General features: G+C 46.2%; 6 non-coding genes across 6 annotated transcripts; 1 reads left to right on the top strand and 5 right to left on the bottom strand.

Annotated features, from left to right (window-relative positions):
• Positions 1–16,776: 16,776 nt before the first annotated feature.
• TRNAE-UUC (transfer RNA glutamic acid (anticodon UUC)) lies at positions 16,777–16,848 on the bottom strand. Its single transcript has one exon. It is a non-coding gene; the product is annotated as a tRNA-Glu (tRNA).
• A 13,946-nt stretch (positions 16,849–30,794) lies between these two features.
• TRNAN-GUU (transfer RNA asparagine (anticodon GUU)) lies at positions 30,795–30,868 on the top strand. Its single transcript has one exon. It is a non-coding gene; the product is annotated as a tRNA-Asn (tRNA).
• Positions 30,869–31,025: 157 nt separating this feature from the next.
• Positions 31,026–31,111, bottom strand: TRNAY-GUA (transfer RNA tyrosine (anticodon GUA)). The gene is given in 2 exon segments: positions 31,026–31,061; positions 31,075–31,111. It is a non-coding gene; the product is annotated as a tRNA-Tyr (tRNA).
• Positions 31,112–36,603: 5,492 nt separating this feature from the next.
• TRNAS-UGA (transfer RNA serine (anticodon UGA)) lies at positions 36,604–36,685 on the bottom strand. The gene has a single exon. It is a non-coding gene; the product is annotated as a tRNA-Ser (tRNA).
• Positions 36,686–44,998: 8,313 nt separating this feature from the next.
• On the bottom strand, positions 44,999–45,070 carry TRNAG-UCC (transfer RNA glycine (anticodon UCC)). The gene has a single exon. It is a non-coding gene; the product is annotated as a tRNA-Gly (tRNA).
• A 451-nt stretch (positions 45,071–45,521) lies between these two features.
• On the bottom strand, positions 45,522–45,595 carry TRNAN-GUU (transfer RNA asparagine (anticodon GUU)). Its single transcript has one exon. It is a non-coding gene; the product is annotated as a tRNA-Asn (tRNA).
• Between the last annotated feature and the right edge of the window lie 15,353 nt (positions 45,596–60,948).

Genomic DNA, 60,948 nt, shown 5'->3' on the forward strand with positions numbered 1-60,948 from the left:
TCACTTCCCATAGTATAATGCACCCCATAGTTCTTCATATAGTATAACGTATTCCCCATAATCCTCAATACAGTATAATGCAGCCCACATATAGTATAATGCAGCCACCACCCTACAGAGTATAATGCAGCCACCCCAGAATATAATGCAGCCACCCCAGAGTATAATGTAACCCCCCAAAAAATATAATACAGCCCCCCCATAGAGTATGATGCAATCACCCCTCATAGAATATAAATATAATTGTTATGAACAGGTAATTTAGAACCACAATGGACCTTGAAGTTTAGAGCACACAAGGTGACCTGACATTTACCAAAAACATAGGACAAGCTCTGAGACGTGGAAACTCTGCTGACCGCAATTCCTAATCCTAACACACCACACTAGAGGTAGCCGTGGATTGCGCCCAACGCTCCCTATGCAACTCGGCACAGCCTGAGAAACTAACTAGCCCTGAAGATAGAAAAAATAAGCCTACCTTGCCTCAGAGAAATTCCCCAAAGGAAAAGGCAGCCCCCCACATATAATGACTGTGAGTAAAGATGAAATACAAACACAGAGATGAAATAGATTTAGCAAAGTGAGGCCCGACTTACTGAATAGACCGAGGATAGGAAAGATAGCTTTGTGGTCAACACAAAAACCTACAAACAACCACGCAGAGGGGCAAAAAGACCCTCCGCACCGACTAACGGTACGGAGGTGCTCCCTCTGCGTCTCAGAGCTTCCAGCAAGCAAGAAAAAACCAATATAGCAAGCTGGACAGAAAATATAGCAAACAAAAATAACACAAGCAGAACTTAGCTTATGCAGGATAGAGAGGCCACAGGAACGATCCAGGAGGAAGCAAGACCAATACTAGAACATTGACTGGAGGCCAGGATCAAAGCATCCTTGGAGGCAAGGATCGACTTAACCTCATCACCTGAGGAAGGAAACTCAGAAGCCGCAGTACCACTCTCATCCACCAAAGGAAGCTTATAGACAGAACCAGCCGCAGTGCCACTCACGACCACAGGAGGGAGCTTGGCCACAGAATTCACAACAGTACCCCCCCCTTGAGGAGGGGTCACCGAACCCTCACCAGAGCCCCCAGGCCGACCAGGATGAGCCACATGAAAGGCACGAACCAGATCGGCAGCATGGACATCAGAGGCAAAGACCCAGGAATTATCTTCCTGACCATAACCTTTCCACTTAACCAGATACTGGAGTTTCCGTCTCGAAACACGATAATCCAAAATCTTCTCCACAATATACTCCAATTCACCTTCAACCAAAACCGGAGCAGGAGGATCAATAGATGGAACCACAGGTGCCACGAATCTCCGCAACAATGACCTATGGAACACGTTATGGATGGAAAAAGAAGCCGGAAGAGTCAAACGAAAAGACACAGGATTAAGAACCTCAGAAATCCTATATGGACCAATGAAACGAGGCTTAAATTTAGGAGAGGAAACCTTCATAGGAATATATCGAGATGACAACCAAACCAAATCCCCAACACGAAGTCGGGGACCCACACAGCGCCTGCGGTTAGCAAAACGTTGAGCCTTCTCCTGGGACAAAGTCAAATTGTCCACTACATGAGTCCAAATCTGCTGCAACCTATCCACCATAGTATCTACACCAGGACAGTCCGAAGACTCAACCTGCCCTGAAGAGAAACGAGGGTGGAACCCAGAATCGCAGAAAAACGGCGAAACCAAAGTAGCCGAGCTGGGCCTATTATTAAGGGCGAACTCAGCCAAAGGCAAAAAGGACACCCAATCATCCTGATCAGCAGAAACAAAACATCTCAGATATGTTTCCAAGGTCTGATTGGTTCGTTCAGTCTGGCCATTTGTCTGAGGATGGAAAGCCGAGGAAAAAGACAAATCAATGCCCATCCTAGCACAAAAGTCTCGCCAAAACCTCGAAACAAACTGGGAACCTCTGTCAGAAACGATGTTCTCTGGAATGCCATGTAAACGAACCACATGCTGAAAAAACAATGGCACCAAATCAGAGGAGGAAGGTAATTTAGACAAGGGCACCAAATGGACCATCTTAGAGAAGCGATCACAAACCACCCAAATGACCGACATTCTTTGAGAGACGGGGAGATCCGGAAAAAAATCCATAGAGATATGTGTCCAAGGCCTCTTCGGGACCGGCAAGGGCAAAATCAACCCACCGGCACGAGAACAGCAGGGCTTAGCCCGAGCACAAATCCCAGAGGACTGCACAAAAGTACGCACATCCCGCGACAGAGACGGCTACCAAAAGGATCTAGCCACCAAATCTCTGGTACCAAAGATTCCAGGATGACCAGCCAACACCGAACAATGAACCTCAGAGATAACTTTATTCGTCCACCTATCAGGGACAAACAGTTTCTCCGCTGGGCAACGGTCAGGTCTATTAGCCTGAAATTTTTGCAGCACCCGCCGCAAATCAGGGGAGATGGCAGACAAAATTACCCCCTCTTTGAGAATACCCGCCGGCTCAGACAAACATGGAGAATCGGGCACAAAACTCCTAGACAGGGCATCCGCCTTCACATTTTTAGAGCCCGGAAGGTACGAAACCACAAAGTCAAAACGGGAGAAAAACAGCGACCAACGAGCCTGTCTAGGATTCAACCGTTTGGCAGACTCGAGATAAGTCAAGTTTTTGTGATCAGTCAAGACCACCACGCGATGCTTAGCTCCTTCAAGCCAATGACGCCACTCCTCGAATGCCCACTTCATGGCTAGCAACTCTCGATTGCCAACATCATAATTTCGCTCAGCAGGCGAAAATTTCCTGGAAAAGAAGGCGCATGGTTTCATCGCCGAGCAATCAGAACTTCTCTGCGACAAAACAGCCCCTGCTCCAATTTCGGAAGCATCAACCTCGACCTGGAACGGAAGCGAAACATCTGGTTGGCACAACACAGGGGCAGAAGAAAAACAACGCTTCAACTCCTGAAAAGCTTCCACAGCAGCAGAAGACCATTTGACCACATCAGCACCCTTCTTGGTCAAATCAGTCAACGGTTTAGCAATGCTAGAAAAATTAGCGATGAAGCGACGATAAAAATTAGCAAAGCCCAGGAACTTCTGCAGACTCTTCAGAGATGTAGGCTGAGTCCAATCATAAATGGCCTGAACTTTAACAGGGTCCATCTCGATAGTAGAAGGAGAAAAAATGAACCCCAAAAATGAAATCTTCTGAACACCAAAGAGACACTTTGACCCCTTCACAAACAAAGAATTAGCACGCAGGACTTGGAACACCATTCTGACCTGCTTCACATGAGACTCCCAATCATCCGAGAAGACCAAAATATCATCCAAGTATACAATCAGGAATTTATCCAGGTTCTGGAGCAGAACAATATTGTATCATACAATTAGGTTCTGTAGAAGGACGTAGATCTGGGGATTTATTATGATGGAATATAGGCTGAACTGGATGGACAAATGTCTTTTTTCGGCCTTACTAACTATGTTACTATGTTACTATGTTACTCTCGGAAGATGTCATGCATAAAGGACTGAAACACTGATGGAGCATTAGAAAGTCCGAATGGCATAACCAGGTACTCAAAATGGCCTTCGGGCGTATTAAATGCTGTTTTCCATTCATCGCCCCGTTTGATACGCACAAGATTATACGCACCACGAAGATCTATCTTGGTGAACCAACTAGCCCCCTTAATACGAGCAAACAAATCAGACAGCAGCGGCAAGGGGTACTGAAATTTGACCGTAATTTTATTTAGAAGGCGGTAATCAATACAAGGTCTCAGCGAACCATCCTTCTTGGCCACAAAAAAGAACCCCGCTCCCAATGGCGACGATGACAGGCGAATATGACCCTTCTCCAAAGACTCCTTTACGTAACTCCGCATAGCGGCGTGCTCAGGTACAGATAAATTAAACAGTCGACCCTTAGGAAACTTACTACCAGGAATCAAATCGATAGCACAATCACAATCCCTATGCGGAGGTAGGGCATTGGACTTGGGCTCATCGAATACATCCCGGTAATCAGACAAGAACTCTGGGACCTCAGAAGGGGTGGATGATGAAATAGACAGAAAAGGAACATCACCATGTACCCCCTGACAACCCCAGCTGGACACAGACATTGATTTCCAATCTAATACTGGGTTATGGACTTGTAGCCATGGCAACCCCAACACGACCACATCATGCAGATTATGCAACACCAGAAAGCGAATATCCTCCTGGTGCGCAGGAGCCATGCACATGGTCAGCTGGGTCCAATACTGAGGCTTATTCTTGGCCAAAGGCGTAGCATCAATTCCTCTCAATGGAATAGGACACTGCAAGGGCTCCAAGACAAACCCACAGCGCCTAGCATACTCCAAGTCCATCAAATTCAGGGCAGCGCCTGAATCCACAAATGCCATGACAGAATAGGAAGACAAAGAGCAGATCAAAGTAACGGACAAAAGAAATTTCGACTGTACCGTACCAATGGTGGCAGACCTAGCGAACCGCTTATTGCGCTTAGGACAATCGGAGATAGCATGAGTGGAATCACCACAGTAGAAACACAGCCCATTCTGACGTCTGTGTTCTTGCCTTTCAGCTCTGGTCAAAGTCCTATCGCACTGCATAGGCTCAGGTTTATGCTCAGATAATACCGCCAAATGGTGCACAGATTTACGCTCGCGCAAGCGTCGACCGATCTGAATGGCCAAAGACATAGACTCATTCAGACCAGCAGGCATAGGAAATCCCACCATGACATCCTTGAGGGCTTCAGAGAGACTCTTTCTGAAAATAGCTGCCAGCGCACATTCATTCCATTGAGTGAGCACGGACCACTTTCTAAACTTCTGACAATAAATCTCTATCTCATCCTGACCCTGACACAGAGCCAGCAAATTTTTCTCTGCCTGATCCACTGAATTAGGTTCATCATAAAGCAACCCAAGCGCCAGAAAAAACGCATCAATATTACATAATGCAGGATCTCCTGGCGCAAGGGAAAATGCCCAGTGTTGAGGGTCGCCACATAATAAAGAAATAATGATTTTAACTTGTTGAACTGGGTCACCAGAGGAGCGGGGTTTCAAAGCCAGAAACAGTTTACAATTATTTTTAAAATTCAAAAACTTAGCTCTATCTCCAGAAAATAACTCAGGAATAGGAATTTTAGGTTCTAACATGGGATTCTGAACCACTAAATCTTGAATGTTCTGTACTCTTATAGTGAGATTATCCATCAAAGAGGACAGACCCTGAATATCCATGTCCACACCTGTGTTCTGAACCACCCTGATGTAAAGGGGAAAAGAAAGACAGAACACAGTGCAAAGAAAAAAAAATAGTCTCAGAACTTCTCTTTTCCCTCTATTAAGAAGCATTAGTACTTTGGCCTCCAGTACTGTTATGAACAGGTAATTCAAAACCACAATGGACCTTGAAGTTCAGAGCACACAAGGTGACCTGACATTTACCAAAAACATAGGACAAGCTCTGAGACGTGGAAACTCTGCTGACCGCAATCCCTAATCCTAACACACCACACTAGAGGTAGCCGTGGATTGCGCCCAACGCTCCCTATGCAACTCGGCACAGCCTGAGAAACTAACTAGCCCTGAAGATAGAAAAAATAAGCCTACCTTGCCTCAGAGAAATTCCCCAAAGGAAAAGGCAGCCCCCCACATATAATGACTGTGAGTAAAGATGAAATACAAACACAGAGATGAAATAGATTTAGCAAAGTGAGGCCCGACTTACTGAATAGACCGAGGATAGGAAAGATAGCTTTGCGGTCAACACAACACAAAAACCTACAAACAACCACGCAGAGGGGCAAAAAGATCCTCCGCACCGACTAACGGTACGGAGGTGCTCCCTCTGCGTCTCAGAGCTTCCAGCAAGCAAGAAAAAACCAATATAGCAAGCTGGACAGAAAATATAGCAAACAAAAATAACACAAGCAGATCTTAGCTTATGCAGGATAGAGAGGCCACAGGAACGATCCAGGAGGAAGCAAGACCAATACTAGAACATTGACTGGAGGACAGGATCAAAGCACCAGGTGGAGTTAAATAGAGCAGCACCTAACGACTTAACCTCATCACCTGAGGAAGGAAACTCAGAAGCCGCAGTACCACTCTCATCCACCAAAGGAAGCTTATAGACAGAAGCAGCCGCAGTACCACTCACGACCACAGGAGGGAGCTTGGCCACAGAATTCACAACATATAATACAGCCCCCCATAGAATATAATGTAGCCCCGAATAGAATAGAATACAGCCCACCTCCCCATATAATATAATTCAGCCCCATCAAAGAGTATGATGCAATCATTCCTCATAAAATCTAATACAGCCCCCCATAGAATATAATGCAGCCCACCTCCCCATAATATATAATGTAGCGCCCATAGAATATAATGCAGCCCCCATAGTATATAAGACAGCCTCCCCCATAGAATATAATATACCCCCCATAGTATATAACACAGCCTCCCCCATAGAATAGAATATACCCCCACAATCTATATATATAATTGCCTAAGGGTTTTTCCGTCTGTCTGTCTGTCTGTCTGCCAGGCCTCGACCAATCAGCGACGGGCACAGTATCGACGTAGAAATCCCGCGTCTCTGATTGGTCGAGGCCACCAGGCCTCGACCAATCAGCGACGGGCACAGCGACGATGATGTCATAAAGGACGTAGACATCCCGCGTCTCTGATTGGTCAAGGCCGCCAGGCCTCGACCAATCAGCAATGGGCACAGCGACGATGATGTCATAAAGGACATAGAAATCCCACTTTTCTGATTCAGCGACGGGCACAGTATCGACGTAGATGTCATAATGGTTGCCATGGCGACAATGATGTCATAAAGGTTGCCTCGACCAATCAGCGACGGGCACAGTCTGCCGCGAATTCTGGAATCATCATTGTCCATATACTACGGGGACATGCATATTCTAGAATACCCGATGCGTTAGAATCGGGCCACAATCTAGTATTATATAATAACACAGCCACATAGTATATAACACGGCCTCCCCCATAAAATATAATATACCTCCCATAGTATATATCAAAGCCCGCATATAATATAGCACAACTTGCATAGTATATAGCACAGCCTGCATAACATAGCACAGCCCGCGTAGTAGTATACAGCACAGCCCGTGTCGTGGTATACAGCACAGCCCACGTAGTAGTATATACAGCACAGCCCGTGTAGTAGTATATACAGCACAGCCTGTGTCGTAGTATATACAGCACAGCCCGCGTAGTAGTATATACAGCACAGCCCGCATAGTAGTATACACAGCACAGCCCACACAGTGGTATATACACAGCACAGCCCACACAGTGGTATATACACAGCACAGCCCACACAGTGGTATATACGCAGCACAGCCCACACAGTGGTATATACACAGCACAGCCCACATAGTGGTATATGCACAGCACAGCCCACACAGTGGTATATACACAGCACAGCCCACACAGTGGTATATACACAGCACAGCCCACACAGTGGTATATACACAGCACAGCCCACACAGTGGTATATACAGCACAGCCCACACAGTGGTATATATACAGCACAGCCCACACAGTGGTATACACACAGCACAGCCCACACAGTGGTATATACACAGCACAGCCCACACAGTGGTATATACACAGCACAGCCCACACAGTGGTATATACACAGCACAGCCCACACAGTGGTATATACACAGCACAGCCCACACAGTGGTATATACACAGCACAGCCCACACAGTGGTATATACACAGCACAGCCCACACAGTGGTATATACACAGCACAGCCCACACAGTGGTATACACACAGCACAGCCCACACAATGGTATATACACAGCACAGCCCACACAGTGGTATATACACAGCACAGCCCACACAGTGGTATATCCAGCAAAACTCACATCTCATCCCCCCGATAATGGCTCCACACTCTCCTCACCTTTCCTCTTGCCCGCGCTGCTCCTGTCTTGGCGGCTGCAGTCTGCCCGGGACACAGCAGGTGTGCGATGATATGACGTCATCACCCACCTGCAGTGTCAGAGGCAGAGCGGGGAATGATGGGAGAGGGAGCGTCAGCGGACGCTCTCTCCTCCATCATTGCATTGAACTATACCGGCGTCATAGACCTTGGTATAGTTGAATGCGGCGGTGGCACTGGTGGGGGGAGGGGGGAAAGAGTGCAGTGGCCCACTACTGGCACCGGCCCTTCTGGCATTTGGCAGAAGTGCCCGATGGCCAGTCCGGCCCTTGCTTTTACCTTCAGCCAGGGGCATCGCTGGACACCTTTATTTGTGGTCTCGGCCTAGATCATACGTGCTCTGCCCCAGTCATCTGTGACTAAAATCTTCCCTCCTCCCGTCAGCACAGCCTTCAGTTTATGCAGAATGGCTTTGGCAGGCACCAGCCTGGAGGGCCACCATCTGTCAGCTCCTGCTGACTGTCACTGACTCTTCTTGAGGTTCTTTTTAATGTTTTGTCACCCGTTTTGTCTGTCATATTCCATGCGAAAATCACAGTAAATAGTTGCAGTGTGAACATATCCTCCCCGCTCCTTGGCCACCTCTTTAACGCAAACACTGGGTTAGTAATGTCTCCCCTATGTGGCTGTAGGTAAACAGGTGGTTCCTGGTGGTAACATAGAGCCCCGGCCTCACACGCTACTCTTCATGGATACAGTTGAGGAACACATTACTGTTAGTAGGACTTGTCCGACATTTGTTTTACTTTCTCTCCTCTCCATTTCTGAGCTGTGACGTTCTACTACTATCCAGAATCACCAGAAAATGGCTGCTGCATTTCCTTTTATACAGGTTATGATAATTCTTCCTGATTGGTTGTGTTATACCATGTGATGTGATAGCTGCAAGGCATCATGGGGAAGCAGACCAGCCACACCTGAGGTCACGTGACTTTCTGTGGCTGATGAAATCGTCTGAAATTTGAAGAATGGTGTTGGCTGTGTTCATCGATTTACAAGAAGTGACGTGCACATTGTTCAAATTTGTTGGGTTTTGACAATTCTTCAAAATTTGAACAAAATAATTTTGCATCAGAGAAGAAGATTCTGGTTTGGTTTTTATCCTACGTCATGTGGCAAGGCTCGAGATTGACTCATAGGTTCGCTGCTTCCAGTAGGTGTTCATGTCGTCTTCCTCTCTGAAGAGATAATTTGCATATTGAATTTCCCAGAGGAGCGTGCATGGCTTTTAAGTCTCCTCACTCTCACATGCCAGGCTTCGCTTGTCACTCTCCACAAGGAGAAACGTTACCCCATAGTACCCTAGATTGGAAGTAATGAGAAGTCCACTGCTCAGTCCTAACGGCTCCTCGCAGTTTGGTGATGGAGGTATAATCTCGGCGCAGTCATTAGTCGGGCCGTTACTCGCCTGTTGTAGCTCTTCGTAGGGTAAGACCTCGTAGCTCTGCGGTGATGGTCGCCTCACACTGTGACTAGGCTAACTGTGGCCAGGACTAAAAGGGTAAAAAGTCGATTCATCATTTGCTTTTTGTAAAGTCACTTTTTGGTTTTTGTCTTGTAACATTTGTTGACTTTTCATTTCACAACGGCGCATGCGCTTTGTGAATTTTTTGCATCTTTTACCGTTTTTTTTGTGACATTTTGGGGCTGAAAGTCACATCTTCCTCTTTCTTTCTTGCCATACTTGCACAAAAATTACAGATGTGGAAAAAAAAAAAGTTGCTTGGAGGACGAGAGGAAAGAATTGGTGATTTTTGAAAAAGAAAAAAAGAAATCGCAGTTGAATGAATCAAAATCATCAAGAAACTCCACATCCCGTCCACAATGTCAAACATAAAAAGAAGTGCTAAAACAGGAAGCAGACTTAAAAAAAAAGAAGCAAAGTAAAAGATGAACACACCTAGACATAAAAACCTCACAAGAGTGAATCGAGGCCAAAGAGATTAAAAAAAAAAGTTACATTTTGGAAGGGAAGGGAGGAAGGAAATCAGGGAACGAAACCTTCTGTATGGATGATCCGCTATCTGCCACCCTCTGGTAGAAAGTGACGAATTGTAATTATCCTAATAGAAGCCCCACATCAGGAGAGAGAGAAGGAAGAGGTATTGTTAAGGAAAATGAATACTGTGGCTAAAGTGACCCCGTCGGTAATGAGACAATTAATCCTGTAGATAATTCTATAATTCTACCAATAAGTAATAAAATGTCCTTCGAACCGGAATCGAACCAGTGACCTAAGGATGTCTGTGCTCCACTACAGTCCTCCGCTCTACCAGCTGAGCTATCGAAGGCTTGTGTCCTGCCGCTCTCCTGCCGCCATCTCCTCGCTGCGTCTCCAGGTTTACCACCTTCATGACCTTGGGATTTTACATTTTTCCGTGTTCGTTTTTCGCTCCCCTCCTTCCCAGAGCTATAACTTTTTTTTATTTTTCCGTCAATACGGCCATGTGAGGGCTTATTTTTTGCGGGACGAGTTGTACTTTTGAACGACATTATTGGAGGTTTTCTAGAAAACAGGAAAATAATTCCAAGTGCTGTGAAATTGCAAAAAGAGTGCAATCCGACACTTGTTTGACTTTTTTGCTAGGTTCAATAAATGCTAAAACTGAGCTGCCATTATGATTCTCCAGGTCATTACGAGTTCATAGACACCAAACATGTCTAGGTTATTTTTTATCCAAGTGGTGAAAAAAATTCCAAACTTTGCTGAAAAAAAAAAAAATTGCGCCATTTTCCGATACCCGTAGCGTCTCCATTTTTCGTGATCTGGGGTCGGCTGAGGGCTTATTTTTTGCGCGCTGAGCAGATGTTTTTATTGATACCACTTTGTGCAGATAAGTTCTTTTGATTGCCCGTTATTGCATTTTAATGCAATGTCGCGACGACCAAAAAGAACGTAATTCTGGCGGTTCAATTTTTTTTCTCGCTACGCTGTTTAGCGATCAGGTTAATGCTTTTTTTATTGATAGATCGGGCGATTCTGAACGCGGCGATACCAAATATGTGTAGATTTGATTTTTTTAATTGTTTTATTTTGAATGGGGCGAAGGGGGGGTGATTTAAACTATTATATTTTTTTATCTTATTTAACTTTTTTTTTACTTTTGCCATGCTTCAATAGAAGCTGGCACAACTCGATCGGCTCCATAACAGCGATCATCAGATCTTCTTCATACCTACAATACCCATTATGCACAGAACCTGTCACAGGACTTCTGGGAGATTAAGGAATGATCTTTCGCATGTCTGCTACAGCATAAAGAGTAAGGTCCGAGGGCAATTTGAATCTCTGAGGAAAACACTTACAGAAGACACAGAGCAAAAATGACAACAATACTACAACAAACTACGGACCCATCTGATTCATAACAAGGAAAAGAAACTGCACAAATTGCGCCTCAATTCAGAACTCTACACAAACAGATACAAAACAAAGCCTAAACCTGACAACTTGGACAACCACTCCATTCCAGACACAAAAGCATCTAACTGTGTCATTAATCTCTCGGATTATAAACCCAACAAAGTGGAGCTGGCCGTGCTTTCCAGAGGACTCTCATTTTGTCCTACTAAGGCCCTGGATAAAACTGAACTCTGCAGTGATATGGAACATTTTTTCAGGAGACTGCACCTGAGGGAATATTTCAATGATACAGAAGATTCAGAACCCACCTGGACTGAAGGAAAAGGGATCCTAACAACCAAGAAGAGGTCAGACTGGACACCTCCACCGGCCGGGACCCAACCCTCATTTGGATAAATATATAGACTCCTTCAGACTCGTGATAAAATCCACCATCATAGATACTAACAGGACACAAGCATCCAACATCAGGGCCCAGGAGAGAAAGGCCATACGGTCTCTGAAAACCAACAAAGAAATCATCATCAAACCTGCTGACAAGGGAGGTGCAATGGTCATGATGAACACATCAGACTATATGAAGGAAGCAAACAGACATCGTATGGACACACTCTACTACAAAAAATTGGAGTCGGATCCTACACGGGACTATTACAAGGAACTAAACAAGTTGGTATCTTGTCTGCCTGACGAATCCATAAGAGCCAATGACCTGATACCAGAAAGTCCAAGAACAGGGACATTCTACATGCTCCCAAAATCCACAAATCTGGAAACCCAGGAAGACCAATTATTTCATGTGTGGGCACCTTACCGAGCAGGTATCTGGATGGGTGGAGGGTATTCTTAAACCCCTGGTAAAGGATACACCCAGCTTCATTCAGGACACAACCGACCTATTGAATAAACTATCAGCAATAGGTCTTCTACCAGAAGGAACCATCCTGGCCACCATGGATGTGGAATCTTTGTACTCCAATATCCCACACCAGGATGGATTACATGCCTGCAAATTCTTCCTGGAAAACACAGAGACTGATGCAAATTCTGTGGTGAAACTTATAAAATTCATCCTCACCCACAATTACTTTGAATTTGACAGCATGACATATCTACAGGAGACTGGCACAGCAATGGGAAGTAAAATGGCCCCACAGTATGCAAATCTTTTCATGGCCGAGCTTGAAAGTGACTTTTTGTCCTCATGTCCCATCAGGCCTCTGGCGTACTACCGCTACATTGATGACATTTTAATCATCTGGACGGAGTCTGAGCCGCAGCTAAAGACGTTCCATGAACAGTTTAATCAATTTCATCCTACCATTAACTTGACACTCAACTACTCCTGCACTGAAATTAACTTTTTGGACACCATCATTAAGCTGCAGAACAATAAAATAGAGACATCCCGGTATCAGAAGCCAATCGACCGCCCAACATACCTTAAATGGGACAGTTTCCATTCAAAACACATAAAAAACGCTATTGTCTACAGCCAAACCATCAGATACAATCGTATATGTTCCAACCCCATGGATAGGGATGAGCACCTTGGTGGCCTCAGAAAGACCTTTTTGAATCAGGGCGACCATCCAAGAACAATTCAAAACCAGATCACAAGAACCACCAGAATATCAAGGAATCACCTGCTACATTACAAAGCTAAAGAAGAAAATAACCGGGTGCCTCTAGTAGTTACCTACAATCCAAATCTGGAGGTGCTAAGGGGAGCTGCACGGAAATTACAACCTTTACTACAAAAAGATGCCCGATTACAATCCATTTTTCCAGACCCCCCACTACTGTGTTTTAGGCAGCCTCCAAATCTAAGAAGTATCATTGCCAGAAGCTCCCTGTCCTCTCCAACAGCTGCAGGAACCTTTCCCTGCAACCAGTAGAAATGTAAAACCTGTCCATTTATAATGACCACGGACAAGATAAAGATCCCCAACTCACATCAGGACTACAAGATCCCAGGTACTTTCAGCTGCGTCACTTCTAATGTGGTGTACCTAATTATTTGTACTAAATGTCCAACTGGGGGTCTGTATGTGGGGGAGACAGGGCAAAAGCTGAGAACAAGAATTAATTCTCACCACCACACAATAAGAGAAAAAAGAATGGATCTACCTGTGGCAATACATTTCTGTATGTCTGATCACAGCACCATTGACCTGAAATTATTTGTATTGAAAGGTAACTTCAAATCTCAAATTGATACTCCGAGATTCTCCTGTCTCTCTATGACGACCTTTGACACTCTCAGTGCAGGAATGAATGTGTCACATGGATTTATGTCTTTTTACATCAATTAAGGAGTTTGCTCCTCAGACCATGTGGGGCATCATAACATAGAACCAGACCCCAATCAGAGGACAATAAAACATTCACACTCCTTATCTAGGAACTTTCCAATATTTATAGACACAACTGTTTATCACTCTCACATAATGACAGCTCTGTGCTGTGTTGTGTATAAATATGTGATTCTTCAGAATGTCTTATAGTCTATGACTATGTAAAGTCTTGTCTAAAGTCCACTTTATGGGAGGATATTAGCGAAGGGAATGAGGATGTCGAGTCCATATGGGTCGAAATTCATGGAGGGAAAAATGGTAACAAAATTCTCATTGGGGTCTGTTACAAACCCCCAAATATAACAGAAACCATGGAAAGTATACTTCTAAATAGATAGATGAAGCTGCAACCCATAATGAGGTCCTGGTTATGGGGGACTTTAACTACCCGGATATTAACTGGGAAACAGAAACCTGTGAAACCCATAAAGGCAACAGGATTCTGCTAATAACCAAGAAAAATTATCTTCACAATTGGTGCAGAATCCAACCAGAGGAGCAGCACTTTTAGACCTAATACTATCTAATAGACCTGACAGAATAACAAATCTGCAGGTGGTCGGGCATCTAGGAAATAGCGACCACAATATTGTACAGTTTCACCTGTCTTTCACTAGGGGGACTTGTCAGGGAGTCACAAAAACACTGAACTTTAGGAAGGCAAAGTTTGACCAGCTTAGAGATGCCCTTAATCTGGTAGACTGGGACAATATCCTCAGAAATAAGAATACAGATAATAAATGGGAAATGTTTAAGAACATCCTAAATAGGCAGTGTAAGCGGTTTATACCTTGTGGGAATAAAAGGACTAGAAATAGGAAAAACCCAATGTGGCTAAACAAAGAAGTAAGACAGGCAATTAACAGTAAAAAGAAAGCATTTGCACTACTAAAGCAGGATGGCACCATTGAAGCTCTAAAAAACTATAGGGAGAAAAATACTTTATCTAAAAAACTGATTAAAGCTGCCAAAAAGGAAACAGAGAAGCACATTGCTAAGGAGAGTAAAACTAATCCCAAACTGTTCTTCAACTATATCAATAGTAAAAGAATAAAAACTGAAAATGTAGGCCCCTTAAAAAATAGTGAGGAAAGAATGGTTGTAGATGACGAGGAAAAAGCTAACATATTAAACACCTTCTTCTCCACGGTATTCACGGTGGAAAATGAAATGCTAGGTGAAATCCCAAGAAACAATGAAAACCCTATATTAAGGGTCACCAATCTAACCCAAGAAGAGGTGCGAAACCGGCTAAATAAGATTAAAATAGATAAATCTCCGGGTCCGGATGGCATACACCCACGAGTACTAAGAGAACTAAGTAATGTAATAGATAAACCATTATTTCTTATTTTTAGTGACTCTATAGCGACAGGGTCTGTTCCGCAGGACTGGCGCATAGCAAATGTGGTGCCAATATTCAAAAAGGGCTCTAAAAGTGAACCTGGAAATTATAGGCCAGTAAGTCTAACCTCTATTGTTGGTAAAATATTTGAAGGGTTTCTGAGGGATGTTATTCTGGATTATCTCAATGAGAATAACTGTTTAACTCCATATCAGCATGGGTTTATGAGAAATCGCTCCTGTCAAACCAATCTAATCAGTTTTTATGAAGAGGTAAGCTATAGACTGGACCAAGGTGAGTCATTGGACGTGGTATATCTCGATTTTTCCAAAGCGTTTGATACCGTGCCGCACAAGAGGTTGGTACACAAAATGAGAATGCTTGGTCTGGGGGAAAATGTGTGTAAATGGGTTAGTAACTGGCTTAGTGATAGAAAGCAGAGGGTGGTTATAAATGGTATAGTCTCTAACTGGGTCGCTGTGACCAGTGGGGACCGCAGGGGTCAGTATTGGGACCTGTTCTCTTCAACATATTCATTAATGAACTGGTAGAAGGTTTACACAGTAAAATATCGATATTTGCAGATGATACAAAACTATGTAAAGCAGTTAATACAAGAGAAGATAGTATTCTGCTACAGATGGATCTGGATAAGTTGGAAACTTGGGCTGAAAGGTGGCAGATGAGGTTTAACAATGATAAATGTAAGGTTATACACATGGGAAGAGGGAATCAATATCACCATTACACACTGAATGGGAAACCACTGGGTAAATCTGACAGGGAGAAGGACTTGGGGATCCTAGTTAATGATAAACTTACCTGGAGCAGCCAGTGCCAGGCAGCAGCTGCCAAGGCAAACAGGATCATGGGGTGCATTAAAAGAGGTCTGGATACACATGATGAGAGCATTATACTGCCTCTGTACAAATCCCTAGTTAGACCGCACATGGAGTACTGTGTCCAGTTTTGGGCACCGGTGCTCAGGAAGGATATAATGGAACTAGAGAGAGTACAAAGGAGGGCAACAAAATTAATAAAGGGGATGGGAGAACTACAATACCCAGATAGATTAGCGAAATTAGGATTATTTAGTCTAGAAAAAAGACGACTGAGGGGCGATCTAATAACCATGTATAAGTATATAAGGGGACAATACAAATATCTCGCTGAGGATCTGTTTATACCAAGGAAGGTGACGGGCACAAGGGGGCATTCTTTGCGTCTGGAGGAGAGAAGGTTTTTCCACCAACACAGAAGAGGATTCTTTACTGTTAGGGCAGTGAGAATCTGGAATTGCTTGCCTGAGGAGGTGGTGATGGCGAACTCAGTCGAGGGGTTCAAGAGAGGCCTGGATGTCTTCCTGGAGCAGAACAATATTGTATCATACAATTATTAGGTTCTGTAGAAGGATGTAATTCTGGGGATTTATTATGATGGAATATAGGCTGAACTGGATGGACAAATGTCTTTTTTCGGCCTTACTAACTATGTTACTATTTTACTATATGAAGAGACCTGTGTAGTCTCGAAAGCTGCAATTTGTTACCATCTTTTCAGTTAGCCATTAAAAGGTATCAACCACTGAGGACTCTTAATTCTAAATATATTTTTATAATATATTATACATGTACATTATTTACTGATCAATAAAACAACTGACTGTAACAATAAGGACACAGCAAAAAAAAAAAAGCTAACATCTTCCCATACCGGGAGTCGAACCCGGGCCGCCTGGGTGAAAACCAGGAATCCTAACCGCTAGACCATATGGGAGAAGCTGTGAACATGCAGTGCCAGCAATGATCTGAGACCCTGAGATCCGACCTGTGGAGATGACACAGGAGACACTGGATGTTCTTCCTTTAGTCGGATTCCTCCATTTATGTGGCAGATACAAGTGACAGTGGCTGCTGGAGTCACATCACAGGCTTGTGCCGCCCGTCACTTCATGCAGCCTCCTCCCATCTCTTCCTGTAGCCGACTCCTTATTATGGCTGATGAATATATTGCCTATCCTAATGAATCCCACATAGGTTTTTGGTGTTTTTCATTTAGACGTCTGGTATGGAGATTCTCCATGTCAGGGTGATTCTCCATGTCAGGGCTATTTTCCTGGTCAGAGCGATTCTCCACATCAAAGCGATTCTCCAGGTCAGTGCGATTTTCCGGGTCAGGGTGATTCTCCAGGTCAAGGCGATTCCCCAGGTCAAGGCGATTCTCCGGGTCAGGGCGATTCTCCAGGTCAGGGTGATTCTCCGGGTCAGGGCGATTCTCCAGATCAAAGTGATTCTCCAGGTCAAGGCGATTCTCCGGGTCAGGGCGATTCTCCAGATCAAAGCGATTCTCCAGGTCAGTGTGATTTTCCAGGTCAGGGTGATTCTCCAGGTCAAGGCGATTCTCCAGGTCAAGGTGATTCTCCGGGCCAGGGCGGTTCTCCGGGTCAAGGGGATTCTCCGGGTCAGGGCGATTCTCCGGGTCAGGGCGATTCTCCAGGTCAAGGGGATTCTCCGGGTCAGGGCGATTCTCCGGGTCAGGGTGATTCTTCGGGTCAGGGCGATTCTCCGGGTCAGGGCGATTCTCTGGGTCAGGGCGATTCTCCAGGTCAGGGCGATTCTCCAGGTCAGGGCGATTCTCCAGGTCAGGGCGATTCTCCAGGTCAGAGCGATTCTCCAGGTCAGGGTGATTCTCAGGCGATTCTCCAGGTCAGGGCGATTCTCCAGGTCAAGGCGATTCTCCAGGTCAGGGCGATTCTCCAGGTCAGGGCGATTCTCCAGGTCAGAGCGATTCTCCAGGTCAGAGCGATTCTCCAGGTCAGGGCGATTCTCAGGCGATTCTCCAGGTCAGGGCGATTCTCCAGGTCAAGGCGATTCTCTGGGTCAGGGCGATTCTCCAGGTCAGGGCGATTCTCCAGGTCAAGGCGATTCTCCAGGTCAGGGCGATTCTCCGGGTCAAGGCGATTCTCCAGGTCAGGGCGATTTTCCAGGTCAGAGCGATTCTCCAGGTCAGAGCGATTCTCCAGGTCAGGGCGATTCTCAGGCGATTCTCCAGGTCAAGGCGATTCTCCAGGTCAGAGCGATTCTCCAGGTCAGGGCGATCTCAGGCGATTCTCCAGGTCAGGGCGATTCTCCAGGTCAAGGCGATTCTCCAGGTCAGGGCGATTCTCCAGGTCAGAGCGATTCTCCAGGTCAGAGCGATTCTCCAGGTCAGAGCGATTCTCCAGGTCAGGGCGATTCTCCAGGTCAGAGCGATTCTCCAGGTCAGGGTGATTCTCAGGCGATTCTCCAGGTCAGGGCGATTCTCCAGGTCAAGGCGATTCTCCAGGTCAGGGCGATTCTCCAGGTCAGGGCGATTCTCCAGGTCAGAGCGATTCTCCAGGTCAGAGCGATTCTCCAGGTCAGGGCGATTCTCAGGCGATTCTCCAGGTCAGGGCGATTCTCCAGGTCAAGGCGATTCTCTGGGTCAGGGCGATTCTCCAGGTCAGGGCGATTCTCCGGGTCAAGGCGATTCTCCAGGTCAGGGCGATTCTCCGGGTCAAGGCGATTCTCCAGGTCAGGGCGATTTTCCAGGTCAGAGCGATTCTCCAGGTCAGAGCGATTCTCCAGGTCAGGGCGATTCTCAGGCGATTCTCCAGGTCAGGGCGATTCTCCAGGTCAAGGCGATTCTCCAGGTCAGAGCGATTCTCCAGGTCAGGGCGATCTCAGGCGATTCTCCAGGTCAGGGCGATTCTCCAGGTCAAGGCGATTCTCCAGGTCAGGGCGATTCTCCAGGTCAGAGCGATTCTCCAGGTCAGAGCGATTCTCCAGGTCAGGGCGATTCTCAGGCGATTCTCCAGGTCAGGGCGATTCTCCAGGTCAAGGCGATTCTCCAGGTCAGGGCGATTCTCCAGGTCAGAGCGATTCTCCAGGTCAAGGCGATTCTCCAGGTCAGGGCGATTCTCCAGGTCAAGGCGATTCTCCAGGTCAGAGCGATTCTCCGGGTCAAGGCGATTCTCCAGGTCAGGGCGATTCTCCAGGTCAAGGCGATTCTCCAGGTCAAGGCGATTCTCCAGGTCAGGGCGATTCTCCAGGTCAAGGCGATTCTCTACATTAGGGCGATTCTCCAGGTCAGGGCGATTCTCCAGGTCAGGGTGATTCTCCAGGTCAGGGCGATTCTCCAGGTCAGGGCGATTACAGCGATATGATAACAAACTTGTGAACAGATTATTTATTGTACCGTTAGAAAACATTCAGTAAGAACAAACCGTTTCTGTCGTTGTATTTTTTTCTTTCCTCCGATCAAGCTGTGTGGGGACTTGTCATATTTTGTGGGGTGATCAGATGTGTTTATTGATATGAAGTTGGGGACCATTTGATATTTTGTTCACTTTCTGCTGTATTTTTTCAGGGAGTTGTTCAAAAAAACGCAATTCTGACTTTTTTAAAAAATTTCAGATAATTGTATTTTCCGTTGATTCATTTTATATTTTTATAGACCGGATGTTTATGGATGCAAAGATATCAATTGTTTTGTATTTTTTATTTACATTTTTATTTAATGTGAATGAATGGGGAATTGAAACTTTATTTATTTTATTAGATTTTTTTAGCGATGAGTGGAGACCAGAGCCGGCGTTGGGGTGGGGGAGGATTGCTATGCAGCACTTATCATTTTGAAAACCTTTTTATATTATATTTATATTATATTTTATATGATATTACTTTATATCAAGATTGTAAAGAGGCACAAAATGTATCACAGTCCAACACCACTATGCAGCCACAAGAAAACCTCTCTCCATAATGATCTTTTCATTACAACTTGTGTCTAGAGAGATTTGTTTCCACTTCTTACATCACCGAACTGAGAATCACAACCATTTAAGTGACTTTACAAAAGCTGCAGTTCAAACCTCTGGATCAGACCAATGTGGGCAGAAACCCTCATCACCGTCCCAACCACAACTCAAACATGACAACAGCAGCACAAAAATACAGACAAAAACTGTGACAAATTGACGAGAGACAGAAAATCGGTGCCAAAATGTTGAAAGCTCCAGATGAGAGCATGACCTTGGTATAGTCGAAGGCGTTCTCTGGGAATACTAATACCCCTTAATCCAACTAATTGTTGATACCCCAAGTTAACAAAAACCCACCGTTCACCCGTCCCCCATTACCAATTAATGACAGAGACATGATTTTGTTGGAATAATATAGGCCACAGCAGCCTCTTTTATTAAACATCAAACATTAACAATAAATGTAAAAACATTAACACTTCAAAAACTAGGAGAAGTCCTTGGAGCCCCCAAGAATCTGGTGATTTAATAACCCATACCGTGAACAACAACTTAACCAATGTTTTACTCCCAGCCGTTGTAACCCTGGCTCGGGAGCACCAAAAACCCCCAAGAGGGTTCACTGTTCACGGTACTAATCTGGAGATCCGACCACCCCTGCCGGAACTCCCCACCACCATTCACCAGATCCGAAACCAATTAATTCCAAAGGGGGGACCCATATGCCAATGGACCCCCCAAACCAATTTTCACCAACTCCAAGGACTCCCCCCAGCCGCCACAACGAAAGGCCTTTGACCACCTTAAAGGCCCGAGACCCCACCACAACGAAAAGCTATGGCCCTTTCAATGCCTTCCTGAAGACGCAGAGTCCAAAAATCCATCCCCACAGCATTCAAATGGACGCCATCAGCCAACCAATATTCCCCTTCGCTTTTTTCCAATTCGAAGTGCCTCACCGCCACGCCCCCATTTCGAGCCATGAAGGCGGACACTGCCCTATTCACTTTAATCCTGGCCTTGTCGATTTTTTCCAGAGATCTCATATGCTTCCACCTTTTCCGTGGAACAATATCAGACCAGACAATGGTCAAACCAGGGTACAATACCCATAACCTCAAGCAATCCTGCTTTATGTCCTTTACCAACTCACGAAAAGGCCGGGACCCCAAATCGTTACCCCCAACATGTAAAACCAACACATCCGGGGCTCTGTCCAAACTCACGCCGTTGTGAATTTCGCGCAACACTCGATTCCATGTCATCCCCCGAAAACCGAGCCACCGGATCACTGCCACGCCTCGATCAAAACCGAGCTGTCTGCCCTCCATCCGCACATCGGCCCGCAACGCTCCCCAATGGACGTAAGAGTGACCGAAAATCCACACCAGTAATGACTGGTGACCTGGAAAACAAAAAACACAAACTCAGAATAAAAAACCCACACCACCGCAGAACCTTCAACGACACTCTTACATGTCCCCATCAACCATCCCCTGTGGACGCACATAACTACGAAACCTGCTTGATCGCCACCTGCCTATCCGCCGAATGGCGGGCGACCCGAGACCCCCAAGCGCAGCCTCGGTCGCGGCCCCTATCCGAAAGGAATGTGGGGCAAAACAGGCCCCATCTAGACCCAATAACGCAATTGCTCTTTTAAAAACCGCTGTGAATTGGTAGCGAGACAACCAAGACCCATCCTGATGGCACAATAATGATCGATCGCGCCTAGGCTGAAGGCCCCAGAAGCGGCGCATACAAGCAACAGGACACATAGCCGAACCATTGACTGAGCCCAACAAGATCCTGCTACCCCGACCCTCCTGATCCGATTTTGATCGCCGTAACCACAGTTCCACGTGACCATCAGACAACAACACATCCCTGGCTAAAATTCCCCCTGACACCTGTGTACTAGGCGACACTAACTCGCCCACTTGAAAAGCCCCGAAAAAGGCTAAGGAAAAAGCCAGCCGAAATAAACAAAGCTCAAAAACCGAAAAACATAAAGATGACAAAACCTCGCCCAACTTTTCTAATAATTTAAAGGAAACCGGCCGCCTAGAATCCTTCTTCTCCGGCCTCCGCCTGAAACCTTTCACTGCTCGCTGCACCAAAAAAGACTTGGTAATATCGTGCAGGCCCCGTTACTTAAAACCAAAGGCCAAAGCTGCCAAGACTCTTGACACTTTAGAAGATGACCATCCAACAGCTGCCCCACGACTCAACCATGACAGCAGGACCCCCACCTGATCTTCCTGACTCGACCCACAATGTGCGGCCAAAAACAAGTCCTCCCACTCCCTCCAAATCGCCTGATAAGCCTCCCAAGTTCTAGGAGCCAACGATGCCTTTATCAACGCCTCAGCGTCCCGGATACCACTAGCCAAAGTTCCGCAGGGCACTCCAACCCGACCTCTTGAGCCTCCGGAGCCAAAGACCGAAAACGATCGAACTGTAAACGAGAAAGAGAGTCAGCGATGGAATTACAAACTCCCGGCACATGCGACGCCGTTACGTGTGCATTCAGAGACAAACACAACAACACCAATTGCCTTAACACACGCACCACCGGGGGCGATGACGCGGACAAACTGTTAATCGCACAAACCACCCCCAAGTTATCACAGTGAAAACGAACTCGCCTATTTCGAAAATTCCCCTGCCACAAATGCACCGCTACCAAAATAGGAAAAATTTCCAACAACGCAATGTTACTAACCAGACCGGAGGAAATCCAACTTGCTGGCCATTTTGACGCACACCATTGACCTTGAAAGTAAGCTCCGAAACCAGACCCACCGGCTGCGTCCGTAAATAACTCCAACGACTCGTTGTCAATTATGCTCTCGATAAACAAGGACCTGCCATTATACGTCTCCAAAAACTCACTCCAAACCGCCAAATCCTCCTTGTGTTCAGCCGACAACCGTATGAAATGGTGAGGAGCCTTAACTCCCGCAGTAGCACTAGCCAATCTCCTGGAAAAAACTCTGCCCATCGGCATGACACGACAAGCGAAATTGAGTTTTCCTAGCAATGATTGCAACTCTCGCAAAGGCAGCTTGCGCAGGCGACCAACCCGCCTCACCTCATCACGAAGGCCTGTCACTTTGTCCTCTGGCAACCGAAACTCCCACTGAACTGTATCAATGACGATACCTAAAAAACACAAACACGTGCTCGGGCCCTCCGTCTTACCTGGGGCCAGCGGAACGCCAAAACGGAAAGCCACCCATTCTATTGCCCTCAAAATCCTAGCACAACAGTCAGACCCGGCCGGGCCAACACATAAAAAATCGTCTAAGTAGTGCAAAATCGAATCGCAACCAGAAACTTCTCGAACTACCCATTCCAAAAAGGAACTGAAAGCCTCAAACAGGGCACAAGATAACGAACAGCCCATAGGTAAACACCTATCTACAAAAAATTGATCCTCCCAAAAACAACCAAGAAGTCTAACGCTAGACGGATGAACCGGCAACAGGCGAAAAGCAGATTCTATGTCCGTCTTGGCTAGCAAAGCACCTTTTCCGCATTTTTGTACCCAAACGGCCGCCTCATCAAACGATGCATAAACCACCGAACACAGCTCTGGATCAATGCCGTCATTCACCGATCTCCCCTTCGGGTACGACAAATGCTGAATCAGGCGAAATTTTCCCTCCTCTTTTTTAGGGACTACACCCAAAGGGGAAACGACTAAATCTTCAAACGGAGCCTGAACAAACGGGCCCGCCATGCGACCCAGCTCCACCTCCTTCCGTAATTTTTCAGAAACCACATCAGCATGCAACAAGGCTGAACGCAAATTTTTCCTAACCAGGGGGACCGCAAAGGAAGGAGCCGGAATAACAAAACCTTCCGTAAAGCCTGACAACAATAAGGCCGCCTTTTCCCTATCCGGGTATCTATTTAGATAAGGGACCATCTTTTCCACCTTCACCGGTGTCTCCCCCATAAGAATTAACTGATCCTGACTTTGCCTTGCCTTTTTTAAAGCATTTTGCGGCTCCGTGGGAGGTACCACTACAGTGGGAACACAAGTGCTTGAATTTACAATTGACTCCAAATTTGCACTGTCCCTCATTAAATTGCCAGCAGACGCCCAATTTCTGTCCGCCTGCCTGTCCCGCATTACCTGAGGTACTTGCAGCGCCTGGCTGTGAACCATGGCCGGAAGCACCGGCCCCCCCCATGAAAGGGGGTACCGAACTTATACTGCGCCATTACGCGCAACCAAAGACCAATATCTTTTTGGTCCCATCTAATGGCCGGCCGAACAGCTTTCCTCTGCCTGAACTGCTCGTCATACCTAAGCCAAGCCTGACCGCCATACACCCTATGAGACTCACTAATGGAATCCATGTAACAAAATAAACCCGAGCAATGCTCGGGCGCCGTCTCGCCAATAACACTGGCCAGGATAGCGAACGCCTGAAGCCAATTGGCGAAGGTCTGAGGAATTAAACGCCACCGCCGTTTTTCCTCCTCCTCTTTTTTTTAATCATCCTTCTTCCCCTTATCAATGTTAAATTTTTCCAGCGGGAGCAGTGAAAAAAATCTCCACATATTCATCTTTGCTTATCTTTTCTCTAACCTCTTTTTTCAGATGCGCCCCCAACGGGCCCTCAAAACACACATACACTTCTCCGTGGGCCCTATCATCCAAATGGATCCTACACTCCTTCTCTTTCTCCGTCTGCACCGAGACGGAAACCGGTTCCGAAACCTCAACCTGCACCGCCGCTGCATTAACCGGGACCGCCTGCAGGCCCGACCACGCTCCCAAAAAACCCTGCGGACCTCCGCCGCCATCCAATCTTGCCAACAATGTCTGCACGCCAGCTAAAAGCTCCCGGACCCCCGCCACTCCGCCGCCGCCTGCCAAACCCGCCGCAGCTAAACCGCTAATCGCTCCCTGACCACCACCAACTGCAGGCGAACTCACATCAGCATGACACAAACGAGACACAGACGCATACTCACCGGGCTGCAAGGGGGCTGTGGTCCCTCCAGCCGGAGTGCTGGTATCCTGACGTCCGCGAACCGCCCAGTCCGCCAACGAACCGTCCACCGATGAACCAAGATGCTGGCTATCCGAACCGCTGTTCTGGAAAGTCGCTGGTAACTGCGGCACCCGATCCGGGGCCCAGCTGGCAGAAGCCGTCCGCGCTGGTGAATAAGGGGCCCGCTGTCCGCTGCCCGCCACGCTCCTTCCTGCCACAGGAGACTGCCCAGGCCCCGGCCCTGGAGCAGGGAGACCCCCCGCCGCCGCTGCAGGGGCCGACCCGGCGCCGTCCAGCCTCAGGCCGCCCGATCCTCCGGCCACTACCGCTCCTCCAGACCCGGTCGCTGTTGCCGAGGCAGGCCGCGCGGCAGGAGCATCACCGCCGCGGCCTCCCGAAGCCCTAGGCCCCATGCGTTGTCCGGCGCGTCTAGGCCCCGCCCCCACCACGCCACGAGGTGAGGGCCCAGCCACCGCCGCTGTGCCCCGTCCGGCTGTCGGATTCCTCCCAGGCCGGGGCCGCCTCGCCGCTGCTCTTACCGGCGCCCGGCCTGGAGGGTCCCGGGAGGGGCTCCTGCGCCTGCGGGAGGCACGTGGTCCTGAATCCGGCGACAGCCGCTCGGGGGGCCGTGTCCGCCGAGCACGCCGATCCAAAGGGGGGACCGCAGCTGAGGATCCTCCACCGCCGCCATCCATCAGGTGAGCCACATGCGCTTCCAGCCAACCCTGAGGGCGAGAAGCTGCAGCAGCCCTCAGGCTCTCCAGCACAGCGTCCACGCTGGCCATGCTTCAGCTAAGGTGAGCGGGAACTGATCAGCCCCCGCCCCCTACCCTCTACAATATCCCCTGCCACTAGCCCACCCTCCCCCTACTAATTAGCCTAAAGACACCCACCCCCTCCTCTCCTAACCCCTGTCATGTAGGCCTTCACTCAGCCGCGGGGGGGAGGGGGCGGCCCGCTCCGGCCTGTCCTATATTCCTGCAGTGTTATCGGTAATATCTGTCTCTGATGATGTCAATAAGAAAGACTCAATTGCAATCTGCAATTTTTGCGCCCATGCTGCGTTTTTTTCCGCGATGCGTTTTTTTCCACAGGTCAGGGCGATTCTCCAGGTCAAGGCGATTCTCCAGGTCAGGGCGATTCTCCAGGTCAGAGCGATTCTCCAGGTCAGAGCGATTCTCCAGGTCAGGGCGATTCTCAGGCGATTCTCCAGGTCAGGGCGATTCTCCAGGTCAAGGCGATTCTCTGGGTCAGGGCGATTCTCCAGGTCAGGGCGATTCTCCAGGTCAAGGCGATTCTCCAGGTCAGGGCGATTCTCCCGGTCAAGGCGATTCTCCAGGTCAGGGCGATTTTCCAGGTCAGAGCGATTCTCCAGGTCAGAGCGATTCTCCAGGTCAGGGCGATTCTCAGGCGATTCTCCAGGTCAAGGCGATTCTCCAGGTCAGAGCGATTCTCCAGGTCAGGGCGATCTCAGGCGATTCTCCAGGTCAGGGCGATTCTCCAGGTCAAGGCGATTCTCCAGGTCAGGGCGATTCTCCAGGTCAGAGCGATTCTCCAGGTCAGAGCGATTCTCCAGGTCAGAGCGATTCTCCAGGTCAGGGCGATTCTCCAGGTCAGAGCGATTCTCCAGGTCAGGGTGATTCTCAGGCGATTCTCCAGGTCAGGGCGATTCTCCAGGTCAAGGCGATTCTCCAGGTCAGGGCGATTCTCCAGGTCAGGGCGATTCTCCAGGTCAGAGCGATTCTCCAGGTCAGAGCGATTCTCCAGGTCAGGGCGATTCTCAGGCGATTCTCCAGGTCAGGGCGATTCTCCAGGTCAAGGCGATTCTCTGGGTCAGGGCGATTCTCCAGGTCAGGGCGATTCTCCAGGTCAAGGCGATTCTCCAGGTCAGGGCGATTCTCTGGGTCAAGGCGATTCTCCAGGTCAGGGCGATTTTCCAGGTCAGAGCGATTCTCCAGGTCAGAGCGATTCTCCAGGTCAGGGCGATTCTCAGGCGATTCTCCAGGTCAGGGCGATTCTCCAGGTCAAGGCGATTCTCCAGGTCAGAGCGATTCTCCAGGTCAGGGCGATCTCAGGCGATTCTCCAGGTCAGGGCGATTCTCCAGGTCAAGGCGATTCTCCAGGTCAGGGCGATTCTCCAGGTCAGAGCGATTCTCCAGGTCAAGGCGATTCTCCAGGTCAGGGCGATTCTCCAGGTCAGAGCGATTCTCCAGGTCAGAGCGATTCTCCAGGTCAGGGCGATTCTCCGGGTCAAGGCGATTCTCCAGGTCAGGGCGATTCTCCAGGTCAGAGCGATTCTCCAGGTCAGAGCGATTCTCCAGGTCAGGGCGATTCTCAGGCGATTCTCCAGGTCAGGGCGATTCTCCAGGTCAAGGCGATTCTCCAGGTCAGGGCGATTCTCCAGGTCAGAGCGATTCTCCAGGTCAAGGCGATTCTCCAGGTCAGGGCGATTCTCCAGGTCAAGGCGATTCTCCAGGTCAGAGCGATTCTCCGGGTCAAGGCGATTCTCCAGGTCAGGGCGATTCTCCAGGTCAAGGCGATTCTCCAGGTCAAGGCGATTCTCCAGGTCAGGGCGATTCTCCAGGTCAAGGCGATTCTCTACATTAGGGCGATTCTCCAGGTCAGGGCGATTCTCCAGGTCAGGGTGATTCTCCAGGTCAGGGCGATTCTCCAGGTCAGGGCGATTACAGCGATATGATAACAAACTTGTGAACAGATTATTTATTGTACCGTTAGAAAACATTCAGTAAGAACAAACCGTTTCTGTCGTTGTATTTTTTTCTTTCCTCCGATCAAGCTGTGTGGGGACTTGTCATATTTTGTGGGGTGATCAGATGTGTTTATTGATATGAAGTTGGGGACCATTTGATATTTTGTTCACTTTCTGCTGTATTTTTTCAGGGAGTTGTTCAAAAAAACGCAATTCTGACTTTTTAAAAAAATTTCAGATAATTGTATTTTCCGTTGATTCATTTTATATTTTTATAGACCGGAGGTTTATGGATGCAAAGATATCAATTGTTTTGTATTTTTTATTTACATTTTTATTTAATGTGAATGAATGGGGAATTGAAACTTTATTTATTTTATTAGATTTTTTTAGCGATGAGTGGAGACCAGAGCCGGCGTTGGGGTGGGGGAGGATTGCTATGCAGCACTTATCATTTTGAAAACCTTTTTATATTATATTTATATTATATTTTATATGATATTACTTTATATCAAGATTGTAAAGAGGCACAAAATGTATCACAGTCCAACACCACTATGCAGCCACAAGAAAACCTCTCTCCATAATGATCTTTTCATTACAACTTGTGTCTAGAGAGATTTGTTTCCACTTCTTACATCACCGAACTGAGAATCACAACCATTTAAGTGACTTTACAAAAGCTGCAGTTCAAACCTCCGGATCAGACCAATGTGGGCAGAAACCCTCATCACCGTCCCAACCACAACTCAAACATGACAACAGCAGCACAAAAATACAGACAAAAACTGTGACAAATTGACGAGAGACAGAAAATCGGTGCCAAAATGTTGAAAGCTCCAGATGAGAGCAATATTCCTGCAGTGTTATCGGTAATATCTGTCTCTGATGATGTCAATAAGAAAGACTCAATTGCAATCTGCAATTTTTGCGCCCATGCTGCGTTTTTTTTTCTGTGGAAAAAAACGCATCGCGGAAAAAAACGCAGCATGTTCATTAATTTAATCTGTGGATTTGCTGCTAAATGATTGTATTTGGAACCTCCGGGAAAAAAAAAACATGAAAAATCCACAAAAAAGCCCCCAAAACACAATAAAAACGCATGCAGATTTCTTGCGAAAGTAGTCCGGATTTGCTCAGGAAAATTCTGCAAACTTTCCTGAACGTGGGCACATAAGCCTTAGGATTTTAACCAGTATTTTTGATCCGTTTGCTGTAGACAGGGGCATTTAGATGAAATGTAATGATGAAGAGTATAAAACTTCATCATTCTTCTCCACGGTATTCACGGTGGAAAATGAAATGCTAGGTGAAATCCCAAGAAACAATGAAAACCCTATATTAAGGGTCACCAATCTAACCCAAGAAGAGGTGCGAAACCGGCTAAATAAGATTAAAATAGATAAATCTCCGGGTCCGGATGGCATACACCCACGAGTACTAAGAGAACTAAGTAATGTAATAGATAAACCATTATTTCTTATTTTTAGGGACTCTATAGCGACAGGATCTGTTCCGCAGGACTGGCGCATAGCAAATGTGGTGCCAATATTCAAAAAGGGCTCTAAAAGTGAACCTGGAAATTATAGGCCAGTAAGTCTAACCTCTATTGTTGGTAAAATATTTGAAGGGTTTCTGAGGGATGTTATTCTGGATTATCTCAATGAGAATAACTGTTTAACTCCATATCAGCATGGGTTTATGAGAAACCGCTCCTGTCAAACCAATCTAATCAGTTTTTATGAAGAGGTAAGCTATAGGCTGGACCACGGTGAGTCATTGGACGTGGTATATCTCGATTTTTCCAAAGCGTTTGATACCGTGCCGCACAAGAGGTTGGTACACAAAATGAGAATGCTTGGTCTGGGGGAAAATGTGTGTAAATGGGTTAGTAACTGGCTTAGTGATAGAAAGCAGAGGGTGATTATAAATGGTATAGTCTCTAACTGGGTCGCTGTGACCAGTGGGGTACCGCAGGGGTCAGTATTGGGACCTGTTCTCTTCAACATATTCATTAATGATCTGGTAGAAGGTTTACACAGTAAAATATCGATATTTGCAGATGATACAAAACTATGTAAAGCAGTTAATACAAGAGAAGATAGTATTCTGCTACAGATGGATCTGGATAAGTTGGAAACTTGGGCTGAAAGGTGGCAGATGAGGTTTAACAATGATAAATGTAAGGTTATACACATGGGAAGAAGGAATCAATATCACCATTACACACTGAATGGGAAACCACTGGGTAAATCTGACAGGGAGAAGGACTTGGGGATCCTAGTTAATGATAAACTTACCTGGAGCAGCCAGTGCCAGGCAGCAGCTGCCAAGGCAAACAGGATCATGGGGTGCATTAAAAGAGGTCTGGATACACATGATGAGAGCATTATACTGCCTCTGTACAAATCCCTAGTTAGACCGCACATGGAGTACTGTGTCCAGTTTTGGGCACCGGTGCTCAGGAAGGATATAATGGAACTAGAGAGAGTACAAAGGAGGGCAACAAAATTAATAAAGGGGATGGGAGAACTACAATACCCAGATAGATTAGCGAAATTAGGATTATTTAGTCTAGAAAAAAGACGACTGAGGGGCGATCTAATAACCATGTATAAGTATATAAGGGGACAATACAAATATCTCGCTGAGGATCTGTTTATACCAAGGAAGGTGACGGGCACAAGGGGGCATTCTTTGCGTCTGGAGGAGAGAAGGTTTTTCCACCAACATAGAAGAGGATTCTTTACTGTTAGGGCAGTGAGAATCTGGAATTGCTTGCCTGAGGAGGTGGTGATGGCGAACTCAGTCGAGGGGTTCAAGAGAGGCCTGGATGTCTTCCTGGAGCAGAACAATATTGTATCATACAATTATTAGGTTCTGTAGAAGGACGTAGATCTGGGTATTTATTATGATGGAATATAGGCTGAACTGGATGGACAAATGTCTTTTTTCGGCCTTACTAACTATGTTACTATGTTACTATGTAAAACACAACCGTTTAGCAGAGGATGGTTTCGATCCATCGACCTCTGGGTTATGGGCCCAGCACGCTTCCGCTGCGCCACTCTGCTTATGGTGGAGGATGCTCAGAGTTGAAGTCTAATTACTGCCTGCCTTCTGGTCTATGTCATGTAATTTATCAGCCATTTCTTATCTGTTGGCAACTAAATTATTCTTGGTGCTTTGCAAATGTTTGTTTGTTTTTGTTGAAAATCATGTCTCTGTGGCGCAATCGGTTAGCGCGTTCGGCTGTTAACCGAAAGGTTGGTGGTTCGAGTCCACCCAGGGACGTTGCACCCTTTTGCTTCAGTAGTAAGCTACAGTTGAAGAAGTTTTTGCGTTTGTGCTAAGCATCTCCCTCAAGTAAAAGCCATTTTGCTGACGATGTTTTGAATTCACGAGACAAACTGGAGAAAAACCTTCTGGATGAGATAGGATAAACAAAACTTCCTTCGAGCCGGAATTGAACCAGCGACCTAAGGATTGCTAATTTAGAGCTACAGTCCTCCGCTCTACCAGCTGAGCTATCGAAGGATTGTTGAAAGCCCACTAGGTTTGGCCATGGGTGCCACGAGCAGGTGGTAAAAATGATTCATTCAACCCAGCGAAAAAGGAATTCAGCAGTAGTATTGGAGAATGCGGGCATCGATTCTGCTACCTCTCGCATGCTAAGCGAGCGCTCTACCACTTGAGCTAATCCCCCAAACCTGGCAAACATATCGTCAGTTTCACGTCACACGTCACACCAGGTCACAATTTTCATATACAATCACACATGCCATTGCAAGCTTTTTTTTTTTTTTTTTTTTTAAGTGTGGATTCCATTTTTGCATACTGGAAGAACATTTAAGGAGTCTACAACGTGATTGGTGCCCTACAAATACAGTTGGGCAACTTTCTAGCAACCCCTTTCTATGTACATGGAGAATCAAATTGGGGACAGTGAAAAAAACTTGCATAGTTTGAAGAAAAAAGTTGCGATGTAGCACAATCCCAAAAGAGAACCATTGACCTTTTATGGCTTTGTTTGTTTATAGAAACTGCTGAGAGGTCGTGAAGGCCTTCTGGTCCTTTGGCACAAGTTGATCCAGGATTCAGGGTTTTGACCAGTAATTTTTGAGCCAAAACGCGTTTGCTTTTGACAGAAGCTACACCAACCAGCACAATACCAATGTTTACCTTGGCATTGCTTTTGTATTGCGGACTAACCCTACTAAGTTTCAAACAATAACTGATGAGCAGCAAATGGTTTAGATGAAGTGCTGAAAAAGCTAAGAACGCTTCTCTTCGTTTTTTTCTCCTTTTTGTGGTTGCTAAACTGTAAGAAGAGAGTAGAGCATGAGCTTGAACACAAAACATTAAAAGAGAATAAACGCAACACCAATGGTGAAAAAGCAAGCCATGCGTTGGCCGGGAATCGAACCTGGGTCAACTGCTTGGAAGGCAGCTATGCTCACCACTATACCACCAACGCTTACGTAAGCGCGCATTTTTTTTTTACATTTTCTGCAATAACAGTAAACGTTCTAGCAAATCCTTTCTAAGTACATGGAGAATCAAACTGGGGGAGAGTGAAAAAAGTTGTGATGTAGCACAATCCCAAGGAGAACCATTGACCTTTTATGGTTTGTTAATAGAAAATTTTGAGACGTCGTAAAGGCCTTCTGGTCCTTTAGCGGCACGAGTTGAACTGGGATTCAGGGTTTTAACCAGTGTTTTTTTGAGCCAAAAGGGTTTGCTGTAGACAGGGGCATTTAGATGAAATGTAATGATGAAGAGTATAAAACACAACCGTTTAGCAGAGGATGGTTTCGATCCATCGACCTCTGGGTTATGGGCCCAGCACGCTTCCGCTGCGCCACTCTGCTTATGGTGGAGGATGCTCAGAGTTGAAGTCTAATTACTGCCTGCCTTCTGGTCTATGTCATGTAATTTATCAGCCATTTCTTATCTGTTGGCAACTAAATTATTCTTGGTGCTTTGCAAATGTTTCTTTGTTTTTCATCTATTGAGATGATCAAAGGAAACGGCTCCTGATATTTACTACAAAAGACAAACATTACTGACACCAGGCAGCGCTTCTTCTTCTTCTTCTTTATTTTGCTTCTCTCTGAGGAAAATGATGAGAAATGAAGATGACATTTGCTCCTCTCCTGACTTACCTGTATGACATTCCCTCGTTTTGTTTCGTATATAAATCTTTGTCTTGATTGTCGTCGCTATTTAATATTGGCAAGAGCAAAAAAAAGCCAGAAAAATGTAACAAGAAAAGCTGCTTAGAGTAAAAAAAAGGACAATTTGTCAGTCATTTCTCCCACATTATTGTAGATTAGAAGTAATAAGAAGTTCGGTGCTATCGGTCGGTGATTGGTAATTGGCCAAACATCATCGGTGCGGTCACCACTCGGGGCTGTTACTCGGCTGTTGTGGATTCGGGCACAGTAAGACCTCGCAGTTCTCTGGTGATAGTCGCCTCGTACTGTATCATTGATTCTGGGTAAAAGAAACAAAATAAGAACATGCATTTGATAAAAGGTGGAGGCATCAATCCCGCTACGTCTCGCATGCTAAGCGAGCGCTCTACCATTTGAGCTAATCCCACTCCCAGTCCATTCCCTCTCTGTTCACTCGGCGGCCGGTCACTTTCCACCTGATGTTTTCTTTCTTTCCTGATTGATAGCTGAGCGTTATATAATCCTTTGCTGTGATAGTTATGACAGGAGGGACGATCACAGCAGGTTCTCACCGCACAGATAAAGCCGACTGCAAAATATGTCTACGGACAATCTGCCGATACCGCGGGTCCTGGTGATGTTGTGAAACATTCTCCATCTGTTGTGTCACAGGACAGAGACGTTTTGCTTGTTGTTTCTGTGGACTTTATATTAATTACTTGCAGAACGTTTCATGTAACGATGATGAATTTGATTCTAGACAGAAGCTCATTTAGATTTGATCGTGAAAAATTCACATTTTTTATGATTGAATACACAGAAATATCAGCCATTTTCTGGATTCAAATGGGTAGAAATAGGTTAAATACTGGTCTTGGCACGCGGTATAATCTCATGGAGTAGTTGGCACAGGATGTGTGAATAAAGACCAAAGAGAAGGACAGAGCAATGGGAGCGAGCGAAGGACGGGCAGGAGCTGCGGTGACCGGGAAGAGGAGGCCCGAGGATGTTGTCTTAGGGTATGTGCACACGTAGAATGATCCTCTTCGGATTTTTCCGCAGCGGATTTATTGCGTTTTTTGTGCTGATTCCACTGGGGTTTATATAGCGGAATATATAAGCAATTCCATTTTTCCTTTTTTTTGTTTTTCTGGTGTATTCCCATGCACTCCTTTCCACCCCAAAAAGATATACGATTCATTTCATTGTTTCTTCTTTTTCTTGTTCTCTTATTCCTCCTCATAGACCAAATCAGCAGGTTTATAAGGCGACCCTCGCAACAAATTTTTTGAGGGCCATCAGGCAGCCCTCAATAGTACATTTTGGAAGGGCATCAGGCGGTCCTCAGTCATAAATATAGGAGGGCCTTCACACGGTCCTTAGTCATAAATATTGGAGGGCCTTCACACGGTCCTTAGTCATAAATATTGGAGGGCCTTCACACGGTCCTTAGTCATAAATATTGGAGGGCCTTCACACGGTCCTTAGTCATAAATATTGGAGGGCCTTCACACGGTCCTTAGTCATAAATATAGGAGGGCCTTCACACGGTCCTTAGTCATAAATATTGGAGGGCCTTCACACGGTCCTTAGTCATAAATATTGGAGGGCCTTCACACGGTCCTTAGTCATAAATATTGGAGGGCCTTCACACGGTCCTTAGTCATAAATATTGGAGGGCCTTCACACGGTCCTTAGTCATAAATATAGGAGGGCCTTCACACGGTCCTTAGTCATAAATATTGGAGGGCCTTCACACGGTCCTTAGTCATAAATATTGGAGGGCCTTCACACGGTCCTTAGTCATAAATATTGGTGGGCCTTCACACGGTCCTTAGTCATAAATATAGGAGGGCCTTCACACGGCCCTCAGTCATGAATTTTGGAGGGCCATCATTCGGCCCTAACACAAAACTTTAGTAAGGCAGCAGCAAGGCCCTCACTCTAAATTAATTTTCAAGGCTAAACATTTTATTTTTTAAAAATAACAGCATACAGTTTGCAGCCAGAAGCACAACAAATACAGTCAACCAGGAAACCTAGCTACCTGTCCCACTTTACAACACTCGTGAAGCCAGAACAATGCAAACAGATGTTCGGTTGGATGGCAAAAAAATGCTTCCAATCTGTTTCCGAGAGCCACCCTGCCTTCCACATAGTCCAGTCTCTCTGGCCAGGAGGCTGGACCACATAATCATCAACCTGATCCTCCTTCCTCAAACCATGGCGCGCCCCAAGAGTGAGGAGGAGCGAGTCTTTACATTTCCATTTATTATTTGTGATCTCTCGCCCTGCACTTTTCAAGAGGGACATGAAGAGATCATGTGTAGTGATTCCCAATATTTGAGCAGCCACTGTCAGAAGAAGATGACGGTGTGCAACGGCAATTAGTGTCTCAAGCAGTCGATGATGATGAGACACAGTTGCTAACAAGTGAAGTTGTTAAGTCAACCGTCAGGAGGAGGACCAAAGTGCGGAGATGATGGACGTTGAAGTCACTGATCCAACCTAACGAGGTGCCATGCAGAGCGAGGACAGCAGTGCAGAGGTGGCGGGATCAGCAGCACTGCAAACGGCAAGAAGAGGCAGTGGGGTGGTCAGAGGGAAAAGGCGTATAACTATTCCACACATAAGGCAAGTTCCCAGACCAAGGGTTTTCCTTTTTTTTGTGTATTCCCATGCACCCTTCCCCAGGCAAAAAATTGCATATAATCTATTGTTTCTTTTTATTGTCCTCCTCAAATTCAAAACTATCCCTCCCACAGCACCTATCCCTGCACTAATTGCAGCTAGCAGTGCTATGAATAGGGAAAAGAATAGAACAGATGTAACCCTGATAAAGACTGTTGGTTTTACTTTGTAGCAGCAATGACTGTAAGGCTATAAACCTTACCTATATGCCTAGAATGTACAACTATCCCTATACCAGTCTCTGGTTGCTGTTGTTATACTCATGTGCTGTTGTATAACACTGTGGTGCCATACAGTGGCACCTGACTAGAAGGCTATGTTCACACTTTGCGGATTTTGCTGCGGATCCGCAGCGGATTTGACCGCTGCGGATCCGCAGCAGTTTCCCCTGAGTTTACATTACAATGTAAACCTATGGGAAACAAAAAACGCTGTGCACATGCTGCGGAAAAATCCGCGCGGAAACGCTGCGGATTACATTCCGCAGCATGTCACTTCTTTTCTGCGGATTTTCACCTGCTCCAATAGGAAACTGCAGATGAAAATCCGCAGAAGAAACCACAGTAAAAACCGCGATAAATCCGCAGTAAAAACCGCGATGGGTTTTCACTGCGGATTTTGGAATTCCACTGCGGAAAAATCCGCAGTGGAATCTGCAAAGTGTGCACATAGCCTAACAGCAGTGACCGGAGCAGACTCACCATGTAAATATAAGGATTGTGGATGCGCCCGTGCAGTTACTCCATCCAACTCTAGTCCTGGGTATCAATAGATGGTGTTATCTCCTAACTCTCCAGATGTGAAACTAAGCAATCAGTATTGGGAATCATCAACATGGAGCGGCCATTGTGGATCCGGTGCCTCATACATAGCACAGACCGAGAGCCCAGGAGCTGAACCGGAGGGAGAATATTATATCGGTACAATAGAATAATTTCCGATAAGGGACGTTTATACAATCACAGCTCGTCCGGATCCATGGAAGCTCCTGACTCTCCATATGAGATTCTGGCTGGTAACAAGTCAATATGGCAACGATTCCACTGAAGTACTTCAAGTATTCTGAGAAAGCTCATCTCCAGATGTAAAGGAGAAAACAATATTCAAAGCCCCTCCTACAGGAAATGTCTGCTTAATTCCTTGGCCAAAAAAGCTTTCACACGTAGTCGGCAGGATTCGAACCTGCGCGGGGAGACCCCAATGGATTTCAAGTCCATCGCCTTAACCACTCGGCCACGACTACAACTGAGGAGTCTTCCATGGTGTGATGTCACCTGCTCATTATCTTCAGGCTTGTCACTCACTACACTGAGGTGTGAGGCTTACAATACTGTCACCGACTCGACAATGTACTCATAGGAGGAGACACGGATCCTGCACCACACCCATGTCATACTGTCCTCTGGAGACAGCTGAAACTGGATCTGCCACTGTTTCTTTGATTATTTTTGTGCATTCTTTTGTCATATTGTTGCTGAAAAAGGTAATCTGAGAAAATGGTGCCTGACCTGGATGAGGCTTCATGTCCTCTGTGCTTCCTGCAGTTGTTTTCTCCGATGAAGCAAATTCATTTTTTCTTAAGAACTCACCATGAATAAAGAATGGGATCTACACCCTCCCCAAGAGCAACTTCTCCCATCATCCAGGAGCAATGTGGTGATGATCCTTTCTCCAGCTGACTTTGTCTCAAGGCAAAAGTGAAAACTAAGTGGCACAGATAACAAATACTTCACCTTTTGGGTCCAGGAAACTCGTCAGTAGTGATAAGTGAGCATGCTCGTGTGCTAACAGAGTATCTTTAGCATGCTCAAATACTATGTTCGAGTCCCTATCATCAGACGCCTTATCCAGAGTGACACATGGGAAACCTGGGCCCAACCAAGATGAAGAGCTGGAGGATGAAGAGGTCCCTGAATTCCTGGATTCTGCCAGGACGGTGGCAGCTATGCAAGAGCAGGTGCAGGTAGTGTCTCGAGAATGCATAATGGGTCGGTCCCATGATGAGTGGGTCCGGTTACAACAAGAAGACGGGGAACTCGCTCAAATGAGACAGTGGGTAACGGTAAAGCAACTTCCCAGTCAGAAAGAGACAGGCTACTGTATCGCTGTATCGAAAGATCCAACTTCAGAGGGAGCTAGGTATCACTTGGCAGGTGTTGATCCCTGAGGCGTTGCTAACCAAGGTGGCCACAGAAGTACACAAAAGAGGAGCTCACTTCGGTCAGGAGAAAACTTTTCAGTGGCTGCAATGATTAGTTTATCATCCTCAGCTGAAGGCTGTGGTGGAAGAATCCTGTCGGCTATGTAGAAGCTGTGAATTAGCCAAACCTCCAGAATAGAGATCTCCCACACACCATCGTGACCTCTGCTCCGCTGGAAGTACTGATGATAGACTATCTGACAATTGGCCTGGCTCATCAAGGATATGAACATTGTCTGGTGATGACAGATCACTTCGCGAAGTTTGCCTTTGTGACCCTGACACGTGTTCAAAACGTTGAACCCACTGCACATGCCATCTGCAAAAATTTAATTCAGGTGTATGGCTGCACGAAGCAAATCCACTCTGATCAAGGCACCTGTTTTCTTGGGACAGTGATGGAAGGATTTCACCGGATTTCACCGTCTGTACCAGATCGAAAAATCTCGGACAATGCCTTACCACCCTCAGGGAAATGGAGCCTGTGAACAGTTCAATCGCACTCTGATTCAGTTGTTAAGGATGCTGGAGGAAGATCGAAAGGTCTGGTGGCCTGAATTCATGACTGAGTTAGTGTGGGTGTACAATAACCGAATCCATCGTACACTCTTAATACCCTGCTGTTCGGCCTCCCAGGAAGAGAAATTACCGAGCTGGAGCTGGATCCAGAGGAGGACTACCCAGGGATGGGGGTGTCCACCTGGGTCCGAGAACATCATCATCATCTGCAGACTCTACATCATCTGGTACAGACCAGATTTCCGAAAACTTAGCATCCAGAAACAACTCAGGGACAGCTCTCCAAGCTGGGGACCGTGTGCTGGTTTGAGATAAACGTCCTCAAGATAAGCTGGAGTACTGGTGGGAGAAGATTCCGTATCGGGTGAAGAGAAGAATCAACTCCGAAGAACCCATCTAGGAAATCCAACCTGAAGGGGAAGAAAACTATTCCACTCATATAGTTCACCGGAATATGCTACGGAATTGTTTGTCAAAAAATCCTGACCAGATAGAGGAGATGCAAAATGCTCCTGAAATACCCCTGCCAGTCGTGGCTGATTGTGAAGAAGAAGAAGGCCCAGAACAGCCACCTGTAGAAACAAGAGAGGGACAAGAGACTGAAGTCCCTGTAGTGACTGTCCCGTTGGAAATGGGAGCGTCACCACCCTCACCTGTGCAACCTGACTCAACTACCCAACTTGACTCGACTACTCCTTCTGACTTACGGAGCTTCGAATGAGCAACAGCCGGAATGACCCCCAACTGATACAATCAAGATCAATTTATATGGTAAAAAATCAGTCAAAGAATAGGAGAATGTCAATGTGTTTTACAATAGCTCTTGCCCGTGGAATGGCGAGCAAAAGGAGAGGAGGAGTGTAAGAAGATGGACTAGACCGGGGGAATCTCTCTTGTGCCGGTTCCGGAACTGTCGGGGGTGTCACCATTGTTGCCCAGGGGAAAGCTTTCCAACCCGGACCGATCTTTACATTTGACAGCAGGGGGCATGATGATGATAGAAGGCCCTGTGTGAGTGAAAGAAGGGGCAGACTTGGCGGGAAGACAGAGCACGCAGCATGGCAAGGTTGGTGCTCCATCCTCTGAGTATCGTGATAGCGCAAGCTCGTGTGGTAGATTCCCTGTTTCCAGGTACACTGACTGTGGACACACATCTGCCATGTGCCCGTTGCCTCCCATGACCGAAAGCTACAGACGCTCCTGGCTGGTGGTTAGTGCACGCGTGCCGCCTAAGACAGACCGGGTGACTCATCTAGAACTGTACCATTCCTCACCCACTTACTGCTGCCGAGCTGAGTCACGCTCTGGCGGTGTTACAGATTGTGCTGCACCCCGTACGATGAACCTTGGATTCAGGACCCCGCTTAGTAAAATGAGTATTCACTGCCATCGCCGGGAACCGGACCTCCAGCATTTTCATGATGACACCGGAGTCATCACGTGCCAGTTGCCTGGGCGCCACCGTTGGAACTTAAAAATTTCAAATTTCAAAAAACAAATTTAAAAAAACTGACCGACCGTCACATCCAAACATAAACTAAGTGTGAACGGATGCTGAACCTAGAGTTACCAACCCGCATACAGTTAAATAAATAAGGCAGCACACTGCAGCGCTAAAACATGAAACATGAAAATTGAACTGCATTACTGCACTAGAAAGAAGAAAAAATGAGAGCGTTTTGGCCAATTCATGTGTACCTGGTAGCCACATTAAGGCATCTCTTGTATACCAGGTCCTAAACTTTCCTTTCCTCGCTGAGAATAAACGTCTTCATCTGAATGGGAAACTTGGAACTTAAGACTTTGCAACCAGGAATCTGGCGAAACTGATAAGTTAATTCTTTCATGAACAGTTGCTTTATCCGTTACCTTACCCCGCACTCATATCATACTAATATCACCTCCCATACCCCCTCTTTAACCCATTACCTCCCTGCCTCGAGAATACCCCTGCTAATAAATCTGTTAATTCTTGATCTGCCTCCTGTCTGTTACTGTATCCCGCTACCTGCTCACAGCTATTCGAAAGCCGCAACACATGCATGGATAGCCTGTTTGTCAGGCAATCGCTTCATGTGTTGCAGCTGTTGGACAGCCAGGAGATACGCAGCCTCTGCAGCTCAAACATAATATTCGAGCACGCCAAAGATACTCTGTTAGCACATGAGCGTCCTTGGGTAACACCTTTTCGGAGCATGTTCACCCAACGCTACCCCCCCCCCCCCCCCGATCTCATTATCATTAAGAACCTGGGATCAGTCCTCTAAAAGAGACAAAGAAAACCTAGAAATTGTGATGATTCTGAGCTCAAAGGAGACAAGAACGGGCTGCCATCAGTCGGGATCTGTCCAAAAGCCGATATCCAGTTGACCAGTGAGAAGGGCAGAAAACTGGAGAATAAAGGGCCGCACTGGGAATATTGAGGCATCATTGAGAGTTTATGAATTTGACAGTAACAGTGTAAAAACTCATGAAATGTTTATGATTGTCCATCAGTAACCAACGAAACAGCCGACTAAAAGAGCAAAATCACTGAAGAGGCAAAATGTGAGAACCCAAATTTGTGTCAATTTCAAAACTTTTGCTTACAATTGAAGGTAAATATCCTCGATGATGATCTGCAGCAGCCAAACAGGTAAAAGGGAGAAGATGAAGAGATGGCTACTTCCTGCAGCTGCTCACTGCCAGCCATCAGGGTGGCCATGGACAGTCACTGCTATAAACCGCGGGCGCATGCAGCTCTTCATGACTGAAAGCCATGTGATTAACCCCACAGAAGGTTTTGCTATTCTTAGCTGCATTTTACAGTAAAAATCATGGTCCCTCCACTAAGGGAGGCATGGTGGAGGCAACATTGTGCTTCGGGCAATTTTTTGCCACCCGGAACTGGGTCTTTAGTCAAAATCAAGGGACTTATGGGCAGTTTCAAATACAGCACACATCAATTTCACAACAAAACCTTCAGGCCTCTCATAAAAAGCTGAAGATGAATTCCACCTTTCAGCATGACAATAACCAGAAGTGACCTCCAAATCACCAAAAGGATGAAGATCAGAGTTCTGGAACGGGCAAGCCAGAGCCAAAAGCTGAATCCAAGTGACATCTTCTGGTGACCTGATAAGGGCGCTGTGCCCGGAAGATGCCCCCACTATCTGGCCGATGTAGAGCTGCAGCAAGGAGGAGCGGGCACAGATCACCAATCCCAGATGTGACGCACTGATAAATTCCAACCTCAAAAGACTGAATGCTGCCAAAAATTAATTGGGGAGAGCAAAAAATCATTAGTAAAAGGGTTCTGCTTTTTTTTTTACACTTGATAAAGATGCCATTACTGCATTGAAACGCGTAGTGGATACTAAAGATCCTGCGTAGAATAAAGCAGCAAGAGATATCTTTCCAACAAAGCAGTCAATTTTTGAACATGTTTTAACCTGTTTTAGCAAAATCTACTAGACTTATGTCTCCACTTACAAAGCTCTCGACAGAGCCGCACCGCTCCACATCTGCTTCCTCATTTCTGTCTACCACCCTACCTGTCCTCCACAGTGCTGTACTGCCCCACATCTCTTCCTCATCTATGACTACCACCTACCCATCCTCTCCACAGTGCAGTCCCCCTACATCTCATCTCGGTCTACCACCTACCCATCCTCTCCACAGTGCAGTCCCCCTACATCTCATCTCGGTCTACCACCTATCCATCCTCTCCACAGTGCACCCCCCTACATCTCCTCCTCATTTCTATCACCTACCCATCCTCTCCACAGTGCTGCACTGCACTACATCTCCTCCTCATCTCTGTATACCACCTACCCGTCCTCTCCACAGAGCTGCACCGCTCCACATCTCATTCTCATCTGCCTATTACCCTACCCATCTTCTCCACAGTGCGGCCCCCTACATCTCCTACTCATTTCTGTCTACCACCTTTCCTGTCCTCTCTACTGTGCTGAGCCGCCCTACAACTACTCCTCATCTCTGTCTACCACCCTACCTGTACACTCCACAGAGCTGCACTGCCCTATATTTTCTCATCTCTGTCTACCACCTACCCATCCTCTCCACAGTGCACCCCCCTACATCTCCTCCTCATTTCTGTCTATCACCTACCCGTCCTCTCCACAGAGCTGCACCGCTCTACATCTCATTCTCATCTGCCTATTACCCTACTCATCCTCTCCACAGTGCGGCCCCCATACATCTCCTACTCATTTCTGTCTACCACCCTTCCTGTCCTCTCTACTGTGCTGCACCGCCCTACATCTACTCCTCATCTCTGTCTACCACCCGAGGACACAAGAATGAGGACACAAGGTTGCAGTCTCTTTGCCTGGTTTACTGGAGACTTCAGGTATCCACAGTCCAGGGCACCAGATCACAAGTACAGGCAGGGTCCGGCCAGCTTGGAAGCAAGTTCAGAGTCCCCTCTACCAGGTGGAGATGAAAGTCTTCCTCATAGCATGGTGGTATTGAAGTCCCTTACTGCCTATGGCTTCTAGCAAGGTCCTCACAGTTCCTCTCTTTCCTCCATAAAGGTGGGACTCAAACCTGTATGACAGGTGGCTCGAGTCTTTTTATAGGGTCTCTATCACGACCTGGGCTCTATGCGCCACTGTGCCTCCTAGGTATTAGGGTGGACGGGTAACGTATAGTCCAGCTGTCCTGACGGTTTCTGCCGTGCATCCTAGAGTCTGACACAACCTCGGTTTTACAGCTACCGGTATCTGCGCTCTCCAGGGAGGTAGCCCAGTCACAGCTATCTTTCCCAGATGTCACTCTCCTGTGCTTTGCTCTCCTGCACGCTCTCTATAATCTATTCTTTCCTTCTAAATTCTCTTTCTCCAGGAGCTGCAGCAACTCTGGCTGCATGGCCCTTTCAGTCCTTACGACCCTCATGGTCAGACTGCTCTCTTCTCTGTCCCTCAGACTGCTTACTGACTTCCCCTCCATCCAGAATATATCTATAGAGAAGTTCCCCTGAAAACAGGGTTCAGAGCTCCCCCTTCTGGCCTGGAGTGTGTACGTGTTGCATGTTAGTGTTTACCTGATAGAAGAGATCTTCCCTTGCTTCCAAGTGTGGCATCCCTCCCCCCATGAGGAAAGCAATGCCACTGTAACAACCAGGACCCTGGGGTGTTACATATCCTCTCCTTATCTCTGTCTACTACCTACCTTTCCTCTTCACAGTGCTACACTACTCTACATCTCCTCCTCATCTCTGTCTACCACCTACCCATCCTCTCCACATTGCTGCCTCACTCCACATCTCCTCCTCACCTCTGTCTATCACCCTACCTGTGCTCTCCATTCTGCTAGCGATGCTATATTGACATCCTGCAAAATCCGAACCCCACACCTCATATGGTATAATGCTGCCCCCTCATATGGTATAATGCTGCCTCTCCCATAGGGTATAATGCAGCCCCCTCATACGGTATAATGCAGCTCCCCTCATAGGGTATTATTATTAATATTATTATTCCCCTCATAGGGTGCAATTCAGCCCCCTCATAGGGTCTAATGCAGCCCCCTCATAGGGTATAATGCAGCCCCCTCATATGGTATAATGCAGCCCCCTCATAGGGTTTAATGCAGTTCCCTCATACGGTATAATGCTGCCCCCTCATACGGTATAATGCAGGCCTCCTCATATGGTATAATACTGCCCCTTCATCGTGTATAATGAAGCCCCCTTGATAGGGTATAATGCTGCCCCCTCATACGGTATAATGCTGCTCCCTCATACGGTATAATGCAGGCCTCCTCATATGGTATAATGCTGCCCCCTCATCGTGTATAATGAAGCCCCCTTGATAGGGTATAATGCTGCCCCCCTCATAGGGTATAATTTTGCACCTCTCATATTGTACAATGAAACTAGGACTCACTGATATATTTATATAAAAAAACAAACCACAATACTCGCCTCTCCTCCCCGCTCCTACACTGAATCCGGCTCTGTTCCGGTTTCAGCAGATGCATTGCCGTCTGCCTGACACTCACTGGGTATGCAATGAAGTATCCTCCATGTATGATGCCGATATAGTTGAATGCAGTGTGCAATGGGAGGTCCCATAATGGACGCGTGGGCTGGGGGCTCCAGGGGGAGCAGGGGCTCTGCTCTGCTGGCCCTGATAGCGGGCAGTGTTAGCCGCAGCCCACCTCATAGGGTATAATGCAGCCCCCCTCATAGGGTATAATGCAGCCCCCTCATAGGGTATAATGCAGCCCCCCTCATAGGGTATAATGCAGCCCCCCTCATAGGGTATAATGCAGCCCCCCTCATAGGGTATAATGCAGCCCCCCTCATAGGGTATAATGCAGCCCCCCTCATAGGGTATAATGCAGCCCCCCTCATAGGGTACGGGGACAGGCTTTAGCCGTAGGAGCCAGGTTCTGCCTCCTGTCACCTGCTGCTGCTCCGCCATCACCGGGGGCCCTCATAGCAGGTGTGTCGCTATTAGTGACACGCCACTGGATAGAGGCCCCTGGAGCAGCAGGGGCCCTAGACAACTGCTGGCCCTGTGTGCCAGCAAGAATCAGTGCCTGGGCCCTCCATAGAATCCCGTGGGCCCATTCGACCCTGAATAACCATATAATAAATGCACGGAGATAATTCCATAAAGTTATTCCAAACAATAATAGACGGATATAAGGTGTAAAATGCCACAAAAAGCTCAGAATCACTGAGAGATGTCGAATTCCAAGATTTATCACTTCATAAAGTGACTCTCGTCAGATATGAAAAACGTGCTCTGGCCGGGAAGTTCTTAAAAAAGATCTTCTATTGAGTTTGTGAGGAGGTTTTATAAATTAAAGGAAAAAAAAAAATAATACTGCGTTGGCCGGGAATCGAACCCGGGTCAACTGCTTGGAAGGCAGCTATGCTCACCACTATACCACCAACGCTACATGTCATCATCTTTCACGTAACTCCAGCACTTTACAGGGGTGGGGGGGACAAACTCTCACAAGATGTCTCCCATTAACCTCTTTGTTCCCCTTCTGTTCACTCACGGTCAGGGTCTATGGAGCAGGATAAGGGGCCGTGCCGCCACATACAGGGCAGATGGCGGCTGTGTTACCTTAGAATAGACTCACAAGATGTCTCCCTTACAGCTCAGCCATCGGCCGACCTCTGCTGATTTTCCAGAATCTATTATTCAATATGTTTGAATAAAAGAACAAATATAATTTCACCCATAGAAACAACCAATCACTGGGGAAGGAAGTTTTCTTTATCCCATCAGATGTTTTCAACCTTCTGGCAAATACAAGCGCTGCTGCAACAGAGATGTTTCTTGAGGAAGACGCTGAGCACCAATGCGAAACCTTCTTCAACTGTAGCAAAAGGGTGCAACGTCCCTGGGTGGACTCGAACCACCAACCTTTCGGTTAACAGCCGAACGCGCTAACCGATTGCGCCACAGAGACATCTATACCATCTCAGCATCTGAAGACACAACAAAGGTCATGTTTTCTCAGTGCACATGATTACTGGTTGATGGTGACTATTGGTCTTCTGGTTCGGAGGACATGATTACTGGTTGATGGTGACTATTGGTCTTCTGGTTCGGAGGACATGATTACTGGTTGATGGTGACTATTGGTCTTCTGGTTCGGAGGACAACACCAGATAATGTTGTGAATTTTCTCTACATTGAGGTGTTCTCAGAATGATTATGACTATTGTCACCCATACAGTTCTTCCTGCTTTGTGTGAAATTATGGTGGTGTAACATTTTTAAAAACCACTTGGACTGGAACAGTTGACAAAATATTTTAGTTCCAAAATGTGATTATTTGTATTCATACAGTTTAACGTGCTTTGCGTGAAATTACGTTTGTTTTAAATAAAATAAATGACCTTGGCCTTCTACAGGTGACCACATTTTGTTGTTCAAAAATTGACTATTGCATTCATATAGTTTAACCTGCTTCATGTGAAATTAAGGTGGTTCGAAATAAAAAAAAACGCTTTGCCTGCTGCAGATTACCAAATTTAGTTTTTTTATTCCCAATTTTTTTTTTCAATTATTCAAGGAAACTTGGTTTCCAGATGCCCAGCAATTACAGAATACCTAAGGTAAGGTATGGGGAAGTGGAAGTGCTGATGATGGTGAACGCAGATGCTGAGGTTGTGGGGCAGGTGTGACTACGCTTGATGCTGAAGCACAGGAAACACGCCCATCCACAGCACATAGGTTCCTGTCCCACTTTGCAGGAAGGCATGGTACACCACTTCTGAAGCCAGGCCAATGCAAACAGGTGGATGGTTGAATAGCAGATAATGCTTCCAGCATGCTTGCCAGCACCAAACTAATCTACCACATGGTTCAGTCTCACCACCCAAGAGTCTGGATCACTTAATTCTCATCCTGACCCTCCTTCCTTCCACCATGTCAAGTCCCAGGAGACCAGTGATAGCACTTTCCTCTTCAAATCACACCTCACAACTTGCACACTTGACCCCATCCCACCTCCTCCCCAACCTCACCACCACATTCATCCCATCCTTAACCCATCTTTTCAACCTATCAATAACTTCTGGTACCTTCCCCACTGCTTTCAAACATGCCACAATCACGCTTATCCTCAAAAAGCCATACCTCGACCCGAGCGCTATGTCCAGCTATTGCCCCATATCGCTGCTCCCATTCGCTTCCAAATTCAATGAGCAGCAAGTCCAAGCCGAACCTTCATCCCATCTCTGTTATGGCTGGCAATCAGGCAACACAGCGTGCAGTAATCAGCGCACATACAGAGATCTGGCAATAACCAAAAACAATAGGACGAGCTCTGAGACGTGGAATCTCTGTAGACTGCAGTACCTGATCTATCCTCACACAACTATAAGCAGCAGTGGATTGCGCCTATCAACTACCTATGCAACTCGGCACTGCCTGAGGAGCTGACTAGCCTGAAGATAGAAATACAAGCCTGACTTACCTCAGAGAAATACCCCAAAGGAATAGGCAGCCCCCCACATATAATGACTGTTAGCAAGATGAAAAGACAAACGTAGGAATGAAATAGATTCAGCAAAGTGAGGCCCGATATTCTAGACAGAGCGAGGATAGCAAAGAGAACTATGCAGTCTACAAAAAACCCTAAAACGAAAACCACGCAAAGGGGCAAAAAGACCCACCGTGCCGAACTAACAGCACGGCGGTGCACCCCTTTGCTTCTCAGAGCTTCCAGCAAAAGTTAATAGCAAGCTGGACAGAAAAAACAGAAAACAAACTAGAAGCACTTATCTAGCAGAGCAGCAGGCCCAAGGAAAGATGCAGTAGCTCAGATCCAACACTGGAACATTGACAAGGAGCAAGGAAGACAGACTCAGGTGGAGCTAAATAGCAAGGCAGCCAACGAGCTCACCAAAACACCTGAGGGAGGAAGCCCAGAGACTGCAATACCACTTGTGACCACAGAAGTGAACTCAGCCACAGAATTCACAACAGTACCCCCCCTTGAGGAGGGGTCACCGAACCCTCACCAGAACCCCCAGGCCGACCAGGATGAGCCCGGAAGGTATGAAATCACAAAATCAAAACGAGCAAAAAATAACGACCAACGGGCCTGTCTAGGATTCAAGCGCTTGGCAGACTCAAGATAAGTAAGGTTCTTATGATCAGTCAAAACCACCACGCGATGCTTAGCACCCTCAAGCCAATGACGCCCAATCATCCTGGTCAGCGGAAACAAAACATCTCAGATATGTTTCCAAGGTGTGATTGGTTCGTTCGGTCTGGCCATTAGTCTGAGGATGGAAGGCCGAGGAAAAAGATAGGTCAATGCCCATCCTACCACAAAAGGCTCGCCAGAACCTCGAGACAAACTGGGAACCTCTGTCAGAAACAATATTCTCAGGAATGCCATGTAAACGAACCACATGCTGGAAGAACAAAGGCACCAAATCAGAGGAGGAAGGCAATTTAACCAAGGGCACCAGATGGACCATTTTAGAAAAGCGATCACAGACCACCCAAATGACCGACATTTTTTGAGAAACGGGAAGGTCAGAAATGAAATCCATCGAAATATGTGTCCAAGGCCTCTTCGGGACCGGCAAGGGCAAAAGCAACCCACTGGCACGTGAACAGCAGGGCTTAGCCCTAGCACAAATTCCACAGGACTGCACAAAAGCACGCACATCCCGTGACAGAGATGGCCACCAGAAGGATCTAGCAACCAACTCCCTGGTACCAAAGATTCCACTGTTATGGCTGGCAATCAGGCAACACAGCGTGCAGTAATCAGCGCACATACAGAGATCTGGCAATAACCAAAAACAATAGGACGAGCTCTGAGACGTGGAATCTCTGTAGACTGCAGTACCTGATCTATCCTCACACAACTATAAGCAGCAGTGGATTGCGCCTATCAACTACCTATGCAACTCGGCACTGCCTGAGGAGCTGACTAGCCTGAAGATAGAAATACAAGCCTGACTTACCTCAGAGAAATACCCCAAAGGAATAGGCAGCCCCCCACATATAATGACTGTTAGCAAGATGAAAAGACAAACGTAGGAATGAAATAGATTCAGCAAAGTGAGGCCCGATATTCTAGACAGAGCGAGGATAGCAAAGAGAACTATGCAGTCTACAAAAAACCCTAAAACGAAAACCACGCAAAGGGGCAAAAAGACCCACCGTGCCGAACTAACAGCACGGCGGTGCACCCCTTTGCTTCTCAGAGCTTCCAGCAAAAGTTAATAGCAAGCTGGACAGAAAAAACAGAAAACAAACTAGAAGCACTTATCTAGCAGAGCAGCAGGCCCAAGGAAAGATGCAGTAGCTCAGATCCAACACTGGAACATTGACAAGGAGCAAGGAAGACAGACTCAGGTGGAGCTGAATAGCAAGGCAGCCAACGAGCTCACCAAAACACCTGAGGGAGGAAGCCCAGAGACTGCAATACCACTTGTGACCACAGAAGTGAACTCAGCCACAGAATTCACAACACATCTCTCATCTAAATTGCTTGTTGATAATCTACAATCTGGCTTCTGACCTTATCATTCCACTGAAACTGCCCTGACCAAAATGGCTAATGACTTGCTTACAGCCAAAGCTAGCAGACACTGCTCTATACTCCTCCTTCTAGACCTGTCCTCTGCCTTTGACACAATTGCCTCCTACTACAGATCTTCTCTTCCTTTGGTGTCAAAGACATTGCCCTATCTTGGATCTACGCATACCTTTCCAACCACACATTTAGCATCTCCAACTTTCACACTATCTCCTCATCTAGCCCTCTCTCTATTGAAGTTCCTCGAGGCTCTAACCTAGGACCCCTATTTTTTTTCCATCTATACTCTCGGCCTGGGACAACTCATAAACTCCCATGGCTTCCAGTACCATCTATACGCTTGTGACACTCAGATCCACTTCTCTGCTGTCCGGAATCCCAGAGTGTCTATCAGCCAAATCCTCTTTCTTCTTTCTACACTGCAGTGTAGCATAGAGGATGGCAGGTGTCTATGCCTTTTCATGTAGCACTTTAGCACTTTATCTCCCATGCAAGCTAGTCCCCTGATGATCCAGCTTGAAAGAAACGCGTTGGGACACCGATATAGGGAGAGTGCAGGGCACGTTATATTTTAGGGGTAGATGTGGACGGCCCTTGTAAGGGCGGGAGCTTGGGGATTCAGCTTTATTGATAGCCCCTATAGGGATTGACAGGGTATTGTCTCCTGACGCTGTGGCATGATGGATTCTTTCATTCCAGCAAGTTTTGGCTCCACTTTACTGGTCCTTGGCAATTGGTGAGACTGTTCCATTTTATATATTTGTTCATGTTTCACACCAATTGACCCCTGCTCCTTTTTTGTGATACCTGCTGATATTTATGCAACCAAGGTTATCCATTTATTTGTTTTGGCACTCAACTAGTGCTTTTGCATGTGTGTGTTACCGTTATCAAATAAGGTACCTTGGGTTGATTAATAAACACAATGGGCCATTGAGAGTGTTGTTTGATTAAACCCTTAGGAGAACTAATCCAGTTATGATGTAGTACCTGACAGGTCACATTATGTAGTACCCTTTTTATATTCCTCTTTAGGTGACATTATTTTTTGTACTTTTTCTTTTTATATATACACATTCAGTTATGTTTTAATCCCTAACTCTTGACTCTGCCCTGTCCTTCAAACCGCACATCCAAGCTCTTTCCACCTCCTGTCACCTCCAGCTCAAAAATATTTCTAGAATCCGTCCTTTCCTCAACCCTCAATCTTCTAAAATTCTTGTATATGCCCTCATCACCTCATCCTGTAGAATGTAAGCCCCCCAGGGCAGGGTCCTCGCCCCTCTGTATCAGTCCGTCATTGTTAGTTTGTTTACTGTATTGATATCTGTAATTTGTATGTAACCCCTTCTCATGTACAGCACCATGGAATCAATGCTGCTATATAAATAATAATAATAATCGTAATATATTCAAAAAGCTATCTACCATTATTGTTATTATTATTATTTATTGTTATAGCGCCATTTATTCCATGGTGCTTTACATGTGAGGAGGGGTATACATAAAAGAAAAAAAGCAAATATGATTCCGGACCGGGTTGGACTGGCCCCTTCCACACATGTGTCTTATGAATAAGTTTGTGGAAAGTTCTCTGTTTTCTGTGTATCGCTCCCCTCTTTTTAAATACATTTTAATCGTGTGCACCAATAAAATGTATACCTTTTGTTACATTTTTTGTGGTCAATCACTTTTTTGGTCTAGTCCTAAGTACGTTTTTGTGAATACCCACTCAGATTAAGCAATGGTGACATTCGCTAACTTGGATGTGTATTTCCATAGTGAGGAGTGTGACAGACGAGGCACCATTGGGTCGGTATTGGGACCTGTTCTCTTCAACATATTCATTAATGATCTGGTAGAAGGTTTACACAGTAAAATATCGATATTTGCAGATGATACAAAACTATGTAAAGCAGTTAATACAAGAGAAGATAGTATTCTGCTACAGATGGATCTGGATAAGTTGGAAACTTGGGCTGAAAGGTGGCAGATGAGGTTTAACAATGATAAATGTAAGGTTATACACATGGGAAGAGGGAATCAATATCACCATTACACACTGAACGGGAAACCACTGGGTAAATCTGACAGGGAGAAGGACTTGGGGATCCTAGTTAATGATAAACTTACCTGGAGCAGCCAGTGCCAGGCAGCAGCTGCCAAGGCAAACAGGATCATGGGGTGCATTAAAAGAGGTCTGGATACACATGATGAGAGCATTATACTGCCTCTGTACAAATCCCTAGTTAGACCGCACATGGAGTACTGTGTCCAGTTTTGGGCACCGGTGCTCAGGAAGGATATAATGGAACTAGAGAGAGTACAAAGGAGGGCAACAAAATTAATAAAGGGGATGGGAGAACTACAATACCCAGATAGATTAGCGAAATTAGGATTATTTAGTCTAGAAAAAAGACGACTGAGGGGCGATCTAATAACATGTATAAGTATATAAGGGGACAATACAAATATCTCGCTGAGGATCTGTTTATACCAAGGAAGGTGACGGGCACAAGGGGGCATTCTTTGCGTCTGGAGGAGAGAAGGTTTTTCCACCAACATAGAAGAGGATTCTTTACTGTTAGGGCAGTGAGAATCTGGAATTGCTTGCCTGAGGAGGTGGTGATGGCGAACTCAGTCGAGGGGTTCAAGAGAGGCCTGGATGTCTTCCTGGAGCAGAACAATATTGTATCATACAATTATTAGGTTCTGTAGAAGGACGTAGATCTGGGGATTTGTTATGATGGAATATAGGCTGAACTGGATGGACAAATGTCTTTTTTCGGCCTTACTAACTATGTTACTATGTTACCATAATGAGGAGTGTGTTATGGGAAGAAGCAGAACAGAGATAGCAAGATTCTGTATCTGCATCCAGTGGCACAGCAATATGGCCAAAGCATCGGGACCCTGTGTGGTGAATTTAAATAAAGAAGGAGAGGTCAGCTGCAGTGAAGACGTCCTGGAGCCCAAAGGAGGTGGAGTTGTGGGTTAGAGGTTAAACCTGAGACAACTGGATAGACCAAAGAAACTAACTTCACAAAAGGGCCAATCGTAAAATATAACTTTTATTAATGGACAATAATAATAAAATAGTCACATTGGTGAAGGAACACCTCAAACACAGAACAGAAGGTGGGTAGTCCAGAGAGGCTCCAAGATAAGAATTAATACATAGTGAATAACACGTATCCAGACATGTGTCCATATACAGTTAGTCATGTACCTATCTATAATGATATATAACCACTAATGAGTAAAATAAATAATAAGTACAGCAAGGTATAGTTACCAATTCAGAGCGCTCCTGGAGACCCACCACACCCGACGCGCGTTTCGCTTGAAATGCTTCGTCTCACCCCCAGAGGTAAAATACTGACCAAATACTCAACAAGTTGTCGCGGACGTGGTGTGTGGAACCACTGTGCCATGGACAGCCTGGAGGGGCGTGACTAAGCAAACCCCTGACGGTTCATTAGAGCCTATGATGATACGGTTAGACTTGGCTCCCGATGAACGCCAGGTGCCACTCCAGGACAGACCAACAGTCGCACAGCAGCTGGACCCAGAAGGACAGACTGGATGGAGCAGCAGACAGTGTCCGTATCAGAGTGCAGCAGGCAGGATTTGCACTCTCCCTGATGAAGGCACACCGCCAAAACACAAGGTCGCATGGTTCCTGGTAAGACATGCTAACTATATCTGTGATATCACTATAGGATACTATGGGTTCAATACCCACACCCCAGTGTTGCACCTTATATGTGCAGCACCCCAGAGTCCTGGTCGTTGCAGTAATGTCGCTCTGCCACTAAGGGGAGTGATGTTATGTCTGATTGCACTAAAGGAGTTCACCTGACCAGGTATCACAGTCACACATTACACTTCACACTCCGGCCACCAGGGGGAGCAAAAGGCACTATGTATTAGGCCACTCCTCACACTCTGGTAAAACTGGGGGTTGGACAGGAAGTTAGGGAGAACGCAGCCTAGGAGAGATCCAGGGAGGACCTGTCAGGGGTGAGTTCCTGACAGGGGCCTAGCAGAACGAATAGAAAGCAACGGAACCACGCCTGCACTACCTTGCAGCAGCATCCTAAGGAAGGACATGAAGCGAAGGATATTGTGGAGAAGTGAGAAACGAAATCGCAGCACAAGGAGATAGACCAGTAGGAGTCGTGCCCCGAGAATGGCAACATCCTACTGAGGCGCGTAGCCGGTGACCGGAACGTTGAGGAAGTAACAGACTTCAAGCATTACTTCAAACAGCGGCAGGACAGTTGATTTTAGGTTGGCTGTCTACCTTACATCACCTAAGCAGACATAGGGGGCAAAGTTGGAGAGGGGCGTCTCTAGGGTCCCAGAATAGCTCCGAGCCTTCCCATCAAACGGGTGTGTTCTATCCAGACAATAACTTGGGGGACGGAGAGCAAGAGAAAGAACAGATATGACAGTTGTGAGGACTATCCCGAATGCTCAGCAGAGAAGGACTACATCACACAGGCGCTAGTGGTAGGCACTGATTTCCACCTGCAAAGGGAACTCTGGATGTGTCTTCGGACCGGCCGGTCTCAGATAGCCCTGTTAAGCGTGCTCTGGATTGAGGATCCTGAAGTCTTCAGTAAAAGGTAAAGAGACTGCAACCCTGTGTCCTCGTTATTAACTGCGCCTCACATCATCGCCACCTACATTACTGGGAAGCCCTGGGGACATACTTCACCTGTGGGAAGGTATACCATCTAGCTGCCATTCCATCACCCCAGCGGACCCCTAAGCAGCGTCGGTCACCCTGACCGAACACCACAGGTGGCGTCACAAACCCTTGACAAACTACCATCACCCCTTTCATTGGACGCCCCTTAGCAGGGTCATGGACCGGGTCCAGCCACCGTGACAACCCCGGCACCGAGACAGAGAAAGGACCGGTACCGAGTACCCCGTGGCCCTGTGTCTGGGGGCGCTCCATATGCATTGCAGGCACTTTAGCCATGTGGAGTTATGGGAACACAGTCAATACAAATTATGATTAGTGTTTATTTTTCGATGTAAATGTCACTTATTTCGGCACTCAGCTGTTTACTTCCCAATCTTTTCAATTACACTGTGCATTAGCACTACGTCTTGGTCTTGCCTGCCATTTGGTGGTGCCACATATTTTCTTTGGCTCATAATTATGCACTATTGGCACTGTTTTAATGAATTGGTTTTTTTTTAAGTATTTCTAATAAAATATTGTAATTTTATTGTTCGCTATAAGCTTCTTTTTCTATGCTTTCTCTAGGATTTGCACCAGAGAGCAGTAAGTACTGGTATGCGACCTTACACAACATAGACTGTGAACAGTAAGGTTTCTCAGGCACCTCCCCAGTGGGGGAGGAAGCAATCTATACATACTGCCCTACAGCTATTGGCTGGGGAGGAAATAGCAAGTGCATGTGCTGGCCCTTTAAGAGGGTGGGAGCACGCGCACGTGCTCCAAGGACATGGCTAGCGGACCGGCTGGAAGTTCTGCTGGAAGCATGTGGAGCACGAGAAAGGGGAGAACTGACCTGCTCCTGTGTAACGTGTTTTGCTACTGTGCCAGTCCACAGTCCTGACTTTTGACTTCAGCACGCCAGTCCTGATGAATCGGACCCTAAGCATTGTGCCGGCTCTCTTGTACATACTCTACACCAGATCCCTCAGTACCGACGGCCTTGTTTCTGTAATATGGCTGCTGCTTTCCTTGGGATTGTAAGACATCGAGGGTTCCCGCACCATCTGAGGATCTGCAGCCAGAAAGCAGAATATCTCAACGTACTAACAACTCGCACTCCGAGAAACCTGATTCTCTGGTGCCTGGGGTCACCCATGTAACCTCATAAATATATCTTAAGTGTTCATTATTTACTGGTCAGTAAAGTTCTGACTTTAGACACACAATTATTTATAAAAAGCCAAATTAAAAGAGCCAAACTTCCCATACCCGGGAGTCGAACCCGGGCCGCCTGGGTGAAAACCAGGAATCCTGACCGCTAGACCATATGGGAGAAGCTTACCTTCTGCCACAATTGTAGAGTAACAAGATTCCTCAGATCCGACCCAACTGGCCTGAAATAATTCATCAACTGCACAGCGAGAGGAGGGAAAAAATGGGGCCTCGATATTTTTTTTTGTTCCGAAAAGCAATTGCTGTAGACAGAAGCATTTAGATGAAATGTAATGATGAAGAGTATAAAACACAACCGTTTAGCAGAGGATGGTTTCGATCCATCGACCTCTGGGTTATGGGCCCAGCACGCTTCCGCTGCGCCACTCTGCTTATGGTGGAGGATGCTCAGAGTTGAAGTCTAATTACTGCCTGCCTTCTGGTCTATGTCATGTAATTTATCAGCCATTTCTTATCTGTTGGCAACTAAATTATTCTTGGTGCTTTGCAAATGTTTCTTTGTTTTTCACCTTTTATTTCAGGAGACGATTTGAGGAAACGGCTCCTACATTTAGCACAAAAGACAATAATTGATAAAACAAAGGACGTTTCTTATTTACTTTGCTTCTCTCTGGGGAAAACGATGAGAAATGTAGAAAAAAAATTGCTTCTATCCGGGCAAATTATCTTTGCGTTAATGACCAGCTCAGATCAATTCCATCGTCTGTGAGATCAGTCAGAAATCTAGGAGGGTAAACTCTGCTCCCGGGGCCGTGTGTAATGAGGGAGCGGAGCTGTGATTCCGGATTCCACCCGTTAGAAGCAATTTTGCATGAGGTGAGGCCGCTACTCGGCACAGTAGGACCTTGTAGTTCTCCAGTGATGGTCGCCTCGCACTGTATCATGGAATAAGAGGGATTATTTTGACTAAAACTCTACAAAGAAAAACAAAAAGTTTGTTCCATCCCCTTTGGAAGATGCAGGCACCCGCCTCAGATGTCTTCATCTGTATCTTTTTCCTCTCTCGTCACCAGGCGGCCGGTCACTTTCCATCTGATGTTTTCTTCCTCGGTGAAGCGGCTGGTTAATAGCGGAGCATTATATACCGTCGTCCTCTCCACCATCACAATGGTTCCCAGAGACCGGGACGATCACAACACGGATGAGGCCGACTGTAGAGTAATGTCTACCGATAGGTCAGAACTCTCGGTCAATACCGCAGATTCTGCTGTAGGAAAGAAACTTTATTCATCCGCATACTGTTGCATCACAGACCAGAAAAGTCCTCACAAGAACAGAGATCAGACGTAGAATATGGATGTCTAAGGCTACGTGCACATTTGCGTCTTTGGGCGCAGTGTCGTCGACATAACGCATACACAACGCAGCGTTTTTTGACGCATGCGTTGTTCTCTAAATTTAATGAAGATTCAAAACGCCCAAAAAAGTGTCAAGACACTACATCACTTGCATTTAACTCAAAAAACGCATGCATCGACCAACGCAGGTCAACGCAGGCGCCTGCGCCCTATGCGTTTTACATTGACACTAATGTGATTTTTAGACGCATGTACGACGCAAGTGCATTGCATGCGTTGATTATCGAAAATGTGACGCAGGAAAAATGCTACACATAGCGTCGTACGCGCCCTGTCTGGTGCGCGAAATTGACGCATTCGCCGTACAATGCATCAAAACGCATACCGGCGCATGTCCATGTGCCCCCCATGTTAAAGATAGGGGCGCATGACGCATGCGTCGGTATGCGTCGACGACGCTGCGCCCAAAGACACAAATGTGAACGTAGCCTTAAAATGATGAGCAGACTGATCCTTGATGAAATATTTATTAAGAATTGATGCTGAATAATCCCTTTTTTATGATTCAAATTACACAAATCTAGAAATGTGGCGGCCATTTTGCTGGATTCAGATTGGCCAGGGATGTGGGTGTAAAACTGGCCTCGACACACGTTATGATGTCATGATGTGCATCACGGTGTAAATGGCGCAGAAAGCTCCAAAGAAGAGAAAAGAAAACATAGTAACATAGTAACATAGTTAGTAAGGCCGAAAAAAGACATTTGTCCATCCAGTTCAGCCTATATTCCATCATAATAAATACCCAGATCTACGTCCTTCTACAGAACCTAATAATTGTATGATACAATATTGTTCTGCTCCAGGAAGACATCCAGGCCTCTCTTGAACCCCTCGACTGAGTTCGCCATCACCACCTCCTCAGGCAAGCAATTCCAGATTCTCACTGCCCTAACAGTAAAGAGTCCTCTTCTATGTTGGTGGAAAAACCTTCTCTCCTCCAGACGCAAAGAATGCCCCCTTGTGCCCGTCACCTTCCTTGGTATAAACAGATCCTCAGCGAGATATTTGTATTGTCCCCTTATATACTTATACATGGTTATTAGATCGCCCCTCAGTCGTCTTTTTTCTAGACTAAATAATCCTAATTTCGCTAATCTATCTGGGTATTGTAGTTCTCCCATCCCCTTTATTAATTTTGTTGCCCTCCTTTGTACTCTCTCTAGTTCCATTATATCCTTCCTGAGCACCGGTGCCCAAAACTGGACACAGTACTCCATGTGCGGTCTAACTAGGGATTTGTACAGAGGCAGTATAATGCTCTCATCATGTGTATCCAGACCTCTTTTAATGCACCCCATGATCCTGTTTGCCTTGGCAGCTGCTGCCTGGCACTGGCTGCTCCAGGTAAGTTTATCATTAACTAGGATCCCCAAGTCCTTCTCCCTGTCAGATTTACCCAGTGGTTTCCCGTTCAGTGTGTAATGGTGATATTGATTCCCTCTTCCCATGTGTATAACCTTACATTTATCATTGTTAAACCTCATCTGCCACCTTTCAGCCCAAGTTTCCAACTTATCCAGATCCATCTGTAGCAGAATACTATCTTCTCTTGTACTAACTGCTTTACATAGTTTTGTATCATCTGCAAATATCGATATTTTACTGTGTAAACCTTCTACCAGATCATTAATGAATATGTTGAAGAGAACAGGTCCCAATACTGACCCCTGCGGTCCCCACTGGTCACAGCGACCCAGTTAGAGACTATACCATTTATAACCACCCTCTGCTTTCTATCACTAAGCCAGTTACTAACCCATTTACACACATTTTCCCCCAGACCAAGCATTCTCATTTTGTGTACCAACCTCTTGTGCGGCACGGTATCAAACGCTTTGGAAAAATCGAGATATACCACGTCCAATGACTCACCGTGGTCCAGCCTATAGCTTACCTCTTCATAAAAACTGATTAGATTGGTTTGACAGGAGCGATTTCTCATAAACCCATGCTGATATGGAGTTAAACAGTTATTCTCATTGAGATAATCCAGAATAACATCCCTCAGAAACCCTTCAAATATTTTGCCAACAATAGAGGTGAGACTTACTGGCCTATAATTTCCAGGTTCACTTTTAGAGCCCTTTTTGAATATTGGCACCACATTTGCTATGCGCCAGTCCTGCGGAACAGACCCTGTCGCTATAGAGTCCCTAAAAATAAGAAATAATGGTTTATCTATTACATTACTTAGTTCTCTTAGTACTCGTGGGTGTATGCCATCCGGACCCGGAGATTTATCTATTTTAATCTTATTTAGCCGGTTTCGCACCTCTTCTTGGGTTAGATTGGTGACCCTTAATATAGGGTTTTCATTGTTTCTTGGGAATTCACCTGGCATTTCATTTTCCACCGTGAATACCGTGGAGAAGAAGGTGTTTAATATGTTAGCTTTTTCCTCGTCATCTACAACCATTCTTTCCTCACTATTTTTTAAGGGGCCTACATTTTCAGTTTTTATTCTTTTACTATTGATATAGTTGAAAAACAGTTTGGGATTAGTTTTACTCTCCTTAGCAATGTGCTTCTCTGTTTCCTTTTTGGCAGCTTTAATTAGTTTTTTAGATAAAGTATTTTTCTCCCTATAGTTTTTTAGAGCTTCAATGGTGCCATCCTGCTTTAGTAGTGCAAATGCTTTCTTTTTACTGTTAATTGCCTGTCTTACTTCTTTGTTTAGCCACATTGGGTTTTTCCTATTTCTAGTCCTTTTATTCCCACAAGGTATAAACCGCTTACACTGCCTATTTAGGATGTTCTTAAACATTTCCCATTTATTATCTGTATTCTCATTTCTGAGGATATTGTCCCAGTCTACCAGATTAAGGGCATCTCTAAGCTGGTCAAACTTTGCCTTCCTAAAGTTCAGTGTTTTTGTGACTCCCTGACAAGTCCCCCTAGTGAAAGACAGGTGAAACTGCACAATATTGTGGTCGCTATTTCCTAGATGCCCGACCACCTGCAGATTTGTTATTCTGTCAGGTCTATTAGATAGTATTAGGTCTAAAAGTGCTGCTCCTCTGGTTGGATTCTGCACCAATTGTGAAAGATAATTTTTCTTGGTTATTAGCAGAAACCTGTTGCCTTTATGGGTTTCACAGGTTTCTGTTTCCCAGTTAATATCCGGGTAGTTAAAGTCCCCCATAACCAGGACCTCATTATGGGTTGCAGCTTCATCTATCTGCTTTAGAAGTAGACTTTCCATGCTTTCTGTTATATTTGGGGGTTTGTAACAGACCCCAATGAGAATTTTGTTACAATTTTTCCCTCCATGAATTTCAACCCATATGGACTCGACATCCTCATTCCCTTCGCTAATATCCTCCCTTAAAGTGGACTTTAGACAAGACTTTACATAGAGACAAACCCCTCCTCCTCTCCGATTTTTACGATCCTTTCTAAACAGACTGTAACCCTGTAAGTTAACTGCCCAGTCATAGCTTTCATCTAACCATGTCTCGGTTATTCCCACTATGTCAAAGTTACCTGTAGATATTTCTGCTTCTAGTTCTTCCATCTTGTTTGTCAGGCTTCTGGCGTTTGCGAGCATGCAGTTTAGAGGATTTTGTTTTGTTCCAATCTCCTCACTGTGGATTGTTTTAGAAATGTTCTTACCTCCCTTCTGAGTATGTTTTCCTGGGTCGTCTTTGTTCGAGTCTAATGTTTTTCTTCCCGTCCCCTCTTCTTCTAGTTTAACGCCCTCCTGATGAGTGTAGCGAGTCTTCTGGCGAATGTGTGTTTCCCAGGTTTGTTGAGGTGTAGTCCGTCTCTGGCGAGGAGTCCATCATACCAGTAATTCACACCGTGGTCCAGGAATCCAAATCCTTGTTGTCTGCACCATCGTCTTAGCCAGTTGTTTGCATCAAGGATCCTGTTCCATCTCCTGGTGCCATGCCCGTCTACTGGAAGGATAGAAGAAAAAACTACCTGTGCATCCAGTTCCTTTACTTTCTTCCCCAACTCTTCAAAGTCCTTGCAGATTGTCGGTAGGTCCTTCCTTGCCGTGTCATTGGTGCCAACATGTATCAGAAGAAATGGGTGGACGTCCTTGGAGCTGAAGAGCTTTGGTATCCTATCGGTCACATCCTTGATCATCGCACCTGGAAGGCAGCATACTTCTCTTGCAGTTATGTCCGGTCTGCAGATGGCTGCTTCGGTGCCTCTCAGTAGTGAGTCTCCCACCACCACCACTCTTCGTTGCTTCTTGGCTGTACTTTTTGCTGTCACTTGTTGCTGTGTGCCCTTTTCTTTTTTGCTTGCTGGTATTGCTTCATTCTTAGGTGTGCCATCTTCATCCTCTACAAAGATTTGATATCGGTTCTTCAGTTGTGTGGTTGGTGATTTCTCCATGGTCTTCTTGCTTCTTTTGGTCACATGCTTCCACTCATCTGCTTTTGGAGGTTCTCTGACACTTTTTGCACCTTCTGTGACCAGTAGAGATGCTTCTGTTCTGTCTAGAAAGT

Source organism: Ranitomeya imitator, unplaced genomic scaffold (assembly GCF_032444005.1).
Source record: "Ranitomeya imitator isolate aRanImi1 unplaced genomic scaffold, aRanImi1.pri SCAFFOLD_1630, whole genome shotgun sequence".
Lineage (NCBI taxonomy): Eukaryota > Metazoa > Chordata > Amphibia > Anura > Dendrobatidae > Ranitomeya > Ranitomeya imitator.